Raw genomic sequence first — 72089 nt, 5'->3', positions numbered from 1 at the left:
TTATCTCAGCTTTATATTTACTTTCCAAAGTTATTCACTTTATAATTATAAGGAAAGAACAAAATATAATTTTTGGTTTCTTCTTTTCCAAGAGTCACAACCTTTCATATTACAAATCCTTTGAAAAGTCGCAACACTTCATAGTTATAATCCTTTCAAAAAGTCACAACACTTCATAACTAAAATCCTTTGAAAAAGTCACAATACTTTAAAAGTCTCAATAATTTTGAAGAGTTGCAACTATTCATAATTATGATCCTTTCAAAGATTCACATCCTTTCAATATCATTGATACCTTTTCAAAAAGCCACTTTCTTATTTTCTTCATATTACTTTCCTCTTCTATTTTTCCTTTTTGAACTTCTCTCTTCTCCTCCTTTTTCCCCTCTCTAAAATAAACTCTCCTCCCTTTATATTTTAATTTTAAGGAGTCGTGTCTATTTTTTAAATCTCTCTTGACTTCATTAGATTTAGTTAATTTATATTATTTTATGTTATATTGTTTATTTACTTAATTATTTGTGTTTATTATTATTTATTATGAAATTCTATATAGAAAGTTAACATACTTTCTACAATATTGTCTCTTGTATTTAATTTTATTTTTTTATTTACTTTTTAAAAATTTATTATTTTTTAATTATTTAAAATATCATACTAATTATTTCATTAATAATATAGATTAAATGATTATTATTTCCTAGTTTTATAAATATAACTTTATTATCATTATTTATTTAATAACATTTTATTATCTAATTAGTATTAAAATTCTATCTTAAAATGGGGATATGGCAGTCTGCCCTTCCTCAAATTGCTTGTCCTCAAGCAATCATATAACTTCTTCTGTTGAGTTAAAATTTATACTTCTTTTAATCCAAATTCTTAGGTTGCTATCATAGATATGTTTGAATCATTTCTAATAGTCATTAAATTTCTACATTAATCTTTCATATAAATTAATTTTCTAAATCCCCTTTAACCCTACAGAATGGCAAGTTCATGCTCTGATACCATTGTAATGTCCCCCCTAATAGGGTTAGTTAGGGACAAGTAATACCTGCAAAATAAATGTTAAAATCACAATAATAATAAAACTAACTATATTATTCTACCCTCTAAGTTAACCCCAATCTTAAGGATGTCTCTAGATCGGGCTTCTTAGCTCATAGCTACCTCACCATCATCCCGAAAGCGCACCCCTTAAGATTCTTCTTCGATAGGCATCCTCTATCCAAGGCCAATGACATATGCATATGTTTGACAACATCAAAATATTCTAATACGTTGATTATCAGCCATGGCGAACAATGGAGATCTTAAATATCTCACATGCTCCATGCTTCGAGTTTTATTAATATCCATGGTGGTAATGTCATAGGTTAACACAATATTATCCACAAGTATGATTCATTAATATAAATAAATTCATAAATATAATTAAATAAATATAATCCATAAACATATCTTTTTTACCTTCTTTTCCTAGTCCATGTGGCTCTATCCTTAGTTAGCCCTTCAATGAATTATTCCTTCTAAATTATCTCAACTCTATATTTACTTTCCAAAATTATTCACTTTCTAATTATAAGGAAAGAACAAAATATAATTTTTGGTTTCTTCTTTTCCAAGAGTCACAACCTTTCATAATACAAATCGTTTAAAAAGTCGCAACACTTCATAGTTATAATCCTTTCGAAAAGTCACAACACTTCATAACTAAAATTCTTTGAAAAAGTCACAATACTTTAGAAGTCCTAATAATTTTGAAGAGTCGCAACTATTCATAATTATGATCTTTCCAAAGGTTCACATCCTTTCAATATCATTGATACCTTTTCAAAAAGTCACTTTCTTATTTTCTTCATATTACTTTCCTCTTCCATTTCTCCTTTTTGAACTCCTCTCTTCTCCTCCTCCCTTTTTCCCTCTCTAAAATAAACGTTCCTCCCTTTTATATCTTAATTTTAAAGAGTCATGTCTATTTGTTAAATCTCTCTTGACTTAATTAGATTTAGTTAATTTATATTATTTATTTACTTACTTATTTGTGTTTATTATTATTTATTACGAAATTCTATTTAGAAAGTTAACATACTTTCTACAATATTGTCTCTTGTATTTAATTTAATTTTTTCATTTACTTTTTTAAAAAATATTTTTTAATTATTTAAAATATCATACTAAATATTATTTCATTAATAATATAGATTAAATTATTATTATTTTCTAATTTTATAATTATAAATTTATTATCATTATTTATCTAATAACATTTTATTATCTAATTAGTATTAAAATTCTATCTTAAAATAGGGATATGACAATCTTGTTGTGAGTGTTTGGGCTAGAGTTTTTTTTGGTCTTTTCTCTAGTTTTTGGGTTGTGTTGGCTTTTAATGCAACTTTTGCGTCAAGTTGTAGGAGCATATTAGTAAAACACGTGGTTCAGTCCCAATCTTTTTGGTGGGTTTTCATGGTTATCCTTTGTCTTCATTTTCTAAAGGGTTATATGTCCCTTCAGAATTTGTTTTTACCATAATAAAAAACAATGGAAAATCTCGGTGATACACATGGATCGTCTAACACTTAAAAAAGTTTTAGAGGCAAACTTAGCATTAGAACCCAAGGGAGGGAGGATTTTCACCCTCTTCTTGGGTTTTTTTCAAACTCGTGTCAAATGTGAAATTCAACAATGCAAGGTCATAAAATGAGAAGGGGGAATTTGGGCAATATAAGAGGGTAATCCAACAATTAGGTGAAATTAAGAGATAAATTTGTAATGAATCCCAAGGAGAGGCATATTTCTCGCTCATTTGTGGGACTTGAACTGCTACCAAAACATGGACATGGCGAAGATGGAATGATTGAAACAAGACAAGTACTTAAGCTAAAAGACTTGGAAAGAATGGGGCCTAGTTGTTGTTAGACAGTTTGCAAAGCATTCAGAATATGTGATATGTTCACCATACTCCAAACAAACAAGCAATCCTTAGCAAACACATAAAAGATTAAAGTCAAACTTGAAATCGATCTAAAATTGAAAGTATAAAGTTGAAGAGAAAGTCATAAATAATTAAGAATTTGTCAAAACACTTTTAAATTTTTTTAGGGGACCAAACTTGAAAGAAGCCCAAGCAAAGTTGGATTACCAACCTCCTTGGTTTGTCGGATTTTTGATTTTCTTTGGGCTACAAACCTAAGCTAAGGGTGATTTTTGCCCACAATGACAGCCATAATCTTTGAAACACAAGAGGATGTTTGGTTAAGTTTGTTAGTGAAATCAAAATAATAGATAACATAACTTGGATTGTTATGCCAAAGTAGAACAAGGTGAGAAAAGAGATATGTTTCCAACACTTGAAAAAAATTGCAAGGGGATTTTGTTGCCAAAGACAAGCAAGAGCCAAATTTTGTTCATTTCTTTAGGAAGAGCACAATTTCAATTGGATTTGAGGCTCAAGCTGAAGCAAGCCCTTACTTCCACCCAAGGTTGACACAATCCCAAGTTAGTACTCATTTCTACTTGCAATGTGAGGCCCAAGGATAAGCCAATTCCCATTGGCATTTTGGGGCTTCAAGCCCAAGTAAAGCTGGATTCTCACTCAAATTTTGGGGCTTCAATCACAAAGATAGCAAGACTTCCACGATTGCAAAGAAATTTGATTTCCATGAATTCCAAACAAATCAAAGCAAAGAAAAGTTGGCCAAATGGAGTAGCAATAGCAAGGTAGAAGCAAAATGAAATATAAGTCTAATCACACCTTTTGAAAATAATCTTTGTTTCAATATGAGGTCAGCCTTAGACGAAATCAATTTAAGTGAAATTCAAATTAACCCCTATAGATTTGGTCAGCTCATATGAGGACCCAATAGTCATGACCATTAGGTTGTGAAGCATATAAAGGAAAAGTAAAAGCCTTCACTTCAAACAATGCAATTCAACTCAATAAAACAAGAGTGAGAAGACATAGAAGGTGCTAAAATTAGGGGATGGAGTCTAGAAATCAGAACTATCATTAGCTTTCAATCAAGTCAAAATCACTAAAGACAATTTTAAGTTGAAACAAGACCACCCCATTCATACACTAAGACGCAAATTCCTGTAGAAATAATTTTTTTGGCAGGGTGGGGGAACTCAAATTTTCCTAAATACTTTGACCAAGTATAACTTGAGAATAAAGTCAAAACTTGTGCAAGGCAAGTTGAATTTTTTTTATTAAGGAAAACAGGTTTTGAAGGGTGCCTAAAACCCTGTACACAGCTTGGGATTTTCAATAAGCACAGAACCAAAGATGGAACTAGTTACCCTCTAGGAAAAGAGGTAACCATGGTGACAAAACTTATCACCAACAAAAAGGAGCCAAAGAATTTAACAATGAGCTCCATCACATAAAACCAAGCACAACAAGGGAGCTCACAATTTGCCCTTTGATTTAGATACTCCCTTGCCCGACCTGAGAATCAAATCTAGTGGAGCAAGAGAAGGCTTAGATTTCTTTCTCTTTACTGCAATCCATCCCTCCTCCACTTTTGCTGCCTCACCAAGCCAATCCTCAAAAGAAGTAGAGAGGAGGCTAGGGGAAGCAGAAGCACCCAATAGAACAATCTCCCTGGGAGGAACCGAAGAAGACAGGCCCCCAACAGGACCAAGAAAAGCAGCCAAATCAAGGATAGGAGAAAGGACAGGATCAAGACCTGAAGCCCAGGCATCCATAGCATCCAATGCCCCCGAAGAAGCGTCAACCTGAGGAGAACCAGGCACAAGGGAAGAACCATCCTCAGGAACAGACTCAAGGGAAGAGTCATCCTCAGGATCCAAATCCAAAGGCTGAGCATCCACAGCATCCAATGTCCCCAAAGAAGCGTCAGCTTGAGGAGAACCAGCCACAGGGGAAGAGCCATCATCAGGATCGGACTCAAGGGAAGAGTCATCCTCAAGATCAGACTTGTCCACTGTATAGTGCTCGCAGGAGGCCCCATGCCACCAGGAAGGAGGACGCCTCAGCTTGTTCTTCACAGAAAAGCAACGAGCCGAATTCATGCACATGACAAATGGATAATATCAGAAGTAGCCGAGTCCACAAACAAAAAATTTCCAATAGCATTCCCCACAGATTCCAAAACAAAGTCAAGCCAAAGATGCATAGGGAGATTTGGAAGCCTAATCCAAATAGGAACCTTATTGAAGGACTCCATTTGTGGGTCAAAGTCCATATGCCACAGTTTGGCCATGAGAGGGAAACGATCTTGCCACGAGAAAAAACCAAACAAAATAGACTTCCTATCCTCAACAGATGCAAACTTGACAATGAAGAAACCTTTAGCCATCGGAAAGATCTTAATGCCATTGACTAAGATTGGTTCCCAATGCTTGGAGATCCATGCATGAAGAACAGAAAGCGACGGCCAAAAACCTCGGAATTGAAAAATAGCAGCTAGGACAAAGAACTCCTCTGTCGTAGTAAAAATTTCATTATCGATATCTTGGTCTAAAACAACCCTAGCAGGGCTGGAGACACTCACTAGAAAGGCCTCTCGAAAATGAGAAGGCCCAAAAGAGAGACTCGCAGTAGGAGTGTCGTGCAATCCAGCCTCAAAAGCGGCCACATCAGCATAAGAGGAAGCCCAACCCCGCGGACTAGCTGTGGAGGCCAAAACTAGGGAACCCACAATGGCACTGGGCGAGGCTGAAGTAGCATTAACCAACAGGGGAGGAAGACGAGCGCCATCAGGGGAGGGCACGAGGGAACCCTTCCCCCCATCGGCACCATCCACCGCAACAGACCCTAAAGGCAGTGGATGTAATGGGCACCCCTGGATGTCCCAAAAAAACTAAACCAATTTGCTGAAAGGAATTTTGTCAAACAGTTTGCATTCAACCTCTTATTTCTCCATTTAATGTTTTAAACCCCTTATAACTCCGAAAATCAAACGTTTATTTGTTTGTTGTGTTTTGTGCATCGAATTGGTATCATACAACATAAACAAGAAAGAAACTACAATAATATGCAAAGTGGAAATGAATTGCTGCTAATAAAATGTTGTTTTCAGAATTCATAAAACCAAATACATGGCAGATTTATCAACTCACTAGTATTGACATAATACTCCAGCCCATGCTTTCGAACTTGCTGCTACAGTGCTTTGTCCTTCAATCAGTCCACTACCTTCGTAATATCATTCCCTCAAAGCGGCATAAGCATCGGAAAAGTAGTGAAGAAGATATGAGCAAAATACCAAATCTGCCTGTAGCTGAAAATGCAACTAAATTGCCTGATAATGAAGCCAATAACAAAGAATTCCAAAGGCCAAACCCCAAGGGAATGACGTCTAGAATGTTACAAGAGAGGATAGACGTCCTCAAATGCCAAGAACGGAGCTGCAACTCACACACCAATTTCTTCTCATATTCAACCTGGCTAATGAAGCCACAAATGCTTCCTTTTATTCTATTTCCAAGGGTCCGCTCAACTCATATGGGCAATGTGGGATAAAAGATGTGTAGTATATAAAACATATATTAAAATACCCCTTATGTCTCCCTTGGGTACACATCCCCATAAAATAAATATTAAAGTAACACTTTAATATTTTACAATTACATTAGACGTTACTTTAATAAAACTTCAGGCATTAAAATGTATTAGCAATTGGACTCCAAATAATGCGAGTGATAGCTCATCGGAAAGCTCTCACCGAGGAGTATCAAATCCAATCACCAAAATTGACTTGCACTGTGTCCTGCCGACTTACTATAAATAGTAAGTATGCCTGAAACTGAGTAAATCAACTTTGTTTTGGCCCAAACTGGAAATGACTAGGCCAAAACACTCTAGGATCCCATTAAACCCTTCGTTAGCCCTCGGGACCATGTAGAACAAAGCTAACGCACACACATTTGGTCAACTGCTAAAATGGGGACATTACAGAAGAGGGGAATCATCATCGGCAAACACACACGCAGAAGCGAGAGCCAGGGATGGATCCACAGATGCACGCACTAGGGAGTTTGAAATACCAGAGGAGTAGGTCCTAGACACGACGACAGCCTTGGATGACAAGGCAATGGCAGAGGAAGGCCCAGGATCAGTCGCAGGCAGGAGCAGAACATGCCTTGGAGCCGCATGTCCAGTTGCAGGAGATCATGTGAGCGGGAGCAGCATATTCAAAATAAGGCAAGTTGAATGTTTTAAACTTAGGAAATTATAAATGTTTTAAAGTATCTTAATCTTGTTTACATTCATTATCACAAACATAGCATAAGGTTTTAAATTTTGTTTTGCAAGGAAATCAAGACGAAAAAATCAAAGTCAAGGAGGAGATGTTGCATTGTCAAAAGAAAAGAAGAAATGTCATAACTTCAAGATTTCAAGAAAGAGGAGAACAATATAACAAGATATTTTGAAATTTGAGCTACAACTACAAGGGATTTCAAGGTTTGTGTCGAGGAGATCCAATTTCAAGTGACATGTCAAGTATAAGGATAATGTTCAAAGTCAAGTCTCTTCATGTGCAACAAGTGACATTTCAAGTATAAGGATAATGTTCAAAGTCAAGTCTCTTCATGTGCAAGGATAATTCCAACGTCGACGAAAGTGTGGAAACCTCAAGCATCAACAATTATGAAATCATTCATCAAGGTAGCAAAGAGGTTCAAAGTTGGTAAAAATGGAAATACAAGCGCAATGGTCAAGAAAACAATCCTCAGGTTTGAGAAAGAAATCATGGCAACAATAAGGCATTATTGATATGATGATCAATGTTGTATAAACAAATTTGTTGGGAAACTCAATCAAGGGTGTTGATCAAATTACTAAAATACACATCTCATGAAATCATGAAATGAGGAAATCAAAATGCCAATCAAGTCCAAGTTCAAAGTCATGAAGAAAATCAAGGCCAAGACATCAACTTAAGAACTATTACACGTACAAGTTCAAGAACATCCCAATGAGAAGACTTCCAAAACAAGGAGAATGAGTAAGTGAAGTTGAAACGGAGGCTACAAGATAAACATGTTGTGGTGGTGTCCACAATAATCAATAGTAGAATGTCATGTTCTAAACGCAGACTATCCATTCACTATTTTTCTTCCTTAACTGCTCAACTACTGATTTTGCACTTGATCACCTCTCGTACAAACTCTATTGAAAATAAGTTGAATGTAAGGAGCAAGTAGCTTTGTCCCCCACTTTAAGAATTCAACTTGCAACCCATCAATATCTTTTGTTTTATTGCTTGTTAAGCTCTTTATACATTGTATAAAATCTTCAACCAAGAAGAGTTTGATAGAAGTGTTAGCTAAAGGGGGGACTAAATTTTTTGTGTGTCTACTCATGAAGAAGTGTCGCATAGTCTAACCATTGAGCATTTGTGATATTTTTTTCAATTTAATGTCAATTTTGTTTAAGTTCTCTGAAAAATCCTTTGAGATTGAGTTTTCCCAAAGAAATTAGCTCTTTTCTTCTTGAGATGGCATAGCTTTTCTTTTTTGATTTTACCAACTTTTCAAATATTATTCTTATTTCCTTCTCTGATTCATTGCCTTTGATTGTTCTTTATGCAACCCTACAATCTTCACCATACGACGAGTTAGACAGAAAAATGTCGTTAACCCCTTTCTTAGGTCAAGACCTTTTACACATTTTTAGAGCTTTATGAATTAATGGAATTAATAAACCACTACAAATATGGTCTTTTCTTTTCCTTCCTTTCATGAAAAAACATCTTTTACTATTTGAAGTAATTGATCCAAAGCAAAAATAGCTCCCAAATTTCTTGGTTCACAATGATTTTTACTTGTGAACTTTTCCTAACCAAGTGAGCCCTCTCTCTTTTCAAAGAGTTAAAATTGTGAATTCTAAATTTCACAAAGAGGAGAAAGTGATCGGATTTCAGCTCAAAAGGACAGGTCTCAACATTAAAATTGAGTAGCCTAGAGGTAGATCTTCTTGATGCAAGGAGGAAATTGAAGAGCTAGGGCTAGAGGCGCACCTAACTATCCAATCACTTTGCTAAGTAACACAATAGAAGCAAACAACATAGAGAACAACACCAAGGAGAGAAGGAACTTTGAAATGCTTTATTAATTCATCAAATTATTTCCATACATACCCAGCTGTAAGGCCTTCTAAGTTACGGCCAACAAAATACAACTTCAAAATCCACGATCCAACTTCAAATTCATTATTCCAAGAACATCTGCTCTTTACTCTCTAAGTAATGCCTAACCTAAACCTAAACACCCTTATTTATACTTGCCAAAATGACTTACAGAATATTCTAAATCATTATATAATAGAAAGGTCGACCTTAAAACAGTTTGTACACATCCTAAGACAAGATCCGAACATTAAATTCATGATCCAAATTAATTACATAAGTCAACTCAAACTAAGAACCAATCACAGACAAACTCAGTCAAATAAGGAAGCTAGCATCAGTAAATATCAGGCTCACTCGGCACATGAAGGAGCACTTGGTCAACACTAGATAGCTTGGCCAATATTGGATTGCTATAGTAGCTCGGCAAATACAATAACTCGACCAACACTAGCTACAGTAACTTGGCTAACACTTAATAGCTCGGAAGCAACACCAACTTGGAAACCACTGGTACTCAACTCCAATAGGCAGAATGAACAAAGATGAGCAGGATAGCAAGACAACCCAAAATGCTCCTGCATCAAACAACCGGGGTTGAAAGAAATGATTCTCCTGAATCATTGAGATGTCACAACTTGTGGTGAATCCAACTCAGATTGAGAAATCCATGTAGCATATTCAACTAGCATGTTCTTCCACTTCACCAAATATTCATAGTAATATTTTCCACTTGTGCTTTTACCAACTCTCTAATCCAATATATGTTCAACCTCTTCAATTTGCTTCTTAGGATAATCATCTGGTACAACTTCATCATTTGACTCATGATACTTGTGTAAATTAGCAACATTGAATATAGGAGATATATCCATATCATTAGGTAACTCAACTTCATAAGTATTATCACTGTCAAATTTTCTCAAGATCTTACAAAGTCCAAACTTCTTCATTTTCAACTTACTGTATGTTCCAATAGGAAATATGCCTCTCTTCAAATGAACCATCAACTCATCACCAACTTCAAAAATATGATGTCTCCTATACTTATCAACATTCTCCTTATACTTTTGATTACTTCGTTCCAACTTCAACTTCACTTCCTCGTGCAAAGACTTCATAAAACCAGCAAATTCTTCCCCTTCAACACTACTCTTGTCTTCACTAGCAACATTCCTCAAATCTAATACTCCTCTAAGCTACATTCCAATAACAATCTCAAAAAGGTGTTTTCTATGTACTATTATTCACAGAATTATTATATGCAAAGCTCGGCTTATGTCAATACCATATCCCAATTACTCAACTTAGCTCCAACTAAACATCTCAACAAATTACCCAAGCTTCTATTCACAATCTTTGTCTGTCCATGGAATGTAGAACGAAATCTCAACTCAGTACCCATCTTCCACAAACTCCTCCAAAAATAATCAACAAACTTACTGTCTCTGTCAAAAATAATACTTTCTGGGAATCCATACAATCTAACAAACTCTTTGAAGAAAATCTCAACGATATGCACAGTATCTAATGTCTTACATGGTATGCAATGTGTCACCTTAGAAAATCTATCCACAACAACAAATATGGAATCATACCCTCTTGTTGTCTTAGGTAATCCAAGAACAAAATTCATATTAACATCACTCCAAGGTTTCTCAGAAACAGAAATAGGTGTACACAATCCAGTATTCTAACTCACTCATTTTTCAACTTGACAAATTCCACGACTCCTTACAAACTTCTAAACATCCTTATACATCTGTGGCCAATAATACTTATCCTTAAGCTAACTCATTGTCTTACCAATTCCAATATGTCTGACCAAACAACCACAATGCTTTTCCTTAATCAAATTAACTCTCATCGAACTTATTGGTATACACAATTGAATTCCTTTGAACAACATACCTTCTTGAATGAAATACTCATCAAACTAACTCATTTGATCTTATTGATTTGGTGCTCTGCACTCTCTCCACGCCTTAGAAAAATCGTGGTAGTATCATACAATTCCTTCATTTCATCGAAACCAATAACTTCAACCTTCCTTTTAGTGAACAAAGAACGGTGTATGCTCAATGCATCAACAACTTGGTTCGTAACTTCACTTTTATGCTTGATCACAAATGTGAAACTCTGCAAGTACTCAACCCACTTCACATCTCTGATTTAACTTATGTTGACTTCCCAAATACTATAAAGCTTTATGATCAGTATACAACACAAACTCCTTAGGAATCAAATAATGTCTCTACTTCTTAAAGGCTTCAACAATAGCATAAAACTCTTGATCATATACAAAATACTTCCTTTTAGGAGAGCACAACACAAGGTCCACAGCATTTTGTTCATTGTATGTTTTACAAGAGATGCCTCCAAACCATCAAAATATTTTAATTCCATTACAAATAAGCAAAACATACAAGCTACAAACACCTAGTAGCTCTTCTCCAAAATGAGAAATGTCCCTTGTTCGTCTTGTGAATCCCTTGTCCCAAACATGCTCCTTGTTTTCCTCTAGCCATAATGTCCAAGTGAAGAGCATGATTGTTTGGTGTCCTTGCATTAAAATCACCCATCAAAACTCTCTACCAAAGTACTAAAAATAGATGTCTTTTTTTTAATGTTGCATAAGGTTTTTCATTATCAAGATTCCTCTTTTCTAGATGAGTTTTTTTGGAGCGAAGTAAGATCCAGCCAACCAAATTGTGACTTCATTATCCTTTATTTTCAACCATATAAATTGTTTATTTAGACCCTCTTTCTCAACAATTATAACACTTCCTCGTTCTTCAATTAAAAGTGTGATCCCCTATGTTCATTACCTAAATCTAACCCTTTATTCCATACCGAGAATTTTTTGTAACCTTCAAACTCCAAAACTTTGCAACCATCATCCTCATGTTTCCATAGGTATAATAATGTCTTTCCCCTGATCCTCCTCTGAAAGAATCCTCTACAATTTCAATTTACCATATGAAGGTACTTCCATGGGTCCCACACCCCTATTTCTTGCGTGAAAGTATGTCACTAATTTGGGCTTTACCATTTTTCAGCCAAGCCCATTTTCCTCCTCTCTGTTTTAACTTTCTCCTGTGCAAACATACGTCTTCAAAGTAAAAATGTGGTCCTCTAAGCATTCCCTTCCTCTTTGAGATTGCATTTTTGTTATCCACACACTTTAGTGTGACCCTTACATGCCTATATATGTTTTCACATGTTTTCTTTCGAACCCCATTGTCCTATCGAATACTACATAACCACTCCAAGTGGCCTTCAGGAAAGTCTCTTAGTAAAATATCAATACTTATTCCCCAAAAGTCCTTCAAACCTTTGATTATGAAATTTGATTATGATATCTTGTTTGTCCTTTTCTTCTCTTAATTGTTCTCTATTTGTTTTTCTATGATTTATGTTTTGCTCATTTAATGGACCATTAACAATTTGTGTCCTGGATTTGGCTGCTTTTATTTGGTCTCTTATATTGTTTTCTGTTATTCTAATGTTCTGATTGAATTTCTTCCATTTGTTTTGTGCTACTCGTCTCTATTATCGTTGAACCCCCCATCTCTATTGTTTTGTGCAACTCTTGGTTTAAAGCAAATAGTTCCTTTTGTCATTGATCTCACAGAAACGAAGCAGCAGCTTGGGGATTCAAGTTGAAAGCAAGCACAGAAGCTAGTAAGAATCTCAAAATAGAAAACAAGATCCTCAAAGAGGAAGTTGTAAGATTGAAAATCACCATGGAAAGATGACACCATTAAAGTGGAGATATAGTGGGACCATACACACATTTGGTATCATAGTACATATCCTCCATCTCCTTGTCTACTTTAGTTATATTGGTTTTAAGCCTGTTCTACCTTGTCCTGAACTGAGAAAACCTATTTCTTTTGTTTTTCATTCTCCCACTGTTCTGACTTGTCATCTGCAGTATGAGGCGCCTTGAAAGTATCACTATCAACGCTTCTAGTTATTTTTGGGAGATAAACAGTTTCTTTTTCAGTTGCCTCATCTTAGAAATCTGCCTACACCTTAAAATCCTTCTCCACCACCTCACATTTATGAAAATTAATCTCTCATTCACTTCAGCAGTATTAGCTTCATTTAACCTGTCTGAAAATATTCTCAAGGCCTGATTGTATTCCCTTCTTGTACATTAGGTAAGCTTCTGGAAGTCCATTTGTGAACTGAAGTGGGTGTCTCTTTGGCATCTTTACACCTCCCTGACACAACCACTTCAACCATGACTCAGAAGTGAAATTTACACCTCCCTGGCATCTTAACAACTACCTGCCAGCCATTTAGGACTGATCCAAAATTTACCGGGTACATGTAATCTACTAACACGAGATTTTCCTGCTAGAAAAGGTGGCTTTCTTGTTGAGAAACACAATGCATCTGTGCCTGATGGGTTTGGTTGGCATTCTAGATGCAACATAAGAACTTTCAGAGAGATGCAAATGGATCAAATTCAATCATACAAATTTTTTATCACATTACAAATAGACAGCAAATGCATTTTATGGATGTAGGTCCAGAGTATGACTGACTCAAATAGAGAAGCCCTTAAAATTAAAGAGACATTAATTTAATCATAAGAGTGTAATAAAAATGACCTAGTCCTCTGTTCAAAAAAGATCCTGGTACCAATAGCAAAATCAATGCCATTTGGCATTTCCTATCTATAAGAGCACTTGTTAATAATTTTACGACGCAACTCAATCATGTGGTACATGTTTCCATGCAATCAGAATTTTCAATTGGAAAGGTACTAATCTATATAGATTTCAACTCTCAAGAAAAATAAAATATGAAAATGAATATTGTATAGATCTAAATTTTAAAAAAACATGCGACAATTGTACTGCTCAGATTTAAATATTTTTCCTTCAGAGAAACCCAATGCATCTGTGACTGATGGGTTTGGCTGGCATTCTAGATGCAACATAAGAACTTGCAGAGAGATGCAAATGGATCAAATTCAATCATACAAATGTTTTATCACATTGCAAATAGACAGCAAATGCATTTTATGGATATAGGTCCAGATTTATGATTGACTCAAATAGAGAAGCCCTTAAAATTAAAAAGATATTAATTTTATCGTAAGAGAGTAATAAAAATGACATAGTCCTCTGTTCGAAAAGATCCTGGTACCAATAGCAAAATCAATGCCATTCGGCATTTCCTATCTATAAGAGCAATTGTTAATAACTTTACGACGCAACTCAATCATGTGGTAGATGTTTCCATGCAATCAGAATTTTCAATTGGAAAGGTTAAAAGTAATCTACATAGATTTCAACTCTCAAGAAAAAATAAAATATGAAAATGAATTTTGTATAGATCTAAATTTCAAAAAACCATGCAACAATTGTACTGCTCAGATTTAAATTTTTTTCCTTCAGAGAGAAACCATACAAAATAGATATGATATTTCCATAGTCCATAATAGTGCTTGAGAATGATTCTGGTTAAAACTATGTGCTGAAATTTTTATTAGCATTCCATATCACAGTGATCCATCATAGGGAAAAGGAAGTATGAGAAAAATATATATTTTAATTTACTTAAAAAGGGGTAAAGACAAACCAAAGATCATATGAACTAAAGGAATATTGTTACAAGAAGATTAATACATCCACCCAAACATTTGTAAAATTTATAATGTGGCAATTAATTTTAGAGGTTAGAATGTATTGTCTGTTTATTTCCACTACTTTTAAAGCAAATGGAAGAAAGTCAATCATCTCCAAGTCCAACCATAGCTTTTAGTATGTTCAGAAATAAACCCGAATTCAGTCCTATATTGAATCAAATGAACTAAAGAATTATGTTTCGAGTACAAGAGTAATACATTGGCACAAATGATTTTTAAATTATAGTCCTAAAGAATTTTTCTGCTTAGAATTTATTAATTTATTAGACATGTACAATAGCATCAGCTTATTTCCACTGATTTGTCCAAGTTCACCAATATCTTTTAGTTGACTAAATAAGATACAAAAATTTGGTCCTATATTGAGTCCAATATTTTTGCACACACCTAGCACCAATGTAAGGAAAATAGTAAACTTGCAATTTTACTGCCTTCAAATATAATCCATTTCATGAACTTCTCGATAGTGACAAACAACATATATAACCTTGGGTGTTGAATATTAAATGCATTTTATCTGAACGTTTCAGTGTACTTTGCCAGTTATACATTTTCAATCGACGATTATAGAAAGAAACTGTTGTACCATACAAGAACCCAATTCGTATTTGCACCATGAGTATGGAGATGAATAAAAAGTGAATTACTTTCTAAGCATTAATGTTCTATATATTAATTAGATCGGTTCAGAAAATAAACATTGGTTGTGCAGAATACCATATAAAAATCGGAAACAAAACCTACCAAATAATTGCATATCACTTGTATATTAACAAAGTTGATAGAATTCCCCCAGTCTTATGATGGATTGCTTAGAAAATGTGCCAGTGCTTTATCTCTGTCATTATCATACATGGCTAGCACCCCAGCAACAGTATGTGAAGGGAAGCCCATCTCCCGCAGTAAACTGTATGAAGTAACAAATTCCCGAACCTGTGAAAAAAAGTAATTGTTAGCATGCCATTACTTATGTTCTGTACATTCAGCATTATAACGAAATGCTTTGGGAAATTTGTGTCTTATGAACATCAATTTGTAGTCACGTCTAACTCAACAAATGGTCATCTCAAGTCAAGCAAAAGGAGTGCATGCAGAAGTCATAGCCCAATTAATAAGATCCATGCAACAAGGGGTTATTCTAACTGATACTTCCCAATTGATAATTTCAGGTAGAACCCATTTGATCTCTCAGTAATCAGAATGTAGGAGTTTCCAGCTTCTTTCTCATCTGGTTGGTTAATAACTCTTAATCTGATTGAGATATTGAATGTTAAGCTCTCTTAAATTCTTAATCTCTAAATGAGGGGAATGTGAGTCTCATACAGTATCCTTACGAGAGGGAAGTGTGCGGTGAATTGGTAGGATACAAATGTCAAGAAGTCAAATGCTAATGAAAAAGTTGCAATGCACAACAAATGGTGCCACTGTGACTTTCAGAATGATTGATTATTTCCATAGCCTACTCAAGTTCCTTGTAAGTACATAGGAAAGTGCATAGCCGAGCTACCCATCTAACTCTTCAAATGTTCGCTTGATGTGTATTAGGGATAGGAATATTGATCTCTCAACTAAGACTGAAAAAGTATATTTTGAACAAACACTTGATGTCTTTGTTAACAAATCGATCAAAAAGAATGATCGTGTCTATTTTTCTTTTGAAGAATCGCACCTCTTTCTCAAAAATCATAAAGAGTTCCATTTTAAAAAAGCAATATTTTTGGGAGGGGTTTATGACCAATTTTGCACCATATGACTAGGCAAACATCAACTTGACAAATATTCAAGAAAAAAAACATAACTGTAAAATGGCGTAGTATTTTAGCTATGGCTAGGGTATCCCATGATGGCTAAGGGTTAACAAATACGCAACACATTTTTTTGCCAATAAATTCAATGACCAGATTGGTGGCTATAGTTTCAGCAATTGTTCTTAAGGGTTTCTACTCAAAACTAGCAGCTAGTGTTTATGCCAATGTTACGATAAACATGAATTTCAAGGTAATTTTTTGGAAGTATGTATTAGAGTTTGAAAGTTTTCAGTTTCATTATTTGGGCTCTTATAATTTATCAAAAATGAAATTTCCATTGGATAAATATTCTTATTCAACTTCCACACTTGGAAAGAAAAATCCAGATGCAATTGATGCAAAAGAACCTAGGATGATTAGTAAATGGAAATGAGAAACTTCCTATAGATGCAATTGATGCACAAGAACCTGTGATGATTAGTAAATAGAAATGAGAAACTTTCTATACATGCTAGTAAAGTACTAGAATGGCAGAACCAAGATGATAAAGCCAAAGCTATCTTTGGTCTTTCCCTTTCTAATTCTGACTCACATCATGTAGATTTGGCAAAACCATCGAAGGAAATTCAAGCGAGTTTGACCACGCTATTTGGAACAAGCAATGGTTAATGCAAAATTTTCTCTAAAGCTTCAAATTTTTAAGTTCAAGATGATTAATGGAGTCACTATGTCAAGTCCCATGAACAATCTGATATTTCTTCTTCAACAACTAGTTGTAGTCAATGTTCTACTGGATGATGAGGATGCTAAAGCTACTAAAGCTATTTCATTAAAAAACATATCTTCTAGATTCAGCAATATCATCTTTAATCTTGTGATATTGCTACCAAGATTTAACTATGTAGTTTTTGAGTCAAGCTCATTGATCCATGTTTCATGAGTAATGATTCAACACAAATTCATCTCTCATGATAATAAATGGAACACTTAGCACTAATTGGATCTAGGTGATGCTCACAAAGGTGAAGCACCAGAACTTCTTGGGAGGTCACCCATCCCAGTACTACTCCAGCTTGAGTGCACTTAACTACGGAGTTTCCTCCATTATTAAACCCACTATGCTTGCAACCCCATTTACAAAACCCTCACCAAGTGTTGTTCCTTGTGAACCATTCATTAGAAAGCCCCTTAAGCTCATCAATCGATAAGTTGGAGAAAATTTCCACAACAAGTCAAATTGTGATATTGCTATCAAGATTTAACTGTGTAGTTTTTGAGTCAAACTCATTGACCCATGTTTCATGAATAGTCATTCAACATCAATCCATCTCTCATGAGAATAAATGGAACACTTAGCACTCATCGGATCTAGGTGAAGGACTAAGACTTCCCAGGAGGTCACCCATCCCAGTGCTACTCCAGCTTGAGTGTGCTTAACTTAGTCAACTTTCTTCTAAAACTTTGGAAGATATGATTTCAACTATCCTACCTGAAGAGAGTTGAACAGTTGTAGGAAATACAACAAATGCTCCTCAAACTAGGGTAGTGTTATACTCAAATAGTAGAAGATGCAATAAGGACAAATATTATAATTGCAAGAAAATGAACCAAACAACTTGGGACTATAGACTTCAAGTGAATGATGTTATCATTGGAAAGCTCAAAGTAACTAATGCATCCATTGTTCAAGATCCTCCATAGGTTGACAATGGTGAAGGAGAAGTTTCTTTATACGCATTTTAAATAAGTCTAGTTCTTTGAAGACAAGTAGGAATCTAGTATAGATAGAACTTAAAATGTTTTGTAGCCAAATTAGCTTGGGAGTCTTTGATCTTGGGAATCATACCCTTACGAGGGTTATGACACAACTTGATGAAGCTCAACTCAGCATGGATTGCCGTCCAATGGTTTAGGAGATCAATGGTTCAATAGTTCTAGGAGGTGGTTATCCATAATGTCCCCTTCTAGGATTACCCTATAATTTGCCCACAATAACAAGAAAGTTATTGCCTTATGATCAATAGTAGGTTCCAATTAGTCGTGTTAATTGTTATCAATTTGCTAATGCTTATAGATGCATTTGAATTGTCCTCCTTCTTCATTGTAGTTCTCCCTCTACATATCTTGAGGGATCCTAAAATTGCATGCCCTTGAGCAGTGATTGTTGTAACTAAATCTCTTCAACGTACAAATCCCTAAAATAACCCTTGGAGGTTTGTAATCTTTAGATCCATTTTGTAATACCATTAGCAACATTTGTTTAATATCATAGATATCTTTTAACATTACAGCAAGATATTATATATTAGTATGAGGATCAATAGTATGATACACATCTATGCAATGTTCTATGAAGATATTCCTTTGATTGGCCAGAGGAGTCTTAGGGATTTTATGGACATATGCCGGGTTGACATGTTACAAATTTTACTGTTGAGATGGGTTGAACTGGATTCTAGATTTTGTGGATACAAGGGTTGCTTCATAGCTCCGTATTGGCCCATCTTGATTCCAATTATCCAATTACATTTATTTTTGTCCTTGCTTCTTTTTTATCAGATGCCTTTGAGATCTTCTGCATTATGTCGTTTTCTTTTGCTGGGATTTTCTTCTTCTCTTTATTTTTCTTCTTCTCTGGCTTCCGTGTCAAATAATGCCTAGATATTGCATACTTTGCTTCTTTACCCACATATATGTCTGACCTCCATTTCTATTTGCACTTAAGGCACTTACTAGGCCTTGGATAGATTAGGTGCCATGTCACCACCATGAACGATATCAATGCCTAACGAAAATCATCTTGCCTCAGTAATTCACAATTTTTCTAGAGCAATCTGGAAACATGAATAGAAGAGCAGTGATTGATATGTTAAACAAACATCTATATTAATACTAGTATGTGATATGTTTAGATAGAAAGTACCAGTTATAAGACAAGCGTGGTGAGCTCATACTTTGTTATGGCATCTAATCAATTGAGAAAACAAAAATGTGATGGCAACTTTATTAGGGTTCATGGCAAATCAAAATGTGATGGCATCAAATCAGATATTTTGAGAAATCAAAAATGTGATGCAATCAAATCATAATAAGCCAAGGGTGGTGTGCTCATACTTTGTTATAATATCTCAGTCCTATCTCATTTCTAAATTCCTCCATCATTTGTTCTAATCTTCTAGGGTTCATCCTTCTTGACGGCATCCTTCCAATCTTTCAGTGCAAGTGCCTCAACTTCGGCAATCTAATAACAAAGCTTAGGCGATCTATTGAACACACACTGGCAATCTGCCTCAGTTGGCAATATTCTACCAAAGGGATACCTCCAACAATCAGCAACAAATCCTCTCCTCACCACCTTGCGCAAGCCCTCTATTTATGTAGGTTAGATCCCTAGTTCTGCCAAACCAAACAACAAATCCACAACTTTGTAAGCTTAGGAACACGGATCTGTAATCACAAGAATGAAACTTGTGCTTTGATACCACTTGACCCAATCATGGCAGGAGTTTCCCCCCTAAAGATGGCCCAACCATGCGGCTAGAATCAACACAGGGGAAATCACAACCAATAACAATAATCAACACCAACAAATATGCAAATAGATCTTCTCATTATCACAGGAACAAGAATATACATCATATTGAACTGCAAATGCAGCTTACAAACTTTTAATATATATGTTTTATTACTAAACACATAACCTACCTTCCCAAATCTACCACACTTCATTCTATTCATGACTACTTCTCCCCTTTGTGAATTCTTCTTAAACAAGAACTAATACAACACTTATATACAAAATCACAATCCACAAGTTGTCCAGACCGATCACATTCTCCGAAGATGAAGAAAATGAATTACAACATATAGGTCGAGACCTAAATCATATAGATCTCATTACATAGACCGTGTAAACCTCTGTAATTCAAGACATAGGTACATACATGATCCAAGAACATTGAGATATGTGCCATTAAGCTTCACCAAACGTGGAACAATATTGCAAGATCAATAAGTCCATACTTTCCATAAGAACAGGAAGAACAAATAGGACTGGACCAAACTTAAGATAACTTCATGAGGAAAGAACCAATCAGAATGCAAACCCAAACATAGGTGTACCATGGTGTCAAGAACACATCATAAGGATCACATGGAATAATGAGTCAACTGGAACAATTGCAACACAAAACACAAACTGGCAAACAAGAATAGGAATAGAAAGGAAATATTTTTGGTTGATGCAAGATTCTTAGCTGCCCAAGGATGCTTCTGCATCAATTCCTCACTAGGTACACCCCCTCATATGGTACATTAAGTTACTATTCTACTTGTTTTACTGGAATTTGTAATTTCGGGGAAACAACTAGGGCACTTCAAAAAGGGGTCATTACATTCCAATAGTCCCTTCATAAAAAGGTATGTGAGTCTTTTCAATTTTTCCATGAACCATGACAAAGAGCCTTTGGAATTCCATCTCACAGTCCACCATGGTCTCTTCTTACCTTAATTGTGTTGATTCTTTAAAATGCCTCACCAAGTGTTTTTGATCAAATATGTCAATGAATTTGTTGGTGATGTTTGCTGAAGATTATAGCTGTGATAGAGATCTTTATCTCTAATATTGCTATATGTTGAAATTGAGAATTATACCTCTATATTGGGTCAACAGCTAGAGAAGATATTTATGATGATATTTCCCGGGATAAGTTGTTGTCTATTTATGTGTTTATTTTATCAAAGCCAAGTTGATATCAGCAATAAGGGAGTAGTAGCGACAGAGATCTTTTTCAGTTTGCCTCTCTTTAGTAATGTTTCAATTCCTGGTAGTCATTCTCTGTTCTTTGCTACCATTAACTGTATGCCTTCTGTGAGTTCTTCAATCCTTTTTCTTATCACTCATTTGCAGAGTAATACCTAATAGTTCTTTCATCTCATTTTTATTGAATAGTGTCAAGCAAGGGATCGAGTTCTTGTTTAGCAGGAGTAACAGTATGATAGCAGGACTCTATTTTATAGTTTATTGATTCATCCAATCTCAAATCATCAGCTCTCTGAGATGATTATATTCATCCAAATCATTGGATTTCTCTATTTTCTTTTATTCAGTTTGTGTATAAGTCTTTTATTATTACATGTGTCTTTTTTCATATAGTCGGTGATCATCATCACTGTCCCTTGTTTTTCTTTTTTTCTCTATGCTTGTTCTTTGGCATAGCGTTTGTGTGCAAGTCGATCAATATTTTTTGTATCAGTGCTCTTAAGTGTTGTGTATGGTTCAAATTTTACACAGTGAGTAGATTATTTTTTTCATACATTCAGAGAGATTATGTATGTTTATTTTAAGTGTTCGTTGGTGTTTACGATGTTGCTGATTCTGTATATTCTATGTATTTATTCAGAGTATATCGTCTATTTTATTGAGGTTAAGACTCATATCTTTAATATTCTATTTGAAGTGTATATCGTATTTTTCCAGACTCAATCATTTATAGTCTAAAGTTTTCTAACAGAGTTTATATTTTGTATGTAAAATTTGTATACTTTGAGAATTGTATACCTGTGTATAGCATTTGTACGGTGTTGTGATCAGCATGCATCTTTAAAAGAAGTGTTGGACACTCCTGTGTGTTCTCTTTTCTATGTTCTCTTTTCTATATGTGATTGCTTTCTACCGGTGATTATTGATTGAACACTTCTGTGTGTTCTCTTTTCTATATGTGATTGCTTTCTACCAGTGATTATTGATTAGATTATCAGCATTCTTCAGCAGAGACTTATTATTATTGTTGAGAGAGTTTTGTTCATTGCTCTTAGAGTAAAAGTCTCAAGTATTGGATCATTTGCATTCGGCTTTGCCAAGACTACATAGTCTTTCAGCATGAGAACATTTTTGTTGTAGAGCTAAAATCTTGTGCATCCAGACTACAAAGAGATAAGTATTCTATGATTACATATGGAATATTGATTATAAATTTTTTTTATAGCACTAGGTATAGTGTTTGTTTTTTAGCATTGATCTCTATATATCTCTTTATGATGGATTGATTTTATTATTAATCTCTCTTGGTTGCAGGATGCATCAAGAAGCAATGAGATGACATGCAAAAGTCATGGGGATGTTGCTTGCATGCATGGGACAAAATTGGTGATACTTATTTTCATTAAAAAAGGAAGATCATATACAGAAAGTTGTCTAATCTTTGCAAACTATTGTGGGCAGGGTGACTGCTAAAGCTCCTAGTTTTGTCAACTTGGAATCAGCTCTATCCTGGTAATCAAAAACGGTGAAGAGGGAGTCTCTATTGAGAGAGAATCTCACTCATTCGTATGCATGTTGCTAATGAGTTCTTCTCTACAAGAAAATTTCAAGGTGAAATCCCTTGTTCCACCCTCTACAAGTAGGTATGGTGGATCCATCCTCCGCAAGTAGGCATGGTGGAAATGCATTCTTCTTTGGGAGAAGCCTGAGGTGAAAGCCTTCATTCCACCCTTTCCAAGTAAGCATGGTGGAAATGCATTCTACTATGGGAGAAGTCTGAGGTGAAAGCCCTTGTTCCACCATCTGTGAGGAGGCACAATGGATCCACCATTTGCAAGTAGGCATGGTGGACGTTTTGTGTGATTCTGAGACTTTAATCTTATGCTTTTATGATTCACCCTTCGGAAATAGCTATGGTGAATAATGTTATGATGTTTTATTGAAAAATTTGTAATGAGAATTTGTTATTAATGTTTTTTATTGCAGCTATGTGTGCCTACTATACTAAAGATCTCTGACTTGCTAAGAGGGAGTGTTGAAGATTAGCTGTGATAGAGATCTTTATCTCTGACATTGTTATATGTTGAAATTGAGAATTATACCTCTATATTGCGTCAACAGCTAGAAAAGATGTTTATAATGATATTTCCATCATTTTCATTTGTATCTTATGTGGCATTCAACATGTGCTAGGTGTCTCGCTCTAAATATTTGATATTTTATTATATGAAGAGGACATGCGACTTGCAAAGAGACATATGCTTGGAAATATGAAAAGACCTGCTTTTAGAAATTCAAGAGACCCTTGCTTTTGATATAAAGAGTCTCTCAATTCTATATATATATATATGAGCTCTCAATTCTATATATATATATATATATATATATATGATTGCTTTATGTGATAATACACTATATCAAGTGAAGCGTTGTACTTGAACATTTATTATTTTAATAAAAGAGATGTTTTTCTGGTGTAAATGAGTTTTCCCCTCGAGTTAAAGGATTCTCCCAAGATAAGCTGTTGTGTCTTTATGTGTCTATTTTATTTTACTTTTGTTTATTGTTGTTTTTCTTTCTTTCTAGGCAAAGCTCTTTACAGAGTCATCGTAGAATGATATGTAATGATGGCTTTGTGCAATCAAATCATGTTGCCACCAATCGTGAGCAATCCCCTCTAAATGTTGGATGGCAACTTTGATGACATCTTCTTCCATTATGGGGTTAAGAGATAAGCAGGTATCAAATTTTTGGACCCATGAATGAGCACTAATTTTCTCTGACCCATCAAAATTAGGAAGAATAATTTTGCCTAGTTTATGATGTAAGATTTAATTAGGTTGACCCCTTTCCCTTCTATAGTTAATTCTTGATCCGGCTTCGCAAAATTTTCTAAATGGAATGTTCCTACTAGTTTCAACCGCAAAATTTTCTAAATGGAATGTTCTTCCTAGTTTCAAAATGGAGTCTTGAAAATGACTGGGCCAGCTCCTCTAGGTTATCATTTGCTGCATTAATTTCTTCTACTTCCCTAGGTATGAAGGAGGGTCTAGTTATTCTGGTGTTGATTTTAGAGGGCTCTCACATTTTCAGAATGATTAGAATTTGCATCCCTCACATTGGTTTGGTTGGGTCTACAATTGTTGTTCATATTTTGGATGGCTTGGAGAAGTAGTTCTGCCGTTCTTTCATTATGTTCCATGAGAGCTTGGGTTTTTTTTGTGGCACTCCTTGAAAGCCCTCGATTTGTGTCCCACTTGTTCACCCATTGTATTGTTTAGAATGGAGTTTAGGTGGATGTAAGTTTGTTCCTTTCTCTCTCCAAGATGCTTAGAGCTCTTTGGTTAAGCTGCATCCACTATCTTTTGTCCCTCAGAGTTCCAGGAATATTGCTCTGATACATATTGTTATGTCCCCTTTCAGGATTACCCTATGATTTCCCCACAATAACAAGAATGTGACTGCCTTCTGCTCAATAACAGGTTCTGATTTAGTCTTGTTCACTGTTATGAATTTTCTGATGCTTACTAATGTACTGACCTCCACCATAGTCCTCCCTCTATATATCTCGACTGCATTTTTCTATGCTTGCTAACGTGCCTGACTTGTTGGACGTGCTTAGAAGTTAGCCTGCAACAATCTCCTTCCTGCAACTCAGTTCTATCCATTTTGTAGGTCTGGATCCCTTAAAATTTTATATTTGTATTTGAAATGTTTGATTAAATTGGAAGGAAAATTAAGAGTATCGTATGATAGTTCCTGTGTTCATTATCTTCCTGCAAATTGTTATGTGTTGGGCTCTGTTGCATGAATCCTGGTATAGATTTTGAAATTTACTTTTGGAAGTTTTAGTTACTCATTCCAGAGGTCTGTAGGAGTCAACCTAGAATTTGGACGGGTTGAACACACTCTAGACAAGGTGTGATGGGATTTGCATTAAGGGAGTTCAATGAAGTGGTTGGAATACCACCCCAGACTTCCTGTATGAACACCCTATCATGCCCAGGTCATGGATTGTGTTCAATCTAGCCAAGAACAAAAGCACAGAATAGACTACATATGTGCCATTTTGGTGAAGGAACAGATGTGCAACCATACTGAACAGATGTGCAGCAACTGAACAGATATGCAGCAATACTGAACAGATGTGCAACTTTATTGAACAGATGCACAACTTTAAGATCCCTTATCTAGTTTGACCTCTCGCTTAGGTTTTCATGATTCCAAATGTTGTTTTGAGTCACCAGAGGCATGTCAAACTATATAATGATATCTTCCATGTGTTTGTTCATGCTTTCTTGTACATGCTACATGTTTTGGAATCTTATATGCTTGATTTAAGGTTTAGGGCTATCCTAAAGGGATGGGACCTCCTAAACCTTCATATTGGATGTTTTGATGTCTTCTTTGTGTGATCATACATTCTATTTGCATGTTGAGTAGGGTTAGTTTAGATATCCTAGGTGAGTTGTTCAGCATAGGTGCTAGGACCCAAAAAGGGTTGCTAGAGGATCCTATGTAGTAGAGACCAAGACCCCAAGTAGGCTGGCTCTACATGTGATTTTTACAATACAGTGGAAACATTAGTAAAATGAATGGGTTGTGGGGGTTTGGGTTAACACATTAATAAAGATGAAGTGATATTTGATGCTGCATATGTCTTATTGAAGTACTGGGACTATAAGTCATCCTGTACAAGGTCCGAGGGTGACAGGCTGACATTAGTTCATGAGGTTGATCCCAACATTTGAGGAATATGCGATGACACTCACCTAGACAGTATCCTAAGCCCTCACTCATATTGTTATTGCCTCTAGTTGTCCTTTGTGTTTGATCCCTCCTTTATGTCGTAATTGTTTTGGAGAAAAGGGTGAACCCTAGCCATAGACTACCTTAGAACCTATGTGGATCATGGTCTTATATCCTAGCTCAAGGGAGTGGACCATTTATGGTTTCATGTGGTTGGGTGGTAAAATATTTTCAAGATATTGCTCCTGGTTCATGGATGGCTCTGTTATGGATCCTTGCTAGGTAGCTGTTGAAGAATATCTCTTGAATCTGGTAATCCAAATGTTGCATTACTATTGGAATATATCTATGTAATGTTTTATAATATTAATGTGAGATACTAGAAGGTGTCTTGATATTATATGTACTCGTATCATGAATTGAAAAGAAATGTAAAAAGGGAAGAAGAGTATTTCTAGGAGAAAAGAAAGGGAACAAAAAGCATGTTTAAATAGCTTAATGATGTAATGATGATGCTATATCACATATTTCTGTGTGTATGATTAGATGATGATAAAGATAAAAGTTGTTTGTTGTGATGTGTAAAAGAACCTCATACTTAGCTAAAAATTTAATAGGATGTTTTAGTATGAATGTTGTAGTAGAAGTAATTTCGTGAAAGGTATATGGTTAGTAAACATGGGAGGTTGAAGACTTAAATCTACACAAAATGTCACTGAAAATATATCAATACAAGTGAAGTGTATGGTAAATGCAATTGATTTACAACGTCTTGTACCTTAGTTTCTATTTTGTAAAGACTTGAGTAGCTGTCTTGCTTATACTTTTGAAGTTAGGATTAACTCTTGGAATTATAGGAAAACAAATAAGGGAGATTCTCTAGTTATGTGATTTCTTACCCTAACTCCTATAAAGATGTTTGTAGATTACCATAAATGTAAAGAACCAAGTTTTACATGAGATCCAAGTTAGGAAGTTGTTGTTTCTTACCCTAGTATTTTAGGATGAATGGATGATGAAATTGTAATATTCTAGTAGGATATTATCTCCAAATTTTCTCACTTGAACAATTTTCCAAAATATAACAGATAAATTATGCAATAAATGTTAAGGAATATAGATATGAGCTAGAGATCTGATAACTTACGGATAATACTGATTTTAATTACTGTTCAAGTAAATTCAAGATTGTATAAAGTCACACTGTATATACAGTGAGAATTTCCTAATAATTTTATAGTGCTGAATAATATCTGATATATATATGAGGATGACCGACTGCAGATACTCAATGCCAGTTGTAATCGATTGATTTTCTGCAGTGATCATCCATGATATAAATATAGAGAAGTCTAACCTTTACGTGGATTCGTGACTCTACATGTCTTGGGGGCCAGGTAGGGTCATGATCCTACGTGGAAGTTGACTTAGTATATTAAACATGCCTCTCCGCTAATTCCAATTGTTAGCAATGTAAACAATACCATGGCCGATAGTAATATACTTACCTATGATATCGGGTGGTAATTTTATAACATGCCCCTACAGACATGCAATGGATCGGCAGTCATAATCGAACAAATACACCGGTTCAAACAAGGGATCTTGGTGATTGCAATATAAACAACACTTGATTCTGATTTGTGTTTAGGAGATAAACAGTAAATATAATTAGGCAAATATGATTATATATATAAGTGATTTATTAATCAGAATTATATCTGGCCGATGCTACATCTTAAAATACTCCCTCTTGGCGAAGGAGGACATAACCAACACAACCATAATATGGTAATCAGAATTCATAGTATCATTTAGGAGATATACATCAATTTCATATTCTCTTGGCATGAGTATTAGCATTAGCACCAAGATGCCTATCAACAAGAAAATCATATTAAAAGGACATGAGTATCTCATTTCCGGCACACTCCGGGACAATAACTGAATGCAGTCTTATCAGATAACAACCTTAATCTTAGGGACAACAACATAGTCTCCATCATGACTAGTATCGCTATCTCCAGCATACTCTAGGACATCAACTTAATGTAGTCTATCATGATATGTTAATCATCGTGATCTCGCACATTCCCAAACAGCAAATTAATGTAGTCTACCATGGAACGTTTTGTTATCATGATCTCCGGCACATTCTGGGACAACAAATTAATGTAGTCTATCATGATAATGAGTCAAACTATTGCTAAGATGGTCACCTTATAATAGAGACCTCACACATAACAAATGAAAGATCGTCACTTTTCATGACATAATTCACATATGCACAATGTAACTCTTTAAACATTTTAGATATAAATGAATTTATTATTAGATTTAAACATGACTGAGACTTAATCTCAAGAATTACAATTAATCTTAGTCATACCAAATTTACCTCTAAAGTACTCCACTTTCAACTTTGCAAGAGCTTTGGTAAATATGTCAGCATTTTGTTCTTCAGTGCTCATATATACCAACTTGATGACATTCCTCTCTACCATATCTCGTATGTAGTGGTAGGGAATCTCTATGTGCTTGGATCTGTTATGGAAAACTGGATTTACTGACAATTTAATGCAGCTTTGATTATCATAGTGTATAACTGTGGGGTTCAAAGACTTCCCAAATAGTCCAACCAATAACTAACTTAACCATACTACTTCTCAGGCTCCCGTTGAGGCGGCTATGTATTCGGCTTCAGTGGAACTCTGAGCAACTGTTGACTGCTTTCTGTTAAACCAAGATATCATAGCAGATCCAAGGCTAAAACAACACCTTGTAGTACTTCTACGGTCGATGGAATTGTCGGCCCAGTCAAAATCTAAATACCCTTGAAGTTGAATTTCTACATTGTCATTTTTTACACCAAGTCCAATGGTACCACGCAAGTATCTCAAAATGTGCTTGGCTGCCATGAGATGAATCTTCTTAGGTTCACACAAAAATTGACTAAATGTATTTGTTGCATAACAAATATCAAGGTGAGTATTCACCAAGTACATTAAAGATCCAATTATCTGTCTGTAGTATGTAGGATCTGTAGGTTCAGATTCAAATGCATCACTTTTAGGCTTGTGAAGGTTTGTTTCCATCAATGTGGATAATGGTTTACAGTCAATCATTCCAAATTTGGTCAAGATGTCAATAGCGTATTTTCCTTGGTTTAGGAAAATGTAGTTCTCCTTTTGCCATACTTCTAGCCCAAAAAATAGTGCACAAGACCTAGATCTTTCATATCAAATTCGGATGCAAGATCCTACTTACATTTTACAATAAGATGATCTTCCTCTATTATTAGTAAGTCATCAACATATAGAACAAGAATTAGCATGTCACCATCTGATATTTTGAAATATATATTAGATCAACTTCATTTTTGGAGTATCCCAATTTGGTAAGATAATTGTCTATCCTTCCATACCATGCCCTGGGAGCTTGTTTAAGGTTGTAGAGAGACTTCTTTAATTTACACACATAGGAGTTATTGTCATTAGTGACAAAGCCTTCTGGTTGTTCTAGATATACCTCTTCATCAATAATACCATTCAAAAAGGCAATCTTTACGTCCATTTGATAAATCTTCCATCCTTTGGATGCTGCAACGGCAATAATGACTCTAACAGAGGTGTATCGAGCAACTAAAGCAAATGCTTCTTCGTAGTCAATTCCAACCTTCTAAGAAAATCCCCTAGCTATAAATCTGGCTTTGTGTTTTTCAGTACTACCATCTGGTGCATGTTTGATTTTGAATAACCATTTAGAGGAGACGATTTGTCCTTACGTCTAGGTGCGACATCCTAGATGTCATTTTTTAATATAGACTGATATTCTTAAATCATTGCATCTTTCCAAGCTTGACATGTTAAGGCTTCTTCAACACTTGAGGGTTCAAATTTAATGAGTTCAAATATACGAGCAACATAGCATGAATGTCTTCTGGTCTTCTTACTTTCTCTAAAGATTTCATCACATTCTACATTGTTTTCTTCAATCATCTTCCTTGCCCATAGTCGCATTTTCTTGTTGATGGGGATTTCAACATTTTTAGTATTTGACGATAAGGGTTCATGGTCTTCTGAACAGTTCTACCTCTAATTGTCAACTGTAGGGCTTTCATCTAACTCTTTAGTTAGTTCCTTGTTTGATTCTTCAATATTTTTAGAAAGGTTATGTGCAGTATCCTCTTCAAATTTAAGATCTCTGTTGAATTCAACAGTAGTTTGTCCTAGAATGTAAACTCTGTAACCTTTGGAGGATTCACTATACCCAACAAATATGCCTTTCTTCCTAGAGGGTTTTAATTTGGACCTCTTTTCTTTAGGGACATGTATCTATACAGGACAGCCAAAGATTCTAAGGTGACTTTAATCTGGTTTGTTACCATTTGATATGAAGCATCTAGACATATAACTGGATTTAGAGATCAATTTGAAACTTTTGAAGGACACTCAACAGAAGAAGACACAATAGTTGATAATTCTACCTATCCAGTGAAAGGAATTGGGAACTTGTACCACTATCAAATGGCCAAGAGAGAGATATAGAAATCAATTAATATTCTCTCCTTGGAAGTTCGGAGATTCCGTTACATAATGACAAATCTATCTAAACTTAAAACTTATAATAAATCAATTAAATCTTCAGGCATTAAAGTCTCTAACCAGACGGACTCAGATATGCATGTGTGATAGCTTGCCGGAAAGGTCTCAGCAAGATGCTCCTAGTCCAACCTACAATGCCAAGAATGTTGAGCTTGTTGACTTGCTAAAAATACCAAGTCCCTCGAAAACCCCACTGAAATAACCCCAATTAGCTCGCAACAACTAGAAAAGGGGACATGACAGAAATGAATAACAAACAGAATGAGGAAAGATAAATGGTTAGATATGCTCTTAGCAGAGGTTATCATGGTTGACTTCTTTGCATAGTTTGTATATTGGTGTATTAATAATAATAAGTGGTGTTTTAAAGAATGAATTAACATTAGGGAACCTGTAGGGACTTGGTAAAAAAATTAAACAATGGAATTTGAAATTAGTTCAAAAAAAAGTTAGTCACGTAATTTGACAACTTTAGATCTTGTCCTTTCGGGTTCCCTGGCAGGGCATGACACCCCTGCTGATTCTAAATGCCCAGTTTCACAATTTAAGAGAGGCTTTGATGCTACAATTTTGCAAAACTTTTGATTTGATTTTTATAAAGGCTATGACTTTTCATTAGCCTTCGGCAGGGCATTACAACTTGATGGAGCTCAACTCAGCATGGATTGTTGTCCTATGGTTCAGAAGATCTGTGACTCAGGAGTTCTAGGAGGTGGTAAACCGGGAACTTGTGAATTTAGCTCGGAAGCTACACTTTTATGAAGGATTGAGACAGTTTGAAGGAGTTCTACCTAATCTATGGTCTGCTTTCAAAGAAAAGCTTCTGAAGAATGGCAAATTCAAGGCTCAAAGTGTTTTAACTCTAATATGTTTTGTTTCCAATGATGTAAAACTTGCAGTGGAATATTAGAGAAGTATTGAATAATTATTAGAAGATTAATCTTCTAGTTGTAATAAAGTCACCTTAGTGGCAAGCATTTTTTCTGTTGTATTAGTAGGCTAGTTTTAGTATTAGGTACGTCATGTCATGTTTATCCTTTTCCATAGTTTCATTCTCCAAACTCTATATAAGGAGACAAACCTCTTTGTAGTCAATATCCTATTATTTAATAGAAAATCAAAATATTGTGTTCTATTAAATTTCATAATGGATTATTAAAATATTGTGTTCTATTAATCCTTATAATGAGGAAAAGGCAAAGTGAAAGGCTAAAGTTTCGTAAGCTATGTGGGCAAAAAAGATACTCTGAACTCTGCACTTGTGCAGAACTTTTCATGTTTGGTGTATCACATAATGTGGGCCTGTGCTTGGGGAAACAAACTCTGCAAACTTTAAAAATCATTAACATGCAAAACATTTGACTGGTACAAGGGTTTCCATATCCGTTGAGAAGTAACAAATCAATATCTCTTCCTAAACTTCATTAATTGTAAAAAATAATTCAACAGACGAAAAATAAAGAAATTTCATGTGTTCTGAACCCCTATGGTTAAAAATAGATGAAAACAAAATTTGGAATTTTGACAATTCTGAAAGTTTTCTGCTATGAAGCATAGCTCTGAAATTTCAAATGTTAACTTGAAACTAAAGAAAAACATGTAATATTATACCATACAATCAAAGTTCTGTAAATGATTCTTTCAAACTGAAACTCAGACAGCTAAAAAATAGGACTCTGAAAGACAGGTTCTTCTGTTGAAATGGGAAAAAGAAAAAATACATAAATCACATTCAAACAATAAAGTGCCAAAAGAAATCCTGGGAATGACCAGTTTTCAGTTTATGGTTAATCGTGTAGTCTTCAACTTTAAGACTTATTTTTCTCGACAGCATGTCACTCCAATAGAGTCTATATATAATTCTCTCCTCTTCCGTTTCTCTTCATTCTTGTATATGGGATAATTAGTACTCTTATAAAATATACATCTTATAAACCAAAACCCAAATGGAACCAAATTATTAGACCAATAAACGAAAAAACACAAACATGGAAAAGATTTCTAACCTTACAAACTATTCACCCTTGCAAGCCCGTTCCATTGGACCCACTAGGTGCTTAATAATTACTGTTAAAGAAAGTCACTATCCCCAGCAGGATAAGGAAAGCCATGTGGATAACAAGACCTGCAGACTCAACAGTAGCTATGGCCAATAACATGTACCCAGAGGCTGGATGGAAGCTCTTATCAAACAGCACATAAATTTGATTTAGATTTTGTCATAAATTGACAGGATAACTCCTCATTGCAGAACAAGAAATTGAATCTCACTCAAGAAGGGATAACATAGAATTCTTTCTGAAAATGATACAAGAAAGTTACAGATAGACTCAAGGAAAGGGCAGTAACTAAGGATATTTCAAGAGAGCTGCCAAGATTTTTATAATTTGTATGCTAACAATTGATAACCTAGAGATAAGGTGTCTTCCATGTAAGGATATTTTTCAAGGTTACATTTCCATCATCCTTAACAAGAAATAAGCAATATAAGGTGTGTTTTCCAACAGTCTGGATTATAATAGGCTCACACCTTATGGGCAACTTTGGTGTAACAAATTCAAACCAAATTATGCCTTCATGCTTACTCAAGTAGTCTCTCAATTAAGCTTTCTCAATTTCTAACACAATTAAGGACCATAGTGAGATCTAATTTCTCCCATTTTCTTGATTATTTATTGGTCCTATGTGATTTCGACCTCAAACCTTTGATAGACTACTCCTTGGTCATAGGAGATGTATGCTTGGAACCTTGGATAGTCTATGTGGTAGTGATAAGAAAGGTCACACTTAATGCATCCAAATGCTGGAAGCTATGTCTAGATGCATAGTTTGAGATAGCTTCCTTCAACAATTCGATTTAATGTATGGAGACTCAACACATGAACAAAAAGGTGTTTTATCTATATTTCCTGAACTGTTGTTTTAACTATTTGTTATACAATAATTAGATCAAAGATTGCCCTCTATAAACAAGAAAACATTAAAGACCTCTAAGCAGATCAATAAAAGAACTTCTGATGTGAGTATCAAATAAAAAAAAGAAAGAAAAAACATTACAGGTCACTCAGGAGGATGGAAATTAAGAACAGCAAAGGAAGGGACAAACAGGTGAAAAAACAAAGTAAAAACATAGAACTGTTGCAAGAAAGGAATGAACGCCACTCAAAAGTGGAAGTTAAAAATCATAGAACCAACAGAACTCAATCAAGTGACTTCTAAGATTGATGCAAAACAAAAGCAATGTAAAATCATCAAGATATACCAATAACAAGAGTCAAGCAGGACCCCGCAGCTCCCTATTTTACTTCTCCAACCCTTAATAGAATCAACATTCCAAATACTTTAGTCCTTGCATAAGAACCTCACAAAAGACACCCATAAGTCCATAACGTTGAAAGATGGGGGGCATGTCACAAGATCCTTTTGAGAATAGGATTTGATTTGGCCTAACAACAAATTTAAATTTAGTTTACACAGAGACATCTACCCAGGGCTTATCCAGGCATCCCTATACCTAAGACCTTTCCCCAGGCTACCCCTATCTTTGCAAAATCCCTGGAAATGGCTATTAGCCATTAGAAGACACAGGAAAACATCAAGGACATCCATCAACTGTCCCAGAGACAGTCAGCTGTCCACTGACAGAAAAATCATTTCCATTAATCAGCACTTCTTTCATGTTAACTTTTTATCCTGGAATGTGAAGTAGCCTGGAACAAAACCAAAAGAAAAGTATTGGTAAAAGGCAATCTTCAGTCACAAAACACAAGCCATAAGTAAAAACAAGGTGGGATCTTATGTAAAGTGGTAATCACAACAATCCATGCCAGTGCAAGGTGGTGGGTGAAGCGTTCAAAATGGCCTATGGATGCTCTTATCTTTTGCGCCATTCACTCCAAGGACAGAAAACTGTGGCTCAGCCTGTGTCTAAGGTCTATTCCACTGTTTCTAACACCATCCCCATCTAATCCTCCATTGTTTGAGAAAGAGTTGATGTATTGATCTGCAAAATTGTTGATTTCCATTTCTATAAATTCACTCATCTTAGGACTTTTAATTTATTTATTTTGGATATTGTTCATCATGTGTGTACTTTGTTTCTTAGCTTATATAAAATGCTGAAAATGTCATGATTCACAAGCTTCTCAGAAAGCATTTGCCTGAAACTTCAAAAGATAGCATGCAAATTCTCAATGCAGCTCTAACGTTTCATAATATGATTATATAATTCATATGGTGAATATCTTATCATATGAATATTTGAAATTTCCTATATTTACTTGCTTCATTGGGCTCCCTAACTCATGAATAGCTTTAGTTGGCCTTGCCTTTGCATGATGTGATAAGGAGCTGGCCCCTGCTTTTGATTGATTGATGTCAGGATTTGAACTCTCTTTCCAACTTGAAAATGTGTTCGTGTCCTCTATCTAAAGGCAACCATAGTGGTAGGTCATCAATCAGCTACCACAGCTACATCTACCTAGATATATTAATTTTCCCACTTCAACATGTAATCCTTCAATTAACTTAGGTTGCAGATATTATATAATTCACCTTTTGCAAGTCGCTTGCCCACTTTATGAGCTGAAACAAGTTTTCTACATAGCTAGTGGAAGCACTCTGATTGTAATCGGTTGCCAACTCTCCTCAATTTTGATGTGCAAACGATTCATTAGACTTCAGGAGGGACAAGCTTGTCATATGCAGGTATAAAAGGATAACATAGCACAAAGATGAATAGTGCAGAACATAGAAACCAAAACATGAGTAGCAAATTATATGGGCTGGCCAAGCAGAATGCTTCATTGGTATCCTAGAGGAAATTTTAAAAAGATTTGTTGGCACAACAAAAAATTGTTTGCAAAAATCCAACATGATGTTGAAGCATCGGAGAATTCAAAAACGAGAGGAATCCACCAAGAAATGGCTATTACCCCCACTGTATACTACAAAGAAGCAAAACAGATGGAAGTTGATAATAGCAATATTGTACATTATTACTCCTAACAGAAGCACTATTTAACAAGGTGAAACAAAGGTCATCAAAAGCCCATTTGTTTCATCAAATGTGGCACTTTTATTCTGCTTACAATAGTGGCTATTCCCAAAGATTCTGTACAGACAATGTGGCAATAGTAGCAATGTTTCTTCGGCCATTAACTATCTGGGAGTGTTATTTGGTGCGTGATAGGGCATATCCAGCATACGATAAGTATGAGAAATGTCTTCAATTGGGAGGATGAATGAGAGTGGAGACAGTGCAAGTGTGGAAAAGCAAACTGGTGAATGCATCGTAGAGTAGCCAGCTGTTCTTAGTTGGGTTCGCTCTATGCCTCCTGTCATTGTTTCAGTAACAGCATTAGCATGACAGGAGACAACAGAGAGCCCTTTGTATTGACTACATTGATCGGGGGGGAAATGAAGATGTGCAGTTGCCACTTCCAACTAGTTTTTGCCACCATGGGATTGCCTGAAGATAATCCTTGTCTTAGTGGTTTATTTCCTTCTCTCCATCCTAATAAACTCTTTAAAAATGCCATTTGAAGATTGATTAGTTCTAGTAGTAGCAATATGGGTGAAAAAAAATCTACATTTAATTTCCAACAAGGATGTTTTGCTAGGAAATTACAGATCCCTATCACTAACACATGCAAAAAATACTTCCTCTATTTTAGAAAAATGAAATAAAATAATGTTAACTACATCTCTACCACTATTTATGTAGAAAACAGTTGGTCATAGTAAGATTTGAACAAAGAAGCAACCCATTGCAACATGCTCAAGCTATGCAGAACATTAGATCAAAATGCTCACCTTATTTTGATCATCGCCAAAACTCGTCACAGCCATCGAAACGGCCTCCCTGTTGAGCCCCATTGCCACATACTTGTTAATTATCTGATCATCAACGGAACCCTACACAAACCAAAAACATAAATATTAGCATACTACATGATGCATTTGACTGACTGAAACATGTACATCCGTTGATGTTAAATATCATCTTTCTTATACACCAATGAAAACAAGAGTATCTAATAAAAGTGGATAAGAGTTATATTAGAAGTTCTTGTTCTATTTGTGCTACAATGTTTATATAGAATTCATTAAACACTAACTAATCAATCTCTAAATAAAATTGTATCAAGCATTGACTCAAAATTATATCCTGAAGTTTGGTCGAACAGAGAGACTCGCAATGTTAGATTCTAAATTTTCAACACGATACCATCCAAAAGAATTTAATCACAACTATCAAAATCAGTTAGCATTAGCTACTTAGGCTATATGTTTATGTTTGGCTCCTGTCAAACAAAACATATAAACTATTTGCAATGTCAAATCCAAATTTAGATAATGAATGTAAATAATAACTTCTTAACAAATATACAAAACCAATATTAATGCCATACTCAGTGCACAATGGAGATTTCTTTCCATATTAAGATACCAAGTAAAAAAATGCAATAAAAATATATATATTTCTGTAAGCAAACTTAGATAATCTCAAGGAAAACTCTGAATGAACATAATGCTAGACCAATGACAAAACACCATCTTACAATTTCAATTTAGCAAAATAAACAACAAACAAACTTCTTGTACAGAAATCAAAGTACAGCAAAGAGCAACAACAATTGCTGTATATAAAAGACTAGTTAAAACAAACCTAGTCACGCACACTTTAAATAAAAAAGGGCACCTAACATTACTCTTAAAAAATAAATATATTTGCAAAAGATATAAAATAAATGCATTGTAAACTTACCAAGGAGTTTGGTTCACTTTTTGGCCGAGAAGGACTTTCTAATGCAATTCTGTTCCAGTTTTGACTACCCTTTTCAGCCTCTGCTAGTATCTTCCTCTCAAAATCAAAATCAAACTGGAAAGTGCTTCGAGGTATTTCTCCCAATTGAGGTGACAGTTGTGGCTTCTCAACACAAATGATAAAAAATTAACCTCAAACAGCCATACAAAATATAAGAATACTAATATATTACTAAATATTACTTTACATGATAATTTGCATCAAAAGCGAAATAATGCCACAGTTATAGTTTTTTAAAAATGGAAATAAGACAGACCCAGCCAAGGCCCTGGGCATACCAAAGTATACCCAAGGTTTACCCGGCTGAACCCACAGCAATCCTTTAGAAAGCCATTTTCTTAAATTAAAAATTTAGAAAAATAATAAGAACACTGAACTTATAAAGTGACCACCATCTACACCATTAACTCAAAGAGTAAAGCCTCATTCCTACCTTTCATTCTTCACTTACCTTATGGTCACAAGTTCGGTTTGTGTTCAATGTTCAAACATCATGTTTCTTAATTTCCCTCGACCTCTAGAATTGCTAGATAATTCCCAAGAAGATCAAGAAGCTTGCAAGGAGGCGAATATCCATTCAAGGTAAGCTTTATTTATATTATTTTACATCTGTTCTCAAGCTCAACAAAAACTTTTGTTGTTTTTCTAAATGGCTGTTGTTTTTTTCATTTTAATATCCTATGCCCTTAGCCTAGGGTTAGTTTTTTCCCTTGGGTTATTTTTTCCTCACACCAGAGCAGGATAATAAGATGTTATGGGAGCCCATCACAATTGATGAAGTGAGAATACCGATCTTTCAATTTTGCCTGGACAAAGTCCCTAGTCCAGATGGATTTGCAGCCGAATGCTACCAAAATGTTGGACTCTTATAGGAGAGGATGTTTGGAGATTGGTGGAGAAGTTGCGAAGGAAGAAGAAGTTTGTCAACAACATTAAGAATACAGCTATCACTCTAATTTCGAAGAAATGTGGGTCAAACATTTAGTGATTGCAGACCAATATCACTATGCAACACCATTTACAAGATAACTAAGAAAGCTTTGGCCAATAGGCTGAAAAAAGGATTGGAATCTATCATATCATTGGAACAAAATGGCTTTACACCTGGCAGGGAGATTTCTGATTGCATCATTGTTACAAGTGAGACACATACAATGATTACAGACTAAATAAAGGGGATGATGATCAAGCTAGATGTATGCAAGGCATATATGATAGGGTTAAATGAAGATTCTTATTAGCCGTAGTGAAAAAAAATGGATTCAATAATCACTGGCTAAAGATGATTTAGTATTGCATTTCCTCAGTTAGATATTCTATTGCAGTTAATGGTGCTCTATGTGACTTCTTCACTGCATCCAATGGTATACAGCAAGGAAACCCAATATCTCCTTTTTTGTTTGTCATAATGGCAGAGATAAAGGGGAGAGCAATTAAACTAAGACAGGATATTGGCATTTGGTAAGGGATAAAAGTTGTTAATGATGTAGATGCAATCACTCATGCGCAGTTTACAGAAGACATGATGTTGTTTTGGGAAGCAAGTATCATTGAAGCAAAATTAATTAGGGAAACATTGGATGAATTTAACAATGTCAGGGCAGAGCATGAACAAAGAAAAATCTGCAATTTTCTTTTTCAATACTCAAAAGAATATACAAAAAGCTATTGCAAATTTGTTGGAATTTCCTATAGCCCCAATGCCCACCAAGCACCTTGAATCCCCAAAATCACAATTGCAGAAGGCTTCATTTGGAGGAAGTGGTGGAGAGGTGTAGCAGTAAAATTGTTTCAATGAAAAATAAATGGCTTTCTCTAGCTGGAAGAATCATTATGATCAAATCAGTCATTTCAGTTCTCAAAAAATATATAATGTCATACTATTAGATAGCACACGAAGCCAAAGAAAATTTGGGAAGTTTACTATAAAAAATCTTTGTGTAGGTGCAAAACAGGAAAGGAAAGTCCCATTATTCAGTTGGGAAGATGCATATCTACCGAGAGAATTTAGGAAAGCAGGTCAGAGACAAATGAAGGCACGAAATCTTGCTTTAAGTGCAAAATTATCATGGATATAGAGCACCACATAGATTGTGGTGTGACAAAGCAAATATGTTGATTCCTCAGAGCTAAACCAAATTTAGCAGACATATGATTACTGATCACCTAACATGGAGAACTTGTGATTGACAGAAAGCAGACTTCTGGCTAGATTCTTGGAACAGTCGCAAACCAATCATTGACATCATCAGTACTGCAGATTATGTTGAGAATTTAAGACTCTTGGAAGGCTCCAAAGTAATAGACTGTGGAAAAAAATATTGAGGACATAGGTATATCTCACAAATGGATAGATACCATGACATTGCCAATTCTGTATAATCTGTAATTAGCATTGAAAGAAGAATTAAATCAAAGAACAATCTAGGTAAGCAAACAAGATGATGAAATCATTTGCTGTGCTTCCAAACAGAGGAATATACTACAAGAACAGGTCATATACAATATAGAAAGTGATTCATACAAATCAGAAATGGCCTTATTCATTATGTTGGTATCCAACAGTGCTACAAAAGGCAGAAGCATTTCTTTGGACAGTCTTACATAAGTGTATCCTTACAAGAGATTGGCTTCGCAAAATTGGTTTCCACAGGCCCACTAGATTCCCTCTATGCCTAAAGGGTGGAGAATCAAGTAATCATTTGGAATTGAAATGCCCTTATGCAGCACATTGTCGGGATTGGCTTCAAAAAGAATTTGGATGGAGAAGCCCTCAACATGAAGATATTATAGAATACATAGCTAGTCAACCAGAGATCAAAGATTCAAAAGCAAAGCTCTTTGGTCTGATTTGTGGATCAATGCACCATCAATTGTGGTATGGCAGATTTGGAAAGAAAGGAACAGAAGCATTTTCAAGGAAAAAGGAAAGGATATTGGAGAATAAAGAAAATATTATTGAAGTTAGAATCGTCAAATGTAAATTTAGAAAACACCAAATTTCACACATGGGGCAAATAAATGCAAAAAAATATGGAATGAGCTTGAACGCCCACCAGTATCATTTGCTAAAAATCTGAAAAGAGCAAAGTCCAAAAGGACCGTTCCTAATAAAGAAGATAGAAATTGAATTTTGATGGAGTGGCTAAAGGAATCTGGGCAGTGCAAGCACTAAAAGTTGTTAGAAATAGGGAATACAAAGAGGGGGGGTGAATCAGTGTTCCACAAACATTTGCCCAATTATGGATATCATTAACAATCTTTATACATGCATATATGATCAAACTGAAAAGTAAACACAAACATAAGAGAATATAACTCATAACACCATTATTTGTTAACTAGGGAAACTCTGGCCAAGGGAAAACCCTAGAGGCGATGGTAACCACAAAATGATCCACTAATCAATAGTATCTTGTGAAAGATATTGACCCTGTTAAGAGTTTATTACATTTGTATAATGTGTATGTCCTTGTTAGAGGACTAAGCCTTGTTAGGGGTTGGTATTACAATACAAATAGCAAGCTGAGCCCACTACCCAAATATGTATATACAATAGTACAATCTATATACAGAAGGTATAGATACAACAAAAAACCTTTTACACAGTGTTAATATCTTCAATATCTGATTTGTCCTTGTAGCTCTATCCTCAACACTGATCATGCATCCGTATTGTACTATACTATCATCAAGTTCACATCAACATTGTATCATTACAATACAATGCCACACTATTACAAATAAAAAGTGTCTTCCTTTATACCAAACTACTTAACCAGTCGGCCAATAGCTTGCACGGTTTCCTAAAACTTGAAATTATTTTTTGTTAAGTGAGGGTTAACATCTAGGATGTCGTCCCAACCTTGTTAAGTCATCCCTTAACCAAACTGAATTTACTCTATCGTCTACTATGTTCTGCCTGTCATAACTTGTACCTAGAAAAATGTCCATAGCTTTGTTCGTACATCTCCAAATCTTTAGCACTTTTAACAATGTGCTCTATACATCCGGTACTACCTTCCCTCGATCGCCTATAGCCTCAAGTGCTTCTAGTAAACCATGCTAAAACAAATACCTTGATTGTTCATTGTTTTGTTAAATAATACTTAGACAGTCCAAGTATCTAAAACTCCATTATATGTTTTGCCTTCTTCATAATAGGTATATGTTGCCATAGATGTTGACTCTATAACATCCTCATACATCCTCTTAGCCAAATTGCCAACAATCTCCCCCTTTGGCATTAATGCCAACATATGGGAAAATTGGTTAAGTTACAAAACTGTGGCCTTGTGAAAATTTTAAAGCTATAAATCATCTTCAAAATGTATACTATCTTATATTCATACTATACTCCCTTTTGACTAAATTTTATCCTACTTATAACTCCGTACAATAAGAATACATATGGTTAGGTATAGTCTGTTTGGGAGCCCAACGTATGGGAAAAATTGGCTAAGTTACAAAATTGTGGCCTTGTGAAAATTTCAAAGTTGTAGATCATCTTCAAAATGCATACTATCTTATATTCATTCTATACTCCCTTTTGACTAAACTTTATCCTACTTATAACTCCGTACAATAAAGAATACATAACAATTTTCCTATCCAATACTCCCTTTTTGACTAAACTTTATCCTACTTATAACTCCATACAATAAAGTATACATAACAATTTTCCTATCCAATACTCTCCCCCTTTGACATCAATGGCAAAGGTGAGTCAAAATCTATATACATGCCAAAATTTTGTTACCTTCCTCTCTTCATGCTGGCTACGTATTAATAAGTGCCAAGTACTCTCCAAAATTCTGCCTAAGATTGGTTTTCCTTCTCCCATGTGTCCTTGACTGCCTCAGATATGTTGATCACCGCACATAAGCCATAGGGTGAAACTTCTACTTCATTGAGATCAAAATATACCAATTTTCCATAAGATTCTTTTGCATCCGTGCATTCTTGGAGCTGCCTATGTACTTGATCAATTTTCAATGTCAGGTGTTCCCTTAATACTAAATAGTGAAAATTTCTTCATGGTTCTCTCCTTTTGTAATTCCAGTTGCCTCATCTCATCATGAGCATTGCTTATTCTTCTTTCCAAATCAGTGATCTGTGCATTTGGATTTATCAGTTCATCCACAATGCTTTTCAATTCTTTTTCCTTGTCCTTGATCTCCTTTGAATACCTTTGGTGTAATCAAATAATCATGGACATTTGCCATATAGATCCATGCCTTCTTGCAAGCATCTCCTCAATACCTTGATACAAGTATCTAGAACTGATAAATCATTGGTGATATTGTTGCATACAGTGCTGAATAGTTTTGCATCTTGAGTGGTTTGTGCCTTAACTGCTGCAACCTCCATTTTTGTAGAAAACTTCTTATCAATTCCTCCATTGTTTTCTCAACTCTCTTTTCTACACTAAGCTCATTGATCTGAATTTGAATGGTGTTTTGCATTTTCGCAGTCATTCTTTCAAGTGTGCCCAATGCACTCTTGCTCATCTTTATAGATTCTTTAGAAATCTTCCCAATAGAAAATGTTGTCAATTGAATGTACTTTTGAATGTCCATGTTACCATCAAACATTTTGGTAACATCTTGTGGCAATCTTGTAAAGAGTGTTTCAAGAGGTGACCTTAAAGTACTTGTTGATAAAGTATATGTTGCCTTAGCAGGTGCCTGAACACTGCTATATGCCTCTCCTTTGTAGTAGGCCTTTGTTCCTCTTGTGGCTGTGATGGTTGGGCATTCATCTGATCATTCTTTTCTTTCTCTTCATCTTTCTTTTCTTCTTCTTTCTTAACTTCTTCTTTCGCCTTCTTCATCAATCGAATAGTGTTGGATGTGGCTTCATCCACTATGTTTGACCAATTAGCTTGAAAGTCAAACTCTACGCTCACATTACTAGGTTTTAAAGATAGCACTATAGGTGTTTCCGGTCTGTGCAAAACTATAGAGTCATGTTGACTCCCTTTATTGTCTTCTTCATCAGAGCTGGGGTAATCTACTATATTACCCATGACCAAATTGCCAACCTCATAACCTTGTCCCACAAAGGGGCCTTCTATAGTACTAGCAAAGGGATCTTCATGAGTATCAATTATTATTCTTGCTCCGCCTATGATCATAATGTCATCTTGTGTGTCCATAGGTGCAACATGACTTTAGTATCCATTGCTATGTTATCCTATGTTTCTTCTGCTGCTGGTGTAGATGGTGTCTCTATCATAACTTTTACAACTACCAGCTCAATCTCCTTAATCATTAGCTCGTATTGTCCACCCATTATTAGTATTGCTCTTTTTTTGTTACTCAACAATGGCTCAATCTTCTTCAATATTGCTTGCAATTTATTATCATCTTAAATATCACATAGCTTCCTAATGGCTTGTTCTCTGATTTTCTTGTCTTCTTCTTTTGTTCTGGCCTTCTTTTCAATCAGTCTGTTATACAGCTCTTCTAGGATGCTTCCATGGATGTGCATAAAAAGTTGTTTAAAAACAATCATACACTTGATAACTGCATTTTCTAGTTGCCTTTTCTACAAGGGGTCATACAAGTCATAATAATTGTTGTTTACCGCATAGGTTAATTAAAAAATGCACACAGATAATGAACACGAACAGCAGTACTCCTTTATTCGCATATGCCAACAAATTACATAACTAGTGATAAGATAAGATCCGATAAGATGATTTACAATGTACCCAGACGGGGTATAAATACTTTCCGCCGAACCTTCCAAAAGGGGTCTGTCGGCCACATACAATACTAATCTATTCGTCGGCTACAAATCTTTACCGACAACATAAACCCGTCGGCTCCTCGGCTACAAAATCTTTACCGATGACATGAACCCCTCGGCTTGTCGGCTACAAAATCTTTACCGACGACAACACCATATCGGCTACAATTTCTACAGACAACATCATTCCCCCCAAAAGAAAAAGTCGTCTCTGGACGACAATTACAAGATACTCGAGACAAATTAACACACAAAATACATTAACTGACTAACTATAACAAGATAAATCTGCTTTTGTCACATCCCTTTCACATTTGTTCTATGCCTGCACCAAACTGGTCTCCAACCCACGATGCATCTGTAGCCTCTGCCAACACAATACTATCTTCTTAGTTAAGCTGACCTTGATAGCCACCTATGCTGCCAACTCTAGGTACACTGAGCCAAGTGTTGTTGAACTGCCTTAAACTAGATGATCAACTCCTCCTGAGCTCTCTGTGCATCCACCAAGACAACCTCACGTCCAACACCCACTCCAAGTGCCTCTGGTACACAGACACTCCATGCTTGCAGTAGCTCCAAGTCTCATCAACTGGTCACACTTCCCACGACTGATATTCGCAACCACTGGGGGTCCAAGGGGCAACGCCCCCGGCGGGGTCGAGGGGTAGCGCCCCCACAGGGTCTTGGGGTCGCCACCAAGACCAAATTAGCACTTTGAAACTCACATAAAACTACATGGAACACACTATTTCTGTGATTTACTTCTGATTCTACACTCTTTCTGGCAACCACTGATGTTTTCCCTTCCCTTTGGCATTATGCATTACTCATTCCGAACAATTTGAATCTGTCGATTTTTTATTTTTTTTTTGAAAACCTCCTATCACCCTTCTTTTGCGTCTACCGATGTACTGCAATCTTCCCGTGGGTCACCTTCCGCGGCAAAAGGACCTTCTAAACTATTTCACCCGTGCGTCACCTTCCGTGGCAAAGGTGTCCGCGGACCCGTGTCCGTGGGACACTTTGTGTCTGCGGCCATGTGACCGCGAGACACTCAGTGTCCATGGGACACCCTGCCCATGAGACACTCGGTGTCCGCGGGACAATGTCCGCGGCCGGTGCCCGCGGGATACCAAGTCCACAGGACCACTTCTTCTTGGCAAAACTTTCTTTCCAGATGCCTGCATGATCTTATCCGCCAGCAGAACGTAATCATACGCTTGAGTTATCCCCGTAGCCTATCTTTTCAAAGTGCATTGAACCACAGATCGCTTATCATAGAGTTTGTTCAGATTATACAATCTTTCCATGTCACGTACCATGAATTTCGTCGGTTGCCATTCCTCACCGTCCAATATATTCTTGATTTTAGAACCTTCACTCTGTATTGCTGAAGTTTTTATTGAGCCTATTCTCTTTGTTTCCTATGTAGACCGTACAAAGTGTTTTCCCTGCTGTCGGCACCCTTCTAATAGATTAGTGGTTCATCGTAACCTTTTCTTCCTATGCAGTCGTACTATGGGATCTTTCCTTTTTCTGGGTTCGTACTGTATGTTCTTCCCTTCAGCTTCAGCCATAACCGCCTTTCCTTCTTCCACTTCTTTGTATTCCTTCGGACATTCATTTTCCTCTTCTTTCCTACCTTCGTCCACCCTTAACATATTACAGCTTGAAAAGAGTTCGTAGTCCTCTATCTACTAGTGGTAAAGACCGTTGACAGAATCCAAATCGTCATCTATTGATCCTCCTTCCAACTGCAGGACTCCCTCCTGATCTGGTTCCATACACTGCCTCCCTTCATCTTCTGCTTCAGAATCTGAGGACAAGGCTTCTTCCCCGACCATTTGGGTGTGCAAATCGATGACAAATCGCTGGCCTTTACTTTCGAGTACCAAGTTATTTTTCTTCCAATCATGTCTAACTCTGGCTTGAATAAGCCATCCGCGGCCAAGGATGGCATCGTATCCTTTTCTCTTTAACGGAATCACGACAAAGTTTAGTAGAAACGATTGCGTGCCAATCGTTACTAGCTGTGCCATGAGTATGCCCAGCAGTTTAATGCCGTGCTGGTCCGCTCTGAGCAATTGAAATGTAGGGGGCCACAATGTCGACTGCCCCAGCTTCTTCCAGGTCTCCTCAGGTAAGACATTTACGCCAGACCCACCGTCGAATATTGTGTCTGTGAGAACATGTCCGAGGATCCCCATCTCGACAACCGCCAGATGTCGGCCGAATGTGAGGGCTAGCAACATTTGGTCTTCTCGGCCTGCATCAATTTCCTTCCCTCTACCTTGTTCTTTTGGTATCCTCGGAGCTGGTGCAATATTTGTGAGAGCGGATCGAAGCTGGGGCATTGTAAGAAGCAAATCATTTATCTTGACCCATACCTTCGTTTGTAAAATTTGTTGTACGATGTTTTGTTCCACGAAGTTTGTTGCCGAAGTGTCGGTGGTGTCCTTCAACTGAGATGTTTCCGCCTACAATGCCTTTCCAATCCCCGCCCACGCTTCTCCAAATTTCCTCTTTTCCTCCACTGGATTCGGATACTCTTTTGCTTGCCTCCGCGTAATCACCAAAACCTCTTCTTCATCCGTCCCAACAGTGATCAAGTTTACTCCTGATTTTGAACATTTGGCATCGTCATGGTCGCCAAGTCCGCACCATCTACATAATAGTTTGAGTGTATTTGTAGTTGGACATTCCCGGGCAAAGTGCCCCCACAAGTTACATGCGCGGCATTGTATGATCGGCCGTCCGTTCACATCATACTGGATTCAGCTTCTGCTGGTATTGGTAGTGTTATTGTTTGCATTGTTTATTATTATTTTGCCCACGTCTATTATTCATGTATCCTCCCGACGTAGCACTAGCATTATTGGTATTTCTGCTACTGCCTGACGAGGATGCCTCCTGTGTAAGAAGTACCTACGGAGATCCTCTGGTCTTCATGTTAAAGGGGCATTCCTTGGTCGAATGGCCCATGATCTGACAAATGTCGCAGAATTGGTTCTTTGGACAGGATCCTTTAGTATGACCGTCAATCTTACACTCCGTGCACCACAGCTCACTGCCCTTTGTCTCCTTCTGCATATTTTTAAACTCCTTCATCATGCGAATCATGTCCTTCTGTAGGGTGCGGACCTTCCTGCTCCTATTTTCATCATCAATAGTATCCTCTCCTGAGGACTCGTCGTCATCTAAGTTGGAGGAACTATTCTTCTTCTTTTTCGTCTTCTGCTCGCTTTCCAAGTTCAGTGCTCTGTTGTACAATTCCATGTATGACGACGGCGGCACAATTTTCATTTTCTTTCGCAACTTCGGGTGTAAGCCTTCCACGAACCATCTTTTCTAAAGTCCGTCCACTGGCTTATTTTCCATTTTATTTATCAAATCTTTTAATTTCCTAGCGTAGACGCGGACAATTTCATTCTTCCCCTCCTTGGTATTGAAGATCTCGCAAACAATTTCATTATCATCGCACAACAGTTGAAATTCTGCGAGAAACTCCTTTTTAATGTTATTCCAACTGTCTAGCTTCTACGGATCTATACTAGTAAACCAGTCAATTGCCACTCCCCGTAGGGTGGCCGGAAATTGCCTCATCCAATCGTCTTCATCAATTATGCCATTTGCCCTCCAGATCATTTCACATGTTTTGCAGTGTCGAATGTGATCAACCGTACCATTGCCACTTCGGCAATTTTTCTTTTGGTCCCGCCATCACAATTGGTTTTTGTAAACAGGCGTTGCTCAGTCCTACAACACTGGCGCTGTTCACTCCCAACCCGTGGCTTTGCACTCCCAAACCGGCGGTCTGCACTCTCGCACTGGCGGTCTGCACTCCCACACTGGCGGTCTGCTCTCCCACACCGGCGGCTTTCTCTCCCACACCGGCGATCTCAACAGCTGCGAAGCTTGGTGAAGGACCTTCTGAAGTTATCCCTTGTGGAAGTGTATCGTGGACTAAGAGTTCACTCCACGCTCGTGCTCCCTCGGCACTCTGAGCCGTGCGAGTCGATTTTCTTCCATCTAGATTCTCTTCCCTCGACGAATACAAATTCAAAAACTCCTCCCGTGCTTCTTCCACCAACCCCACCCGCTGTCGAGTCTCCTCCAACAATTCTTCCACGCTTCTATATCCGTCGGCAATCTTCTGGAACTACCTTCTGCATTCAGCTTGCTGTGCCAAAATTAAATTTTCTTGCGCAGTACGTATTCCATCTTTTCCCTTTATCTTATTTCGATCCTTATTAAGCTGATTTGGCATTAAGCTTCATTCCTCCCTCCTTCCAGGTTCACAGGGCAACGGCACCAAATGTTTACCACATAGGTTAATTAAGAAATGCACACAGATAATGAACACGAACAGCAGTACTCCTTTATTCGCATATGCCAGCAGATTACATAACTGGTGATAAGATAAGATCCAATAAGAGGATTTACAATGTACCCAGACGGGGTATAAATACTTTCCGCCGAACCTTCCAGAAGGGGTCCGTCGGCCACATACAATACTAATCTATTCGTCGGCTACAAATCTTTACCGACGACATGAACCCGTCGGGCTCTTCAGCTACAAAATCCTTACTGACGACATGAACCCCTCGGCCCATCGGCTACAAAATCTTTACTGACGACAACACCCTGTCGGCTACAGTTTCTACCAACGATACTTGTTCAATTGGATAAGGTCTCCATCCTTTATTATTATTTGATTCATCCTTCCAATTTTTGGTTTCCAACTTTTCCTTTTCTTCTCACTACTCTCTCCTTGTTGTGGCTGAATCTGTGGTGAGGTAATCTGACCTCTCATCCTCTTAGGTGTGTCCACTTCATTTTCTTGTTCTGCAATCTTCTTTCCAACATATGTCTTCAACACTTTTGGCTTCTTCTTGGGTCTTGGACCAGTAGCCATCTCCTTTATTCTTTATGGTCTTTTAGGTGTCACTTCCTTATTTTTCTCCTTTTCTTCTCACTACTCTCTCCTTGTTGTGGCTGAATCTGTGATGAGGTAATCTGACCTCTCATCCTCTTAGGTGTGTCCACTTCATTTTCTTGTTCTGCAATCTTCTTTCCAACATATGTCTTCAACACTTTTGGCTTCTTCTTGGGTTTTGGACCAGTAGCCATCTCCTTTATTCTTTATGGTCTTTTAGGTGTCACTTCCTCATTTTTCTCCTCCTTTTCCTGCTTGACAGGAGCTAAGGTCATGGATGGAGAGGTCTTTATAGACCTTCTAGAAACTGCAAGGGTACTCTTCTCACTGATAACTGTCACATCTTCTTCGTCTTCAACTGGTTCTTTTGCTGCTGATAGTATTGCACTGATAGGGCTTGGTGTTGCAGGGGTAGGTGCTACTGATGGTGGACTTGTAGCAGGTGCTACTGGCAATGGTTGTACCAACAAGATATTGCTTTTTCCGCTTTCCTTCATTTCAGCCACTGTTTGCTTGGCTTCAACATATTCTTCTTTTGTCATTTGAATGTCTTGAAGCATTCTCTTTACCATATTCTTCTTCTGCAGTCCCCCATCTGCCACTGTCTTCTGTGCAAGTCTTGTCAGCCTCTACCATAATGTATATCTCTTGTTTATACCTTTCTACAACTGATTTAGGAATTCTCACTCTCACTCACCTTAGTCTGAAATGTCTTGATCATATTTGTTATGTTGTTATTCATGCGTTCTTTTGATGTTTTCTGTAATAATAGCTAATTGATTCCATGGTGCACTTATCAAACTTCCAATCTGATATTGGCATGGTAGGAGATCTTTTCATGACATGAAAGAATAGGTGGGTTAACAAAGATCCAAATCCAAATGTGGCATACTTATTCTTCTTTATCCTCTCAAGATTGTCAAAGAGTTGTTTCAAATCTCACATAGGTTGACTTCTATCCTCTCAACACACATTTTATATGTTGCATTAATGAAGTCAGCTGAGACTTCAGCTTCCCTAGAGCCGGAACTCATCTTATATGTTAAGATCTTGCTAATGAATCTCACATCATCTTGCTTAATCAAACTCAGCATCATACCTCTTCCATTCCATTTAATCTATGTGTTTTCCTGTACTATTTTCTTTACATTTTTCTCATTGATAGGTATCTTGCCTTTGATGCTTAGGCCTGTCACTTCATGTATTGGGTCACTGATTATTTCCATGACTTGATCTCCAATTCAAAACTTGTTATCATGAATTCTGCTTAAAATGAATATTGCCCATTCTTCATTGTCAAATTCATGTCGGAATATAAACTGTGCAATCTTTAAGTACAATACAGTACAGATTTAGGATCAATTTTGAGGATAGAGCTACAAGGACATATCATACATTGGTACTATACAATACTATCATCAAGTTCGCATCAATATTGATCATACAAAGTGTGCATTCAAACATTATATCATTACATTACAATGACACACTATTACAACCAAAAAGTGTCTTCCTTTATACCAAACTACTTAACCAGTAGGCCTTCAATAGCTTGCACATTTCCCAAAACTTGAAATTACTTTTTGCTAAGTGAGGGTTAACATCTAGGATGTCATCCCAACCTTGTTAAGTCATTGAAATCCCTTAACCAAAATGTCTTTGCTCTGTCGTCTTCTCTGTTCTGCCTGTCATAGCCTATACCTGGAAAAATGTTCATAATTCTATCCGCACATCTCCAAATCTTTAGCACTTTTAACCATGTGCTCTATACATTTGGTACTACCTTCCTTCAACCACACATAGCATCAAGTGCTTTCAGTAAACCACGCTTAAACAAATACCTTATATGTTTATTGTTTTGATGAATAACACTTAGACAGTCCAAGTATCCAAAATTCCATAATATGTTTTGCCTTCTTCATAATAGGTTATAAGATCCCCCCTCTTCATCTGATAAAAGAAATTAAACTTTGACTAGTGGAATTTTTACAAACAGTTTCCATGCAACCCGGGTACTGAAAATGCTGATACTACTGTAGCATTCCTTCTATGGTTATTAGCAGAATTTCATGGAATGGATACCCAAACAAATCGACTTAATGATTTCAAAGAACGTGCTTTATTGGTGGCTCAAGAATATTAATTTGCATTGAAATATGTAGTATTGATTACAACAATGACAGAAGATATAAATTTGATATGCAGGAAACAATGGAAGGAATTCCTAACTCATATAGGAAAATAACATAATACACAGGCAAACTTGATATGAAAAACGGATGAGTTGTATACAGACCCAATTTTGCCAACAAAGAATGTCGTGGTCAGGAGTCCAGCACATTGGTTGCTACCGTATCATGTTCCATGTCAAAGCCATTTCAAACTAATCCCTGTCTTAGTTCCAGACGCTACACACTAACATCACCGAGTCACTGCCTGTATATGTTCTGACCTGTAGCTGGAGTACGGGAAACTCACAGCATACTGAGTAAGATGTCACAGGAATGTGATTGTCAGTTCCCACGGTAACTCTGTTGTATAACCATGAACCTAGAAGGAGGTCAACACTTGGTTCAACCAACTCTCACGCAATGTCACAGTTAAGATGTGAACGTTACCTCTGTCACGTGGGTTGTGGATAGACTATCCTCCTAAGCGTTCAGCTCCAACTTCAACCTACTTGCTGATTTCCATATACCAATAACTTGGCCCAAGAAACCTCCTCTCGGTTGAGTGTGCTCTTCTATCTATCGTTAATCTCAAGACGATTTCATGTTGCCTCCAACAAATAATCACTAACTCTAGTCTGATTAAGAAAGGTGAGACACTAGGGCTACGTCCAACCTCTCAATTCTCCATAAGGGGTTTTGTCCTTAAGAAAACCAATCACATGTAAGCAACCAGGATATCTTCAAAATATAGATATATTTCATGCTGACAATACCAAAGAAGCTCATTGATTTTATAACCTCAATATGAGGGGAAGTACAAATAACTAGGCAATGTGGGATAAAAGTCATTTTCGTCTTTTAGTCACTTAAGTTACTTTTGTTATAAAATGACTAAGTCATAAAGTAACTTTATAAATCCACTTTAATAAATAAAGTGACTTAACTATAGAGAAGCTCATCCACTTAAATATTTCTCCAACGAAAGCAAATAAACTCTTGTGACTGGCGGACATCCTCAAGAACAATGTCGTTAGCCTATCCAAATGGGGAGATAGACCAACAAGGCGCCAATAAGGTCTAGCATGGAGAAGGGGGCATTACAGTCCTCCCTTCCCGAGATTTTCTTTCCCTCAAGCAATCTTAGTGTTGGATGCTGCAAGATTGATTCGCCATCCCAAGTGGTGTTTTCATATGAGAAATCTTTCCAACAGACTAAATACTCCCTAATAGATCTGTTACACAACTTCCTCTCCCTAATCTCAATCACCTCGGTTGGAACCAAAATCAGCTTCCCTTCTTTATCAAGTGGGGGTAATCCAACGGAAGGCACTACATGCTGGCCAATCGCCTTCTTTAAGTATGATACGTGAAAAGCATTGTGGATTCTACTATCATCTGGCAAGTCCAACTCATATGCAACCTCTCCAACCCTCCTGGTAATGCAATAGGGACCATAAAATCTAGGCTGAAGCTTCTTGGATCCACTCTTCTTCAAGGAACTGTGCCTGTAAGGTTGGAGACGAAGGTAAACCATGTCACCCAACTCAACACTCCACTCTGTCCGGTGGCAATCAGCGTACATCTTTTGCTAATTATAAGCATGTAGGATATTCTCCCAAAGAGGCCGGAGGATGTTCTGCTGATCATGTATCCAATCCCCAACTAATGGTACTCTATTGTCCTGTAAGGCCAGATCTACGAATGATAGAGGTTTGCTGCCATAGAGAGCCCAAAATGGTGTCATCCGGATGGACATGTGGAAGGAGGAGTTGTGGCAATACTCCCCTAAATATAACCATTTAACCCAAGCTCTTTGTTGCTCCGCTACATAGTTCCGGAGATAACCCTCCACCCATTTGTTTACTATCTCCATCTACCCGTCAGTTAGTGGGTGGTAGCTCGTGCTGGGTGCCAATTTCATACCTGCCAATCTAAATAATTCCTGCCAAAAAGTGTTGAGAAATCTACAATCCCTGTCACTCACAATGGTCCGAGGTAGGCCATGTAGACGAAAAATCTCACAAAAAAACAACTCAACTTCCTGAGAGGCCGACCAATCCGCTACCATAGCGTAGAAATGAGCAAACTTAGTCAATTTGTCCACAACCACAAAAAATGAAATCTCTGCCCTGCACTCTCGGAAATCCTGTAATGAAGTCCATGGAGATACTCTCCCATTTTTGTGCTGGAATAGGGAGAGGTTGTAATAATCTGACTGGAAACTCATGCTCCGACTTGTTCTACTAACAAGTCTAGCATTCTCTGACATGCTGAAGGACATCGTCCTTGAGGCCCTTCCATGAAAACCTTTCTCTAACTTGCCTATAGGTTTTGAAGAAACTTACGTGTCCAGCTAATGGTGCATCATGAAGAGTTTTCATAATTTTTCCCTTAAGCTTAGACTCTGGCATAAGATAGATCCTATCCTTATAAAAAATACATCATCGATTACCTTGTACCTATTGTCTAGAGCTGCCCGTCCATGATTTGACAAGCTTGAGTATTCTTAAAATACTCAACCAGTAACTGGGACTCCCAATCTATCGATATCTCTGAAATGGCACAACACTCTACTACTAAGGGTCTCCTGGAAAGCACATCAGCAACTATATTGTTCTTACCCTTGACATACTCGATGTCAAAATCATAAGCCTGAATCTTGCTAACCCACTTTTGTTATCTTTCATTGAGATCCTTCTATTCTAAGAAATATTGCAAACTGTTGTGGTTCGTCTTAACTGTGAATTTGCCACCCACCAAGTACTGTCTAATATTGGCTAAAGCGTGCATAATGGCTAGCATTTTCTTGTCATAGGTGGAGCATAATCCTCACTATCCTTGAGCTTCCAACTCTCATACGCTATTGGATGCCTATCCTACATCAAAACTGCACCAATTCCACTCCCTGAGGCATCACACTCTAAGACAAAAGGACGAGAGAAGCCGGGAAGTGCCAGAACTGGGCATGTGCTCATCACTTTCTTGAATTTATCAAAGGTCACCTCTGCATCATCTATCCACCTGAATGCCCCTTTCCATGAGAGATCAGTAAGGGGAGCTGCTATCTGAGAGAAGCCTCTAGCGAACCTCCTGTAATAAGAGCAAATTCGACACGTTCCTCGGAGGTGGCCAATCTAGGATTGCTTGTATCTTTTCCTGGTGCACCTACACTCCATCTACACTAATCACATGCCCAAGGTAAAGAATCTCAGTCAAACTGAACTCCCACTTGATTCCTTCGCAAACACTGAATGCTCCTCCATAATGCTAAGTATCTCATCTAGGTGTTGCAAATGCTCCTCTTAAGTTTTGCTAAAAAGCACGATATCATCAAAGAATACCAACATGCTCTTGCCCAACTGTTTCTTAAGAATATGGTTCATACATGACTGAAATGTGGTCGGCGCTTTCGTTAGCACAAATGGCATAGCCAAGAACTCATAGTGTCCATAGTGGCATCGGAAAGCTATCTTATGCACATCCTCCTTACGAACCCGTACCTGATGGTATCCAGATCTAAGATCTATCTTCGAGAAATAGACTACCCCATGTAATTCATCTAGTAATTCATCAATGCGATGACTCGAGTACCTGTTCTTAATGGTCCTCTTGTTGAGAGCATAGTAATCAATAGACATACAAAGAGTACGATCCTTCTTCTTCACCAAGACTACTAAAGAAGCAAAAGGACTAGAGTTGGGTCTAATGTGTCCCATGTCTAAGAGTTCCTTAATCATCCTTTCTACTTCCTCTTTATAGTGCCTAGGGTGACAATAAGGAGTGTAATGACAAGTTTGGCACCCTCCTCTAACTCAATGATATGCTCAAACCCTCTATCTGGGGGAATACCCGGGGGTATGTCCTCAAAAACCCTCTCGGCTGAATGTCAACATGAAGTTGTTGTCCTAAACCTAATGTAGCCTTAAAGGAAATGAAAGTGTGCTGCCCACTCCATGTCATCATGCCTCATAATAGCCTCCATTCCTGTGAGTTGAAATCACTTTGGGTTCACCCTCTGCCATGTCCTTGAGAATCCCCTGTCAACCATCATGTAAGAATTCTAGCCACATCTTATTATGATCAATTGTGTACCTGTTGATAGTCTGCAACCATTGTCTTCCCAAAATGGCATCTAATCCATCCAAATCAACATAAAGTTCTGCCTCTAGAAGAAAGTCATCAAAGTAAATCAAAAGCCCTGGCACTTTGTCGGTGCACCTCAATCTATCACCTCTTGCCACTCTAACTTCGAACTCGGGTATGTTATTAACCTGTAACTTTCTCTTTGAAACCTAGCACGTGCTTATGAAGTTATGCAATGCACTTGTATCTAAAAGATATACAATACACTGCCCTCTAACTACACCCTTCAAGCGAAAGAGGTGACTTGTGGGATCGCTAGAAAGGGAAGCTATGATAGGGGACTGTCCCGGAGTAGATTCCCTCTTCCTCTCTTTAGGAGGTTGCTCCTCACTTTCTCCCTCATTGCTGCCATCAACATCATTGCCCCCCTGTTGCTCATCCTCTTCCGAAAGAGCCTCAACATAATGTACTTTACCTTTGTCAAGGCATCTATAATCTGGTGTCCATGGCTCCCTGCAAGTGAAGCATAGCTTCTTCCTCCTGAGTTCATTATGTGTCTCAAAATCCAATCTGGGAAGGGAAGTCTTATGCTAAATCTTGTTCTTCTGGAACAAAGTCGACCCCTTATAAGGTTTCTTAGGAGGCTATAGTATCAAAGAAGGTGAATCTAGATCATGTGCGATCTTAATAGCATCTTCCAATTTGTTTGGTTAAAGGACCTTGACCAAACCTCTAAATCTGTTCTGTAAGCCCTCAGTGAACAACATTACCTTACATTGTTCTATCATACCCGGAACCATAACTGAGATCCACTGAAACTCATCAATGAAGTCATCTAGAGATCCAACTTGTCGCAACTGCATCAAATCCTTGTAGTAGACCTCAATGTCCTTCCTGTCAAAATGGGTGATAAGCTTAGAGCTGAAAGTCTTGTAAGATGTAAGGAGACCATGATCCTGGGTGACCAGCCCATGATGCCACCAATCATATGCTATTCCCTCTAAATGCATTGTGGTGAATCTAATGGCTTTTGTCTCTGACATGGACTTAAGTGCTAGGTAGGTGTCTAGCTTGTGAATCCAAGCTCTACCTAATGCCTTACTATTGTCATCAAAAGTGGGGAAGGATAACTTGTTCATGGCGTGCTTCAAGTCCTTATTCTGTACTCTAGGCCTCCTATCCTATTGTGGGCTCTATGTCTGCCTTTTTTGATTCATATATTAAACAAAGGTCAAATTTTGTTTAATCTGATCAGGGAACAAATCCCATTCATCGTACATAGCCATAATATTATCCGGAAGGAAGGCTAGTGATGAGAGCTAATCATAACCTATTTAATGCTCTATTTTAATCTATCTTACGCACTTTCCTACATACTTCTCTATTCCATTTTTATCCCATTCCATTCCATTTTACCATTATAACATTGCATATAGTTTAATATAATTAAGTAGTATTTAATATTGTTTTGGGATTAAAACATGGAAAATTCATTGTTGATTATGTTTTACTAATCTTTAATATTGCAGCATGCTGATTTGTAGCACAGATCTTCCTGTTGCCTACAGATCTTCCTGTAGCTATTTCAAAAATACAAAGTTCCATCCACTTTGAAATGTATTTCTTGCTATATCTTATTGGCATTGATTATTTCCTCAACAATTTAAAGCATTATTCCTTCCAAGAGTATTGACCAAGGAGTATGTTGAGAAAGAATTTAACCAGAATAATTAGCAACTAAAAATAAGGACAGGCAGTTTTGCATCTCCTTTTGCGAACAACTATGGATGAATCTCAAAAATCCGAGACATGGGTATTGTCCAGAATGTGCCCAATTACAATCCCACGCAGCAGAATATTCAGAACACGCATGATGGAAAAGTTAGAGGCCTATTTCAAAACGTGATTATTCTATTATGGGTTTTGATTTCAAATTTCAAAGTTTGTTTTTGCTGCTATCACCAGCTCATAATAGAACTCCTCCAGCTTAGCTGAATTCATACGTGGAGAGGTTATTGAAGACTAAATTGAAGGGATTATGGATCATTCTATTTTTAAGATAGATGGTTGTACATGCAGACAATGAATGTGGTTGAGATATCATATATTACAGCTAAGATTTATTCCCAAGAATTACGTGGCTATTAAAAAACCCATGCAACAAATAACTACATTATTATTGCTGCTAAGGAGATGAGATGCTATTGTTAAGAGGGATATCCATGCCTCACGTGGAAAGCCCAATAATCAGACTTTTGCAAACTGTTACAAAACTATGGTTCAACAAATGTGAATGAAGGAAATAGTATTTTGTTTGAATGATGACAACAAATTGGCTATTCTTTGCAAGCCATATATTTTTGTTATAACTTTGTTATGTAATAGCCACTCTTTTTATAGAGTGCATAACAAATTAGTTATTAAATTTGTAAAGCTGCATCTATATAAGCAGCAACAATAGTGAGGATGGACACACACGTACAATTCTGAAAACACACAGCAGTGTACAGGTCTTATAGATTGCACAGCATTGTAATAGATCATTCTCATTTGGAAATATAAAGTTTATATTTGCATGATTATGGAGACTTAAGACTAGGCTTCATCACCAGGCGGCTGAGGAGGAAGGGCCCACTCCAAAGTTATCTGATGATCTCTTTTTTATTTCTGTTTGGAGTATATTTAAATTAGTTTTCATTTATATGTTAATTAGCTTAGCAGTACATAGTATAGATATAATCATAGTAAATTAGTTTATGTGTTTAATATTAGTATTTGATTATATAATAATATTTCATATGAAATAGATTATGCTTTGATATTTTATTAAGATTTGTAATCATTTTTATTACAGATTAGTTTTATTGAGTTATTTATGTTTCTGATGTTCCTGTCGCCAGGAAGTGATAGTTCTTGTCGCTGGGACTTACTTGGCTTTTCATAGATTTAGCTTCGTGTGTTGTAGATGCACTCATAAACCCTTATCTCACAACTATAATACCTTGATAGCATATTGCTCGGACACCTTTCGCAAGCTTATGCTCTCGGATTGACACGTATAGACCAGCCGAACTTCGTCATAAATTGTTAATTCTTTTGTTATTATTTGCCCCGGTGTTGGACTATCAGCTAGTGCCACCGATTGTGCTACCTCTTCCTCAACATTATTCTCGGCAAAAATGGGCATCAATGGCCTCTCTGTGTTTTGTGTGGAGGCCCTAGCAGCCCAGGGAGATCCTACCACACTACCACCTCCACTGTGATGAGTCGGTGCTCTCCTGTGAGTCGGGGCTAGCTGCTGCATAGCACCTGTAAGCTACCGAAGTGCAGTAGCGATATTATTTTGTCAATCTCTGATAGCCCGCAAAGTTTCTTTCACTTCCCATTCCTATTCATTCACATCGTGAGCCATTTGAGTGTCCTGTAACTATTCAACCTGTTCACCTTGTATGCTTGTCTCAAAGGTTAGCTCATCATCAACTAAGTAACCATCCTCAATATTAATATGGTCTGAAGATCCTCCCTGTTTAGGTCAAATGTGACTAAAATTGTATGGTTTCCTATTCATGCCTATCTGACATTTTTCCTGTTTAAACCAGCCTGCAACTCAATAACTTACCCACAAGTCGGTAGGTCTTGTGGCTCTAATACCACTGTAAGATCCCCCCTTGATCTGATAAAAAAAATTAAACTTTGACTAGTAAAATTTTTACGAACAGTTTGTGTGCAACCCGAATACTGAAAATGTTGATACTGGTGTAGCATCCCTTCTATGATTATTAGCAAAATTTCATGGAATGGCTACCCAAACAAATCAACTTAATGATTTCAAAGAACGTGCATTATTGGTGGCTCAAGAACATTTATTTGCATTGAAATATGTAGTATTGATTACAACAATGACAGAAGATATAAATCTGATATGCAGGAAACAATGGAAGGAATTCCTAACTCATATAGGAAAATAACATAATACACAAGGAAATTTGACATGAAAAACGGATGAGTTGTATACAAGCCCAATTTTACCAATAGAGGATGCCGTGGTCGAGAGTCGGGCACATTGGTTGAAACTGTATCATGTTCCCTTTCAAAGCCATTTCGAACTTATCCCTGTCTTAGTTCCAAACACAGCACACTAACACCACCAAGTCACTGCCTATATATGTTCTGACCTGTAGAAGTTCCTGTGTTGTAGTACAGGAAACTCATGGCATGCTAAGTAAGATGTCACAGGAATGTGACTGTCAATTCCCACGGTAACTCTATTGCATAACCACAAGCCTAGAAGGAGGTCACCGCTTGGTTCAACCAACTCTCACGCAATGCCACGGTTAAGATGTGAATGTTACCTTTGTCACACAAGTTGTAGATCGACTGTCCTACTTAGCTGCCAGCTCCAACTTCAACCTACTTGCTCATTTCCGTATACCAATAACTTGGCCCAAGAAACCTCCTCTCGGCTGACTGTGCCCTTCTATCTGTCGTTAATCTCAAGACGATTTCATGCTGCCTCCAACAAGTAGTGATTAAGAAAGGTGAGACACTGGGGCTATGTCCAGCCTCTCGATTCTCCTTAAGGGGTTTTGTCCTTAAGAAAACCAGTCACATTTGAGCAACCAGGATTATCTTCAAAATATAGATATATTTCATGCTAACAATCCCAAGGAAGCTCGTTGATTTTATAACCTCAATATGAGGGTAAGTACAAATAACTAGGCAATGTGGGATAAAAGCCATTTTCATCTTTTAGTCACTTAAGTTACTTTTGTTATAAAATGACTAAGTTAATAAAGTAACTTTATAAATCCACTTTAATAAATAAAGTGACTTAACTATAGAAAAGCTCATCCATTTAAATATTTCCCCAAAGAACCAAATAAACTCCTATGACTGGCGGGCATCCTCAAGATCAATGCCATTAGCCTATCCAAATGGGGAGATAGACCAACAAGGCACCAGTAAGGTCTAGCACAGAGAAGAGGACATTACATAGGTATATGTTGCCATAAATAACAACTCTATAACATCCTCATACATCATCTTAGCCAAATTGCCAACAGAAGTATCATTCATAATAGTTGTGGCAGATGTGTTTGGGCCATTTCTGAAGATTTAGGCATGTCTATATATAATGAGGCAGAGATGGGGGCCTTAATAATTGGTCTGAAACTATGCAAAATGAAAAAAATTAAGAACATTGCATAGAATGCAATCGCAGATATGTATTCAGTCATTGATTAAGAGAAATTCTCCCAATTGGAAGCTCAAAGAGAATGCAGAAATGACATGAGAACTACTGAAAGAAGTAGGTGATTTCACAATTTCACATATATAGAAGGAGGCAAACAGGGCAGCTGACAATTTTGCAAATCATGGAGTATGCCAAGAACGAGTCGTAATCAGTTCCAACCCCAATAGATGGGAAGGTTTAAGAGATATTTGCCAGATAGAACAAAATCGATTGTGTTAAAAAGGAACCATGTTAGAATGGGCAGAGAAGTGTACCATAGAAAATGGTCGAATTGACAGAATATTGCTATTAAAGATGTTTGATCATATCAATCTGGCCGAAATGTTAAAACAGAAGACTACACACATACTGTAAAAAGATGATCACTGATAATACTTCAAGTGGCTGCAAAATAATATACCATGTGCAGAAAAAGGTATCAAATCACACAAGAACACATACATCACAAACAGTAAGAAATTTGAAAAATTTACAAGTATGAAAAGTTGTCTGCTTACAGTAACTACAGTTAATGTATCAATGAAATGGAATGCTTGTATATGTAGAGATAAAGCACAAACTCAATTAATAAATTTTCCGAGCGATGCTAAAAACAAATAATCAATCAAACATGGGTATGGTAAAATGTTAGTTTCAAAAACAGAGGAATGCATGTAAAAGATGATCAAACTTGTACCGGAGGTGTGATTCGGTATTCTGGTTTTATTGCAACTCTGATGCCTGTTCCTGCTGCATGGGCATTATATTCAAAGTTTAGACACTTAAGTAGAGAGTTCTATATACAAAGATATACATAAATAATCTCTCTCCTCTTACTTGATTTGCAGTTAAAAGTTGAATGAAAGTGAAAAAAAGGCAAAGCTCATAACAAAGGAAGAATTATATAAAATAATACCCGAAGAAGAAAGAACTATTCCATGACTAATGAAAACGGCCATATTTTATTTATTATATACAAGAATACATTTCCATATTTACATGATAACAAATGGTGCTGCAACTAATACATATGAACTGGCAATGCTTAAGGTTCAAACCCTGTCATTATTAGGAAAAAACAAGCTTGGGTGCAAACAAATTCTGCCACAGAAGCCTAATAAAGTTGGCAGAGGGCAGCCAATTCCAAAACCCAAGGATTATGCCTGATTGCAAGAAAAACTACCACAATGCTGCAATAAATAAAAGCCCAAACATATTATCTCTCGACACCTGACATTAGGATTTCCCCTAGCTTCGTTCACTGGTTAATTGCCTTTCTTATTTCTGGGCTTTGATTATTAGGTAACCTCTACGTGACTTTCTTTCAATCAACATACAACGGAGTAGGGTAATATCGTGTGCTGGGTACACGGATGAAACAGTTATATTTTTTTGGTTCACGAGGTTAGGGTAATTCCTCAAACAATTAGATGCAATTACTGGAAACAAGAATTGATTAGCCTATGGCAAACTGTGCATAATCCTATTTAAACATCTGGAAAAGCGTAAACAAGCACCTGAATTCTAAGTCAAACGATAAGAATCACAATCTCCTGTTAAAAATAGAATAAATTAATTTACTTGTCATATTGGTTTTATCTTCATGAATTCTGTATATGGACCATTTTGCGACTGATTTCTCAAAAAATTGACATGGTATACTATTTGATATTTCGAGGATCTGTTCTACATATATCTCAATTTCAAGATTGACTATATGCAGTTTCCGTTATATTCAAAGTGGTAAAGACGTTGTAACCCTGGCTTCTCACAAATTTCGGCACACCGTCAAATATAAAATTCGGGTACGAGGTATTGGTCTCCGACTTAAAAATCATCAATTAAGAATAATTTGTGATTTAAAGAGATACGGCTATATCAGCAACTACAAAATTAGGGCAGGTAGAACTAACGTCAAAGTTATAATTTCAGTATGGGATTCTAACAAATTTGTATACATCATAAAACATAAATCTTAGGCATGTCCTTAGATGTTTCATCTTTTATATATCAATCTCAATTACAATTATGAAAAAACTGAAAATCAAGTAAATCAAAAATGGCATCAATATCAAACATAAAAATTTACTAATTGGACAATAACAAGAGCGGTTTAAAAATTTGAGTACACCGTGGAATATTAAACAGTAAAATTACAAATAAAATAGAGAGCCTATGTTGATTTACATGGTAAAGAGGAGGAAGAAGAAGAAACTGGGACTGGAGGAGGCGGCCTGCTGATTGGAGGGCCAGAACTTTGACCAACAGTGGGATAATAAGAATTGGGGGCCTGAGCATATGGAGAGACTCCATAAGGTTGGTTGTACATTGGCCTCGACACATCATATGGTGCTCCTCCTCCTCCTCGCCCCATTTGACCTCTGTTTGATCCGCCTTTCCTGTAATCAAACTCCATTACAACACAGCGGTTTGTGATATTGATCAATTTGGTCGATTTCTTATCAAAGATAAACGATTTATATTTCGCGGGATCTCTGCCGCTCAAGAACCAAATCTAAGCGGAGATATTGTTCGGTGTAATTTGATCAAATGCTGCTTCTGGATTACGTTTGTATTCAATAGAATTGTCACGGCAGCTTCGCTGCAGAAAGATTGAAAGATGCCTTTCGTTGCTTTTATTTCGACCCCGCGGTTTCTTGGTAGCGAAGGCTAGTGAGTGAATGAATGAACGATTTAATAACGTCCCCAGTGGTGCAGGGGCGCCTAAAGCACAATAACATGAGAGGTTAACATTTCTTATTTGATGTATTTAAATTCATTTAAGTCATTTATGTTGTATTTGGGTCAAGATATAAAGGCTATGAAGTGATTTTGTCATAAATTGTAAAAATTGTCAATTTGTTCTAGTTGTGTTAGTAAGGTCATTAATTGATAAAAAGGTTAAAATTTGTTTGTAAATTTGAAGAAGGGTAAAATTAGTGTAAATGGTGATTAATATTCGATCATGACATGTTTGTAAGGTTGGAACAAAGTTGTGAGGTCAAAAATTCTAAAATGTAAAAGTTGTTTAAATGTTGCAACTTTAAAACTTTGCAAAAAGTGCAAAAAAAAAGTTTAAAAATGTAACAAGTTGGTTCAAAATTTGGTTGAGAAGTTCTCAACTATCAAAAATCCTATAAAAGCATTGTAATGGTCATTCTAAATCAATTAATGAGAATAAGGAGAAGAAATAATCATTTTGGAAAATTTTTGGTATTTTCAACTATTGTTATTTTGATTAATTTTTTTGAATTCATGTTGGTTTCAGGTCTGGAAACCCTGTATAACCTATATATTTAGATACTGGCATGAATTATCTTTCTTCTCTCTTTGGTTTGGAGTAATTTCATTAAATTTTGAGGAAGTTATGTTCATTTTGGTGAAAGTTACTATTTTTAGATTTGAGAACTCTTACAAACAATCATGTTGCAGCATTTGGTATGAACGCATACAGATGGATAAAGAACTATAAATGGATTCATTGGAAAGATATGTGAATTACCTTCCATTTTCTTTTTGTTGGAGATGTTTCTGTGTAGAATTGTTTAAGTTATGAAGATTTGAGTGAAAAATGGTTTATGCCTTCAATGGTGTTGCAAGCAAAGATTTGTGATTATATAATAATTTATGTATTGGAAAAACTAATGGCTTACAAATGTGGAAACTAGACTCAAAAATTGATAATGTGGAATTGGTTTTATGTTAGTTGGATTTGTTTTGTAAAAAATATTGGATGCCCTAGGCAGGGTTACATATTTTACTTCTGATTTTTTACAGGGAAAATGGGTCTTGTGCAGACAACATAATTTGTAATTGGTGCATTGGATTGTACTGATAATTGGATATGTTTTAATTGGTCTAATTTGGAACAATTCCACTGAAGGGTTTTGCACGAAGACGTTTAGAACAAAAGTTATGAGTAATGGAATCAGATATATAAATCAGGATATGTAAATGGGGAAAGGTTGATACTTTTGTGTTAAAACATGTTGTGTTTTACCTTGTAAAATGTCTCTATATAATGAAATTATTTCATATATTTTGAAGGGATCAGCATGTATCCCACTGATTGGTTGATTTTTTTTAGGATGCTCTGCATTAGTCAGGCCAAAGCAGCATATCGAACCTCACACAAGTCAAAAATAAACATTATGTCTTTTGGAGGGTCCACCCTTCCACAGTAAATATTGACTAGTAAATTTGTTGTCTTGTCTAACCACTCTTCCTCAAAAAGAGTATCTAACTTGTCATTTACTAGATTATCCTGATAGTTGTAGTGGATGTCATTGTATATTGGGCATTCCATGAGGAAGTGTTGCTCGGTCTCAACCTCTCACATGTTACAAATGAGACATATTCTCTCTTCCCATTCTTTCTTGGGTATCATTCATCTGCTCGTTTCGCATCTCAAATGATGGGAGTCCCTCCTAAGTTGTGCAATGAGCATCTTAGCTCTCCATTTGATATTTGCTCCTATGTATGTTTTCTCCTCATGGGCCCTTGTCGGGTTAAATTCTTTAATATAGTAGTCTTGTTTGTACTCGTTTTGCTTTGACCACATACAGCTCCTGAATTTTTCCTTCACAAATTTTTTTATCTCAGCATTGTTATTGGACATTCATGTATTTCCATTTTTCCATCCATTTAACATTTTGTTTCATCCACGTGTTCTTTCTTCTATCCAATCTCTCTTCCATGATCAGCTTAGGCCAACGATGGCTTTCCATGTTTTGGGCTTTTTGTAAATAGCATAATAACTTAATCATTACTGATGCCTCTAATGGGAAGATGCATGTTTCATCCAATAGGATCTCATAGGGAACCGTGGTTTTAATTTTGAGACTACTGATGATTAAATGCATTTGGATTCTTTCTACCTATCTCCATTTCAAATCTGACATGTTGCTGCCCCAAATATCACAACTATAGAGGATTGCCGAGGTAACTAACAAACCAAAGAGCATTTTTTTGGTTTTCCAATCCTATAATTATGCATTCTTGCACCTATTATGTAAGGAGTATAGCACTCTCTATCCTCCTTGTATTCTTTTTGCTTTACAAGTTTCCCAACTAAGCTGCTTGTTGAAATTGACCCCAAGGTACTTGTACTCGTCCACCATCTCTAATGGGCTGCCATTGAAAAGAAAAATATTTTGTTGCCTCTTGTTTCTTTTCAAAGAGAAAATCATCACCTTGGTTTTGCTAATGTTCACCTCCATCCCGACCATCTAACAAAAGGTCTCAAGCACTTTCAAGTGTTCCCTCAGATCATCTATAGTTTTAGCAATCAAAATGAGATCATCCGCATAAAGAAGCAACTCAATCACAAACTTAGACAGTTAGACCCCATCACCATTATTCTTGTCTAGACATTCTTCTAACTTATCAATATATAACCCAAAAAAGGTAGGTGAAAGGGGGCATCCTTGTTTGACCCCTATATCATTGCCCTTTAAAGATATCTAACATCTCTTCCATAGTTTTGATTTTAGCACTGCTCATATAATCTATGTGTCACAGCTCTAAGTTTAGTGGGAATTTTTAGCTCTTCCATTATAAGCCAAACCCTGTCTCGTGGCACTGTGTCAAAAGCCTTTTTAAAGTTGACAAAGCAACAAAAGGCCCCTTTGCCCGATGTGTTCCAAATCTTTTCAACTAAGAATCTTAGTGTTACTCCATGATCAATAGTGGAGTGTTTTGGTCTAAAACCTGCCTATCCCTTAGCTCTTTTACCTGTTCATTCCACCCACTTGTTGATCTTGCGTTCTACCATGCTACCAAAGAGCTTGCCCAAGAGGGGTTAATCATAATAGTTTGATAGTTTGACGGATTATTTATGTCCCTAGTTTTATGGAAAGGGTAACCATGCTAGTAGTCCAGCTTTCATGAAACCCCTTCTTAATAACATCATTAAAGATGTGGTAAATATGAGGAACCAAGATATCATTGCTCATTTTAGATGTTCAACTTGTAGTTTGTCAATGTCTTGGGTCTTTCCTCCCGCCAGTTTCTTTATGCCTAGAAATATGTCCTCCATACTAAAAAGCTCATTTGTGGCCTTTATTATCAGAGGTTTATGCTTGTCTTTTTCGCACTCATATAACGTACTTGCTATTCAAGCTACTAGGTCCCTGTGATATTGTTAACTATCTATTTTCTCTTTTCTTGCAGTTCCTTCCAGAATTTCTTGGGGTTTTGTTTGCCTAAGGTCGTCACCTCCAATCTTCTCATTCTCACTTAAGCCTCTTTTTAACCTCTGAATAGCTCCTCGTGTTTCTTTTTCTTCTCTTTATTAATGCTCTTTCTCACCTTTCTCTTAGCCAACTTGCATTCTTCATCAAGCCACGGATTTGTTGGGAAAGTGTTTTTTGCCTCTTTCTTGGGCTTGGTTCTTTTACACTTCTCTAATGCCTTCAAAATTTTGGGAACTAAGGCATCTATGCTAACCTTTTGCTGATATGTAATCGTATCTCCTCTTTTGGGGCTCCAAATCATGCCTCTAAGGGCATCATTAAATAATTTCTGATTTTCTTGATTCATTAAAAAAAATCCCTATGAGAACCCCTTCTTTTGCTTAAATTGTTTTTCTTCTCCCTGTTGCTCCTTCAAAAGAGCCAGTTTTATGAAAATTGGATTGTGGTCCAACCTTAGCTCAAAAGGGAACTCTCTTATTTCCATCACTTTGACTCTTTTGGTATGAGCTTGATAGAAAATAACATAGTCCACAACGCCTTTGTCCATTATAAGTTTTGCATGTGATCCCTCCTGAGTTTGGCCACCCTTTAATACCATTTCATATTACCAAATTATATAGGTTGCATAAGCTCAGTAGTTTTGCCCCACAATGATTAAATTTTTTCTCACTATCCCCTGAGTCTCTTTTCCAAAGCTGATCATGTTCCTCTTCCAACCATAGAGGGTCACTTCCTTCCTTGTCACTACTTTTCAAATTGAGGGATTGATTATTTGTTGTCCTAGCATTAAAGTATTTGATAATTGGTACTTCCCCAAGATTGTTAAAAATGGAGATATCATTTTTCAGCAATGCATATGGATCATCTCGATCTAGGTTCTTCTTCTTGTATGTTTTTTACCCCTTTGGTGCAAAGTAGCAAGCTGCCACCCTCATCTCAATATGTCTCTCTGTGATTTTCAACCATGTGTATTATTTGTGTGGATCTTTTTTCTCTATATTGATGCATTTGTCCCAAGCCTCTTTAAACAAATGGTGATACCACTATGCCTTTTCTCACTATCGGTTCTTTCATTCTAGGCTAAATTCTTTTTGTAACCTTTGAACTCCGATAATCTGCACTCATCATGTTCATGAGTTTCCATGAGCAATATAATGTCTTTACCTCCCTCTATGGGCCCTAAACCAGGTCCTCTTCTCCATGGGTAACCTCTATAGTTCCAACTAATTATATCTAGGTAATCCTGGGGGGGGTCGAGCTCCTATTTCTTATGTTATATTCTTTCACTTATTTGGGCTTTACCATTTTTCAACCATGCCCACTTTCCATCTTCCCTTGTTGTCTTTGCCTTTTCCCATCGTTTTCCTCTTTCTTCTTGCTAAAAAATGGTAAGATCTTCATCAATATGTGTGTGTGTGTGTGTGCGCGCACCTTTGAGGATGCCCTTATTCCTCAATATCATGTTTGTATCTTCTGTGCTCTTTGAAAATGCCCTTACATGTTTATTCCTACTATCTTTTGTCCATTTCTCGATTATTTGTGCTTGTTGGATTATTCCACGCCACTCGAAATAGTCCATAAGGAAACCCCTTATCAAATGGTGGTTGAATTATAGGACTAGTGCTTTATGTGATCTGTTGACCTTTCTTTCTTTTTTCCTTGAAGGATTATCTTTTCCCTAAATAATATATATAGCTTTTGATAATGAAAAATGGAACATAGGAGGCAAGAGCCTACAATGCATTGGTAAATTGCAAGCCTCTCATCGAGGAGGTCTTAGGTTCGAATCTACTCATGATTAACACACAATAATAATTAATCTTAATAATAATAATAATAAATAACCTAGGCTTCGGTCATTTACCTATCAAAAAAAAAATGGAACATAGGGAAAAGCCACCAAATTTTGCTTGCCCATACAAAATTAAAGCTTGAAGAGTGTAAGGCCCCACCAAGGAACCCAAAAGAAATTAACCTAAAGTTTTCACTAAGTTTGCCAAATTTTTTTTTTTTGAAAGATAATAAACAATAACAAATATAATATAGTGGAGGCAATAATCACATACATAAACACAAACCATAAAATAGTTTACATCTTTGAAGGGTCCCATGATGTTGAATCACATTTAAGATTAATTAATACTAAAACCAATATATATATAAAATCCACATTAAAGAATAACTACAAGTACTAATCCATTTAAATGATATATAATTATCTTGAATGTCACTTGACAATAATTAAAATGCATAATCATCCACTATACAAGTCACAGGGTATGAAAAGATAAAATAATAATGCATCATAAAATTAATTACATCATCTCGTAAGATCTATGAAATCAAATGCAATGCAATAGAGTATAACCATCATAGTACACAAGAACAAAAAGAAAGGAAATGCAGAACAAGGAACTCCAGCAAAGACATCGAACTATTGGATCTCAATGGTAAAAGGAAAAATCACTACCACCTGACCTCGTGAAAACCTAAATGGTCCACTCCCAATGTGCTAAGGAGATAGTCTCAAGTCTCAAACAAGGTAACAATACTAATAGTCAAAACCAACATCTAGGTCAAGGAAAACTTGAAAGCAATCTATCTCAAAGGTACCAAGACACAAATGACATCTAAACCTAGAGGCAACAATGACACGTAGGAAATCTACTATTCAAGTGAGCAAGTGTCATTGCATGAGCCAACTCTAAGGTTACCCTAGCAGCCTCATTGGACTTTGGCCCCCTAGTGACTATATGTGGCACCAGTATCCTTTCATACTGACAAGGCATACTAACGAAGCAAGGTCACAACCAAGCATCCTCTCTACTCCCAACCTAGCCTATACTAGCACTTGAGGCATGGGTGAGGAAACACAATGACTCTTATTAATTCATTTTACTCTCATTTAATGAAATGCTATCACTTATTAAATAACCTACAATGGGTTACCCAGGTAGCCTCTTTAGAGATCTAGTCTCCATTGCAAGCTACTTCCCAACATGACATACAGATAACCTACCCTAAGCTCAATAAAAGTAGGTGGTCTCATAAGATCATAAATACATTCCAGTTCTTAAACAAGCAACTAGAAAGCACTGCAATATCACTGATTGAAAATTACATATTTCACCAATACAATCATCCTAACATGATTGATCCAAAATCAAGAACACATATACCAAACAATGACATCACCAAAAACAATAACTCCTAGCCTCTAGTAGACATCTCAAAACTGGTCAACACTTTAAGTCAACCTCAAACCCAACACAAAAGAAATCATACAACTGGCAGTATAGTTTCATAGTTTCTGTTTAGTTTTTAAAACATATAGTTTTGGTTTAATAGTAAGGTTCAAGTTTGCATTTCATTGTAAGTTTTCGATTTGATAAAGTTTACAATTTTCCCAGATAAGTGAACCCATTTTATTTTCTTTATTTTTTAAATCCAAGCACACAATTAACACTAAACTCACAAAATAATAATACCTTCATAAAATGTTATTAAAAAAATTTAAATAATAATTATTGATTAATTAATAAAATAATATAATTATCAATAAACCATAATCATTAAATAATAATATAATAATAATTTATTTAAGTTTATTAAATAACAATTAATATTGATTTAATAATTAACAACAATTAAAATAAACAATATAAATTCAATTCAATTAACATTAATCTAAAACTAAATTTAAATATTTAACAAATTATAAAAAATTAATAATTTAAAAATACTATTTAAAAACTTTTAAACAAAAAAAATATTAAAATAAATTAAAGCATGTTTAAAGGCTCGTCAGCCTACCTTCAAAGATCGTCGCAACAATGTATTGTTGTATCAATGATAGTACCTATTGCTGCTACAACAGTGCAATGTTGTGCGTACAACAACAACAATCGCCATGGAGAAGGAGAGGAGAGGAGGTGGGGTGTGGTGGCCTGCCTCCTACTCATGTGTTTGTGTTTTTAACCAGACATGAAGAAGACAGAAATTCAAAAAAATTTAAACTATTGTGCAAATAAACTCAAGATTCTACCTAAATCTGATGCTAATACAACAAACACACGGAGCATGCAAGTAATCCCCCTTCTTCTAAAACCTTTCTTGAAAATTGCTCCTTCAAATCTCGGTCCTCGAGAAATGAACTCTAAATTCCTAATAAAGAGTTTTTCCCCGATTTAGGGCTTCGATTGTGAAATCACACGAAAACCCCTTCTTAATTACTTTATTATATTTTAATTTTTATGTGCAACATTTTTGCAATTTAATTAAAATATCTTTATTAAGCAATTTCTTTCTTTCCTTTCAATCAAGGCCTTGGTCATTTACTGATCAAAAAGATAAAAAATTATTTCTTTCTTTAATTAATTCTTGAGACATTTTTTGATAAAATATTTATTAACTTAAATAATAATATTTAGTGTTTATTATAAAAATGAACTCCTAAATATGTTATTATTAAATTAAATAAATATGATTACGCCAAAATTAGAACTTTAACTATATCTTTAAATTCAATTCTTTTATTTAATTAATTTCTCAATTATTTAAATATAGTTAAATATTAAATTTTCTTTATAAAATTTTCATTAAATTAAATTATTAAATACTCTTTTAATTTGATTTAATTATAATAGAAAATCATCACAGACCCACAAGACTAAATATGAAAACCTATTATAAAGTACAAAATACTAGATCAAGCTCAAGGGTCAAAATCACGAATTTACATCACTTGACAAATTCGAAAAGGTAGACAACTCAGATACTTGTCCTACTTTCTAGTACAATTGGCTTAAGGTTATGATTTGGACTCCAGAATTATCTCTCCTCTTTTACCATTGAGATACTACAATAAGGTACACTCATATTGGTAATTTAGGGAAGTTGATACCCGGTACCTGTAATCTACATAAAATTCACGCATGTACATACACATATAATCTAAACTAAGCAGGCAATGGCGGGGAGTGGTGCATTGTATAGATCTTGACTAGCAAGTGACTATGACTCCCTCCCTCAACCATATCAGAAACATCATACATAAAGTAAAACATACTAGTACACCATACACATGCAAGTATGGGGCAAGTATCCATTGAAAAACACATATAAATAAACCATCTAACTATCATCATGAAATAATTGGAATCGATGTATACAATCATCATCATCAAAGAATAATCATGCATGCAAGAAATAACTATTGTCAATGTAACTCATCATATAATCAACTGAGTATGAAG

General features: G+C 36.3%; 1 protein-coding gene across 1 annotated transcript; it reads right to left on the bottom strand.

The window, feature by feature from the left end:
- Nucleotides 1-15248: 15248 nt before the first annotated feature.
- Nucleotides 15249-63392, bottom strand: LOC149556556 (Ubiquitin-associated/translation elongation factor EF1B protein). Its single transcript, XM_089830887.1, has 5 exons — nucleotides 62828-63392; nucleotides 61338-61390; nucleotides 37402-37563; nucleotides 36447-36548; nucleotides 15249-15702 (listed from the first exon to the last, which is right to left on the bottom strand). Exons 1-5 carry the CDS (start codon nucleotides 63054-63056, stop codon nucleotides 15568-15570), a joined length of 681 nt encoding a protein of 226 aa, XP_089687013.1. The 5' UTR covers nucleotides 63057-63392; the 3' UTR covers nucleotides 15249-15567.
- Between the last annotated feature and the right edge of the window lie 8697 nt (nucleotides 63393-72089).

Source organism: Cupressus sempervirens, chromosome 5 (assembly GCF_028749045.1).
Source record: "Cupressus sempervirens isolate cs-2001-9-10 chromosome 5, ASM2874904v1, whole genome shotgun sequence".
Lineage (NCBI taxonomy): Eukaryota > Viridiplantae > Streptophyta > Pinopsida > Cupressales > Cupressaceae > Cupressus > Cupressus sempervirens.
This window is presented reverse-complemented; position numbering and strand designations above follow the sequence as displayed.

Excerpts from the sequence above, each read along its gene's own strand:
- LOC149556556 (XM_089830887.1), bottom strand. The coding sequence starts at position 63,056 with ATGGAGTTTGATTACAGGAAAGGCGGATCAAACAGAGGTCAAATGGGG. Across the intron at positions 37,564-61,337 it reads AATACCGAATCACACCTCCG|CCACAACTGTCACCTCAATT; the intron begins GTACAAGTTTGA and ends TGTGTTGAGAAG. Across the intron at positions 15,703-36,446 it reads TTGGCGATGATCAAAATAAG|GTTCGGGAATTTGTTACTTC; the intron begins GTGAGCATTTTG and ends TTTTTTTCACAG.